General features: G+C 42.7%; 1 protein-coding gene across 1 annotated transcript; it reads right to left on the bottom strand.

Annotated features, from left to right (window-relative positions):
• Positions 1-23875: 23875 nt before the first annotated feature.
• On the bottom strand, positions 23876-53079 carry LOC147890647 (P-loop containing nucleoside triphosphate hydrolases superfamily protein). Its single transcript, XM_087390643.1, has 7 exons — positions 51402-53079; positions 50729-51025; positions 50353-50636; positions 42268-43305; positions 41978-42146; positions 25033-25190; positions 23876-24478 (listed from the first exon to the last, which is right to left on the bottom strand). The coding sequence occupies exons 1-7, from the start codon at positions 52282-52284 to the stop codon at positions 24206-24208; spliced, it is 3102 nt and encodes a 1033-aa protein (XP_087246769.1). The 5' UTR covers positions 52285-53079; the 3' UTR covers positions 23876-24205.
• Positions 53080-72089: the final 19010 nt, after the last annotated feature.

The following is a 72089-nucleotide window of genomic DNA, read 5'->3' as shown; positions in this document are numbered from 1 at the left end:
TGATAGTAGAAAGATAGGTTGTGTGCATCTTGGAAAGGACTATGCATGTGACATACTGGGAGTAGGTGACATAAAGTTTTCTTTTGTAAATGGGTCTATATTTAGTTTGAAACATGTGAGACATGTGCCTAAGTTGACCAAGAGTCTTATTTCAGTGGGTCAGCTAGATGATGCTAGTTTTCACACCCCTTTTGGCTTTCAGAGTTGGAAAATTCAGAAGGGCTCTATGCTTTTGGCCAGGCATGCCAAGTGTGGGACTTTGTATCCCTTACATGTATCAGGGGTATTTGATCATGTTGTTGCAATAACCGGGCAGCTAAGCACTTCTTTGTGGCATTGCAGGTTGGGGCACATGAGCTAGAATGGAATGAAACTCTTATGCCATTTGGGTTATGTACCGCATTTGAGTTTTTCTCTGATTTTGAATTTTGTGAGTACTGTCTCTATGGGAAGCAGACTAAATCAGCCCATAAAAGAAGGGTAAAGATAGAGTTTGAAAAGCTTGATTTGGTGCATTCAGACATATGTGGTCCCATGCCTACACGATCATTAGGCGGGGCTGAATACCATGTGACATTCATTGATGAAGCAACTAGGAAAGTGTGGGCTTATGCTATAGCTTGGAAGAGTGATGTATTCCAGGTATTTCAAAAATGGCTGGCCTTGGTTGAGAATCAGTCAGGTAGAACACTTAAATGCCTACGGACTGACAATGGTGGAGAGTATCTCTCTCATGACTTTTAGCATTTCTGTGATACACGTGGGATTAAGAGGGAGCTCACATCCCCTCGTACTCCAGAGCAAAATCTAGTTGCAGAAAAGATGAACCGTACCATTCAAGAAAGGTTGCAATGCATGCTTTCCAATGCAAGTCTTTCTGGTGGTTTTTGGGATGAGGCAATGAAGACTGCAATGCATGTGATCAATAGATCACCTAGTAAGAGTTTGGATGGTGGTATTCCTGAAGAGGCATGGAGTGGCAAGAAGCCCTCTTACTCTCATTTGCATATATTTGGGTGTGAGGCATATGCACATGTGCCAAAAGAGCTTCGAAAGAAGCTAGATCCTAAGTCTAGGAAATGCATCTTTCTGGGTTATGGTGAAAGTGGAGAGATGGGCTATCGTCTCTGGGATCCAGAAGCAAAGAAGATCATACGCAGCCATGATGTAGTCTTTAATGAGAAGAAGATGCATAAGGCACCCATCAGGGATGTGGAAATGAGGAGAATCACTTTCCAGGATGTGAATCCCCCTGCATATGTTGATAGACAACAAGTTGTCCATGCACCAAATGTGTAAGAAATGGTACCACCAATTACTCCCACAGGTATACAATCAAGGGTAGATGATGGATCATCTATTGGTGGAAATGATAAGCCAAATGTGGCTGATATGCAGGTGGGACAAGCAGCTGAAATGCCCTTGAGAAGATAATCTAGAGTGTCTAGATCACCTGATAGGTTTGTTCCAAGGGTGGACTATGTGATGCTTACTGATTGCGGGGAGCCTTCTTGCTACAGAGAGGCTATGATGTGCGAGGATCAACACAAGTGGGAGTATGCTATGCAATCAAAGATGAGTTCACTTATGAAGAATAAGACTTGGGACTTGGTTTCTTTGCCACATGGAAAGAAAGCATTGCCATGTAAATGGGTCTACAAAATGAAGGTCACAATTGATGATGTGCCTAGGTATAAGGCCCGTTTGGTCGCTAAAGGGTTCAAGGAAGAGAAGGCTGTGGACTTTGATGAGATATTCTCTCTGGTTGTGAAGATGACCACACTTAGATGCATGCTTGGACTAGTGGCATCAGAGGATATGGAGCTTATGCAGATGGATGTCAAGACAACTTTCTTGCATGGGGATTTGCATGAGGAAATTTACATGGTGCAGTCGGAAGGCTTTAAAGAAAAGGGCAAAGAGCATTTAGTTTGCAAGCTGAAGAAGAGTCTCTATGGTCTTAAGCAAGCACCTAGAGAATGGTATCAGAAGTTTGATGCTTTCATTCGGTCCCAGGGTTTTAGAAGGAGTGAAATTGATCACTCCCTCTACACTAAAAGGGCTAAGGATAATAGCCTGATAATCTTGGCACTATATGTGGATGATATGCTATTGGCTAGCAAGGATACTTATGAGCTAGATGCATTAAAGGCCAAGTTGCATGAGGCCTTTGATATGAAGGATTTGGGACTTGCAGGTCATATTCTTGGTATGCGCATCACGCGTGATCGGAGTAGGAAACTCCTTTGGCTTTCACAAAAAGAGTATGTTACAAAATTATTGCAGCATTTCAATATAGAGAAGGGGAAGGCAGTGAGTACTCCATTGCCTCCATATGTGAAATTGAGTCATACAGATAGTCCCAAATCAAATGAGGAAAGGGCCATGATGGCCAAGGTTCCTTATGCATCAGCAGTTGGGAGTCTTATGTATTCTATGATAGCTACTAGACCAGACATTGCATTTGCAGTGGGAGTTGTTAGCCAGTATATGGCTAATCCAGGAAAGAGGCATTGGGAGGCAGTTAAGTGCATCATGAGGTACATGAAGGGTACCAAGGAGATGTGCATCTACTTTGGTAGAGGAGACATGCGTGTACTTGGGTACACAGATTCAGACTATGCAGGGCATGTGGATAGTAAGAGATCCACTTCTGGTTATGTGTTCACCTTTGCAGGTGGTGTAGTGTCATGGATGTCTCACGCACAGAAGTGCATTGCTTTGTCTACCACAAAGGCTGAGTATGTTGCAGCCACAGAGGGTTGCAAGGAGGCTATATGGCTTGATCGGCTAGTGGGAGATTTGGGGATTCATACAGGTGTACCGACATTGCATAGTGATTCCATGAGTGCTATTCAGCTATCACGAAATCTTGTCTTTCATGCAAAGACCAAACACATTGAGGTCAGGTACCATTTCATTAGGGAGGTACTTGAGGACAAGCACATAGAGCTTGTCAAGGTTCATACAAATGATAACCCTGCAGATATGCTGACGAAGTGTCTACCTAGTCAGCGGTTTGAGTATTGTCGTGTATTCATGGGCATTGGATAGTATGCTCACTGGTTGTTCTCCCTTAAAGGCACATCATCCTTTAAGTGGTAGGTTGTGGGGGTTAAAGGTCACTGTGCCTTTACCCCGGTTATGTACAATACTCAAACACATATATAAATGAATGAAAAAGAAGATAAGGGTGTTCAGCACCCACCAAAACTTGTGTGGATCTCTGTTTCTCTCTCTCCCTCTTTTGTTCTTGCTTTCGTTGAGAGCACTCTCATCAAGAAGTAACTGGTGACCATCTCCAAATTGATCACTAAGTTCTTAGGTGAAGGAGACCCAATCTCACATGTGGGAATGTTTGGAACAAATCTATGAGACCTTTGGTGACATTGAATATTTGGACATGGTTAATGCCTTTGGCTTGAGCCTTTATGGCAATGTTAGGCAATGTTTAGGGCTTTGAGTCTCAAGGAAAAGATTAATTAGACCACCTTATGTAAGTTGTTCATAGTGGTGATGTTTACCCGAATTGGACCAAAATGAACCCTGTTAACCAGTTGTACGAGTAAAGTCAAAAGAACTAAGTCTCTTTGCAATCATATCGCTAGAATGAAGCATTTGAACTAGCAATGTGAGCCTCATGAGAGAATGAGTGATGCGTAATTATTGCCATGCTTCCTCATAGGGCTCTAGGATTCTAAACTTCATGATCATTTGTTAAGGATGAATCCCACTTTGTTTGAGTTATGTAGCAAAACAGTGATACATCTGAGTGACAATATGATAGAGAAAGCCCCAAGAGAGAATTCATCCGATGTGTCTCAAAGTTTGAAGGCAACCACCTAACGAGAACTAAAGAAGCAAGTGCAAGGCTCTAAAAGGATGAATATGGAGGAACTAGCTACCAATTTATTAGATTGGCTTAGCCAATAGTGGAAAGGGGGAGCATCAAAGAGAGATCCTAATAACCCCCATTTGTACTTGCGATATGTAATGTGTGGTGCAAAATATGCACCAAAATTCATCTCACTAGTGAATGCCCTCATTTTAGGGCAAGACCAGCATTTTATTGTGCTAACTATGCACAACGGGAAACCACAACACTTTGCAATGTCATTATCCTATGGTGATTCCATAGCCCATACAAACCAAAGCCATAATCAACCTTGTCATCACCACCTAGCATAGCCAATCAGGTATAATTGGCAATACAAAGAGCTATGCTTGCCACTCAAGGGCAATATAGAATCCAAACCATCTTGTTACCCCCACCATCAGTATTGGGACCTCAACCACTGCCACTGCAAATCACTCCCTTGTATCAAGTATTGGTGGAGGAACTACCCAGTGATTAGGAAGACTTTCAACGTGATATTAGCGGAATTGACTATTTGTTTTATAATGAGAATGTGAATGGTCTAGCTTTTTGAGTCATTATGTTATGCAGGATGATCAGTTTATTCCTGTCTATTAGATGGCTTTTGTTTCTATAAAATAAAGGGACATGAATAACAAGGATGCCACCCATTCAGTCATATCCATGTTAGGGCCCTCACAAAGCCAATGTGTGTCCATATAAGGAGATGGCTAATCAGCAAGTCACTTGCTATAACTGCCAAGGACCTCATTTTTAGCAAGCCACTTGGTATAAATGCAAAGGATCTCATTACCTAAAGGATGGCCCCTACAAGGACAAAGAAACTAACACACCATCACTATTGCACACTGGGTGTGGATTTAATCATCTCTATAAGGGTTTTTGGAAGCGAATGTCATCAACACCTACTACTAACTCTAAGGCCACCAGCCTTAACTTACTAAGCATTGAAAGAGGTCAGGTATCGTCAGTATCCTTGAGCACAATCATGAGATTGCAAGCCAAAGCCTTTAATAGAGAACTTTATAAATAGGGCAAAAGGGATAAGGCTAGTGTATCATAGCCCACAAGAACAATAAAGCAACGTGATGGAAAATTAAAGGTGCTACTAAATTGGAAATGTTCATGATAAGGTATCAGAGTGGTTTGGATGAAGACACGACTACCTTGTAGACATCATCCTCATTTGGTGGTACTTCCTTGAATGGTGGTATGATGAATCAACCTCTTCACGAAGTTGAGGAAACATGGGGAATCCTGAATCATAGTACAGCCACAACACCTAAGGGACATGGTAGATACCCAAGCACTCAAATGGTGGTATGATGAATCAACCTCATCAAGAAGGTGAGGAAATATGGAGTCTTGAACCGTAGTTAAAAGCCACAACACCCAAGGGACACAATGAATACCCAAACCCTCTAGTGAAGAAACAATGCCTTGTTGAAGTATAGAACTTGGTACATGAGTGCTAAGAGAAATTTGAGCAATGGCTCAAGGAAAGCAAGGGAACCAATACCATTTATCCAAGGCACCATGTGGCCACTCAAGCCTCTAAATCCTTACATGTGCCTAGAAAGGTAGACAAAGAGGATGCTTCAAAGTCCTCCACAGAGGGACACACGCTAATACAATGAATGTTTGAGGAGAACCCAACTCTGTAAAAACTAAGAGAGGACGGCGACATGTCCTTTTATGGTTTTGAGGAGCCAAAATTAGTGGACTTGGAGCCAATTATAGGGCCTCAAGGCATTGCTGGAATATCATCCGTCCTCTCTACTGAGGTAAAGATGCCTAGTGCAATATTATGCCACGGTAATCCCACCCTTTGGAGGAACCTCTTGGATTGGATGAATTGGAAAATCATGGCACCCAAGACTTCAAAACCTAAGATGGTTGAATCTCCAAATTGCTCTCAAGACTTGCCAAAGGTACCAATCAACAAATTGGGCCAATACATTGATAGCAATGATACAAATGCAATGCTATCCATATCCTACCAGGGTCACAAGATTACTGTAATTTAGATAGAGGAGCCAGTTTTAGCATTATTTCCAAACATTACTGAGAGCAATGGGCCAAACATTCACAGCACTTCCTTGATAGTTAAGTTGGTGGATGGAGTGACTCCTCGACCAATTGGACTAATTAGTAATATTAAAATCAAAGCATTTTGTTAAGTCTGTGTCAACATGGACTTAAGTGGCACAAAATGTGCATATGGAATAGTGACAAAGGTCCACTAGTACTTGTATAAGGCTAGGAATAATCTCTCTTAGGAATCCAACATGCATGTTTTACATGCAAGTTCTACATATGATTCTTACATGTAGTTTCTACTTGCAACTCCTGCATGCAACTTCTTTATGCACATCCTAGATGCAAGTTCTACATGTACAGAGAGAAAGTCTTACAATTCCTACATGTAGATAGAGAAGCTCTCCAACTTATATAAATAATCCATAATGGAATGAAGCCCACACTCTTTGAGGCATTGTGTTGAGTTCTACTTTAGTGTTCTATGCAATTGTCTCTAAGTCTCCCTACTCCCTTGCACTCCATATCTAAAAGCACGTCCTAACCTTGCCTCCTACTCCTCTCTCCTCCAACCTTAGAATTCCTCCTCTCCCTCTCCTCCTTCCTTCTCCTCTTCATCATCAGAAAATATGACCGGAGGTCCTAAGCTACACTTATACTACAAACGACGATACTGATATATCTGTCGGTGACAAAAAGTTGCGGAACCCTGTGTTGGGAATCAAGCTCTCGGTTATTGTTCTTGTTGTGTGAGTAGGTGAATAAAGTGAGCCACACTAACTCAACCATAGTTAGTTCTTATCTACTATGTATGGGTGTTGACCTTAGTAGTGTTCAATTGTATTGTGTGGGGCAAATATGAGCTGATTGTGGAGGAGACTATTGCTCCCTCCTGGTTGCTTCCTATATCTCTCTTCTTGTTTTTTCTTAATATGGTATCAGAGCTACCGTTCCTTACCTTCTGGTTGCCCACTGCTTGTGAAAGCTTGTGGGAGTGCTCCTACTGTGTGAAGCTTCGAAGTAAAGAGAAGAGATTTCGTTTTTTGGACTGAAGTAGCAATTTTCAGCTTCTGTTTGGCTTGGGAGCTGTCCAATTGATGTCTTCTTGCTAAGGGGAGATCGCTATTACCCATAGGTTGCTCGTGGGAGATGTATTTTGACAAAACACAACTCGTTTTTACTGTTTGGGTGTGATAGAACGGAGCTAATCTCTTTTTCTAGACAACTACTACTTGGTTTAAGCTTGGTTTGAGCCAAGCAAGAGGTATATACAGTAGTAAGAAGCAAAAACGTCTCTCCAAACCTCATCGCCCAGCTCTATGGAGGTTGTTTGTGAAATGTCTCTCCAAACCTCATCGCCCAACTCTTTGGAGGTTGTCTGTAGCTGGAAAAAACTCTCCTCCATCTCTTATCAAGTGAGGAGAACCTTCAACTTGTAGATCTCCTTTTTTTTGCTCCTGGACAGCTTTTGGAGACTTCAAAAGTGATATACGACTTGCTTTCTTCCTTTTTTAACACCCCAAAGATTTGCTACATCCTCATACATCATTTTTGTATAGTCTTAGTCTCTCTGTGAGCTACCAGGACTCCCGTGTTCCTCCAAACACAAAAAGTGATGTTGCTGTTTTTTTGTTCAAAAGTGATCAAATTGTCATTTTCCGGACTGTTTATTTCTCAAACTGTGTGGATTTGGATGCTGGTCTAAACTGACAAGTTGGAGACAAGTATACAAGCTTCGACTTTTCTTTTAGAAGCAAGTTCATTTGGATTTACTGTCAAAATTTATGAGCTTGGGAAAATCAGAAAAAGTCACAGTTTACAACTTATTGTCAAATTGTCAAATGCAGTTGTAGGCATGATATTGCAATGTTCATGGATATATGTGATAGTATTTGGATGCCTACTGATTGGATGTTAATGTCAAGTAGCTTGACAGATGCTATGCCTTGCCAGTGATAGTAGCAAAGTGGCATTTTGAGTCCGATTGATCCATTGAACTAGTAACTAGAAGTTTCCGGACTGCTGTCAAAAGTGTGCAGGTGCCTGTCTTTAGCAGCAAATAACAGTGAAACCTTACAGAATTTGGACTTGCACTAAACTGGAAAGTTGTAGACCTGTGGATTGGCTACAATTTGTTCGTTGATAGTTTTTGCATCTGAGGTAACGTGCGAAAGTTATTGACTGTGCAAAACAGCAAAAAGTTGCAGAAATCTGCTGTTGGAAACCATGGCTAATGCTAGTGGCAGTGACAACATTACACAGATTGATGGAGAGAAGTTGGATCAAAATAATTATGCCATTTGAAATTTTTGGATGGAAAATTCTTGATTGGAAAAGGATATTGGGATCTCATTACTGGTGATGAGGCAAAGCCTGACATGCTTGTCAAGAATCCTACTCAGGATCAAAATCAAGAGCCACAAGGCTTGGCTAAAGAGAGCACATAAGATGCTACATTGGCTTTCTCTTTGTATTTCGGATGCCATGGTCATGCAGATTGAGTTGCACATCCCCCAAGAATGCCTGGGATATCTTGACGAGGTATTATGGCACCACAAGAAGTGCCAGAAAGATACAGTTGAAACAAAAATTTAACAATATGTCAAGAAGGGGGAGAACGATACATGAATATGTGACTGATATCAAAACTATAGCTGATCAATTGGCCTCTATTGATGCTCCTGTGGATGATGATGACATGGATGCAGTCACTCTGAATGGACTTGGTCCCGAATATAAGTCATTTGACACTTCTATTTCTGCGAGACAAAATATGCCAGATTTCAATGAGCTGGTTGCTCTTCTAATCCATGAGGAAGTGAAGCTTGGGCTAAATACCAATGGCAGTAGCTCAAGGAATAGTGATGTAGTGTTCTGCTCTAATAAGAGAGGCCGTGGGTTGCAGATATCTTTACCAAGTCATTGGGTAGAGATAAGTTTACATGCTTTAGAGAGCTACTTGGTGTTATGCTCCCTACTTGAGCTTGAGGGGGAGTGTTGGGAATCAAGCTCTCGGTTATTGTTCCTGTTGTATGAGTAGGTGAATAAGGTGAGTCACACTGACTCAACCATAGTTAGTTCTTATCTACTATGTATGGGTGTTGACCTTAATAGTGTTCAATTGCATTGTGTGTGGCAAATATGAGCTGATTATGGAGGAGATTGTTACTCCCTCCTGGTTGCTTCCTATATCTCTTTTCTTGTTTTTTCTTAATACCTTGCATACCTGACCACCCTACTCTTCTTGGGGAAGTTGTGGGATAAAGCCAACATTTGGCACTGTTGCCAGGGAGACTAGCATCTTAAGTAGAAAGTAGACATGCACAAGTACTTGTGAAAAACAAACCACCACGAACTATTGCAAATACATCACTCAAGGGCTAGGAGAGTTTTTTTTTCCCCCAACTCTAGCCAAAAACTAAGAATCCCAAGCAGCAACTTTCGGTTATTACGAGATTGAGAAATTTATATTATTTAGAAAAAGACCACTTAAAGAACAAATCAGGCCATCTAATTAACACCAATGTATAGAGCTTAAAATTGTGAACATTTCTCGTTTTTACAAAAAAGTGATCCAAGATCACCATGGAAAGTTATGGGCACAATAAGGTTCTAGGGTTTAACCCTAACCCTAAACCCCTCCCACCTCCATTCCTATAAAAACCCTCACTACCCCTCATTCTTCTTCTTCCACATCTAGCCTCCATCCTCTTCTAAAGTTCGATTCTTATGCAAGACCCTCCTCCCTCTGCATCGAACACCATCTGAGTCCCATCCTCATCATCGAGTTTACTTCGAGCCCTTCTTGCTATGATAACCTAGCCATCCACCCATTATCCTTATTCTCCCTCAGCAATCATGTTACATCAACAAAGATTTGGAAGAGCATTGTAGGTGATCATCTCCCCCTCCCTTTTAAATTCTATCAAGTTTTGCATCCACCCCCATCTCCACCATCACCACCACCACGCCCCACTCCTACTCCCACTCCCCCACTCCACTCCCTCCATCACCACCCTTCCACACACACCCCCCCTCTTTTTTTTCGTCCACCATCCACCTCGCCCACCCCCACCCCCCCTCGTTTTTTTTCCATCCACTCCCCACTTTCCACCCACCCCTGCTTTTTTTTCACCACCCCCACTCCCCCCCCTTCTTTTTTTCCCATCCACCCTCCACCCCCTTCTCTCTCTCTCTCTCTCTCTCTCTCTCTCTCTCTCTCTCTCTCTCTCTCTCTCTCTCTCTCTCTCTCTCTTTCTCACACACACACACACACACACACATACACACACACGTGCACGTGCGTGCGCGCAATGCCCACCAGCGAACGACAACTGCACCATCGACTGGAAGCCATGGCCTCAAAGGTGAAGGACAAAATGATGTAGGCCATAGAGCAAAAGTTGTGCATCTCTTAGCCACCACAATTTCCAAGAAGAGAGAATATTTGGTGCCTAGACTATATGGCCAACCACACGGCCAATGAGTGCCCAACCCTAAGGAATAAACTCAACCCACTAGAAGTAACTCAACGCCCGAGGTTATGCTATACCAGTGCAATGTTGCAAGCCATGATGTAAACACGTGCTTCTACAATATGAGGGTTGAACAACCCTGACCCCAATAGCACCAACAAGTGCCAATCCCAGTATATAGGCAACCAGCACTAGCACCCAATGCTACAAGTGCCATGTCTCAATCCCATCCTGGTGAGGACACAAGTGCCCAACTATTGAGAAATCCCAATCCTCTGCCAGTATCCTTAAGTCCCCAATCTTGCTCCAATAGTTCCAATGCAATAACTCCAACCTGAAAAGCTAGAACTTCAATATGAGTATGAACTGGAATACCCCATGTACTACATTGATATGATGCTAGACGACTCATTTGAGTGTGTGCCAATCAAGTAAGACCAACCACATATCGAGTGTTTTGGATGTGGAGGAAACCATCAAATTGGTGAGTGCCCTCACAAAGGTAGCCCCATTACTTTCTAACTTATGTGCAAAGATTGTGGAGTTGGGCTTGTTTGTATGGATTGCCCACTCAGAGAGTCCATAGCCTCAACCACCATGAGACCCCCACCAAAATTCGCAGCCGTCTACCTCCTACCAACCAAGGCGACGATAGGCATTTGTGGTTCAAAGTGATAGCTCCAATTAGGATTCCATGCATGATATGGAGACAGAAGAGGTACCAATGCTACCCCAGGCACGCTTTCATCCACAACAATGCATCTCTTCCATGATCCAAGAAGCAATTTTATCATTCCTTCGATCTTCAAAACATTGTTATAGGTGATCACGAGTCTGAGATGCAGGATGAGGAAGGTAGAGTAGTGCCTTCGCATCAATACTAGTAGCATGTGTTGCAAGATCACGGAAGCATTTCTTTCAATGAGCATCCCTCGCCACTGAAACACTAGATTAGGTTGATGCATGTATGGTAGTTGGAGCCCTTCTAGGTATAGTCATCGTTGCAGGCACATAAGGTGTAGCCTAGTCCAAAAGTCCTCCTATCCTAGAGTACTAAGCTAACATCTTGGTGCTACATATTAGAACAAGACAGAGGGTAGAGACCATTTCTTTGTGACTTGTGATGATTGGGACGAATATTTTGCAACGTTAATTTTGCAAAAGATGCCTTAGCTTTGTCTATGCGCCTACATGACCATTGATGAGGCCTAGTCATTGGAGCTTATGTGGCCACCTCCATCAACTTATGCACTTTCCAATGATGCAAAAGCTTTCTTAAAGAAAAGAGGACTTGGATGTTTGTTCAAATGCCTACAATCCTTGAAAAACAATCCTACCATGACCACATACATCCAAGAATTTATCCATTCTTACCACTCTAGGGATGCACAAGTTGGCAAATATGGCACCATTACTATAAATCAAAGTCCACTCAATATTATACTCGATAGTATAGTGATCTAAAGGGCCTTCTCAATCCCAACTAAAAGGGAAAAATACACGACAAGGCCTACTGATGCCAAATTTTTTGAAATTCAGCCTCTCCTTGCCAAGGGCACCAAGTTCATAGGGATGGAATACTACTTTGCACAATCATCAACCCTTGACTCAAGGAAGAAGCTCCATTCCTATCCACAATCCTAGGGGTCAAGTAGGGCAAGGATCGATTCCTCCCACTCCACACATTTATTTTTCTCAATAGGCAACTAGCTGGATCCAGCATTTGGTTATATTCTTCACAAAGAAGCTCGATGGTTCATGTACCCAAAAAAGTAAAATTCCATACTTATTAGTAGTAATCATCAGTAAGGAGATGCAAGAAAAGGAAATGATTCTCCCCCTGTTGCCGCAAACTATTGAGGATCTGGACATCATCTTGTCACCCATGTGGGGGGATCCATCACCATCTTCTCCTCATACCACACTGTCCAATGCAGATGTCTAAGAAGAAATGTGTATGATGGAGTTCAAAAATGAGGAATTGCCTCAAGAGATGCTACAACTTGACGCACAGTTGCAATCAATATATCTCCACCAATAGTAGTAGCAAGAGCTAGACCCTGCATCGGTACTAGCCTCGCCCATCAACATCATGCCAATAAATGAGCTACAAGGAGATCTAATGCAAGATCAGCAACACGACTACTATATCCAAGTGCCTGACCTACCAATGGAGCAACCCCCACCAATACTACAGGGTTGTCAGGAAGGATACATGGGCACCAATTATATTAACAATTTTATCAAACCATCTGCCATCCTCCATCATCAAGCCAACTAGATGCTTTAAATGTCAAAACATTTCACTAGCTTGGCCAAGGAGGAGCATGCCTGAGAATTAGAAAGACAAAATGTAGTAGACATCCAAGACTAATTCCATGGAATCACAATAGAAATCACAACACTTTGGGCCCAAATAGAAGAGAAAGACATTGAAGAAGTATGCATGAACCAATCTCTCTAAGCTTAGGAGAACGCAGGGCAAGATATGACTTCCAGAGCCAAATACAACTGACAACAGCACTTCACACTACGATAATCCTACAGACCTCCCGTGACCACTTGACCTCAACACATGCTTAGCAGATGGAGGAACTTATACAAGCTTGGCTCACTCTAATTCAGTGATCCTTGAAAAGACTTTGCATTCACCAAAAAGAAGAAGAACTCTAGGATTGCTGGGAAAAGCTTGTAGAGATGCAACAATCTTTGGCAAAATGTACTTTCAGCATTGAGGAGCTTAAGCATAAGGGAATGCCAACTATTAAAAGACCAACTTGTCACCAACATAGAGGCAAGTAGTGCACAAGCTCAAGTCTTGGACCAATGGCCAAATACCAATGAAGCCATTCCTCAACAAGCACAAGTCACATTGCAGATGAAAAAGTTTAAGGATGCATATACATCCATCTACCATAAGGAAAAGTAGGATGAGCTGCACTCCCACAAGATAGCCATCTCAAAGCTTGAACTCCAATTGCTATTGCAAAACAATGAGGCAATGGATGACACCACAAATGAAGTTGCACTATAGTGCACGATGGTGGTGTATCAAGAACTTGTGTCCAATCTACAAGCCGAAGATTATCTTAGAGCACAACAACTTATCCAATGGAAACAACTCCAAATAAGATCATATTTGCTCATCCAAACATAAAATGGAAATGCTCCATAGGCGAAAAAACTCTACACAAAATTTGCCAAGACTTGTTCGAAGATTAAAAAAATATGTTCTGCCTCTCCTCACATGCCAGGTTTAGTACACTTAGGAGGGATGTTTTCATAGCATATGTATGCCTTATGGGCAGTCCTCCCCTCAGGGTCATTGGTGGTCTATTACCATTGCTACAAAAGCTATCACTATTATAAGCAAGTCATGACATAACTAACATCCCACCCTTGCAGCTAATGATCCCATCTCACCAACCAAAAGAAGTGCCGAAGGATGACATGGCCTATCTCACATCTAACTTGCCATATCTATGACAATCTCATAACCTCACTTTTCCTTGCTACTACCACCCTCTTAACCTTCCCTGAGCTCCAGCCAAATATCTACTCCATTCATTGTCTCTTTGCTCATGCCTCTCACCAATTTCAACTCACCCAACAGTTGCAAACTTACCAGCCCCTTACACCTAACTTCTTCCCTACCCTTGCTAATCCTACCCCCAAGGATTACCAAGAATCCATTTGCCTATTACTTTTCCCTATCTCCTTAGATACTCATCCCACAAATAGCACTCTTCCATATTATTCCCCCATGTCCCCAGGTTCTGTCCATGTGTTGCCATCACCTTCAACACTACTTGAGCTGCCATCAATAGAGATGGACCCAATCTTTAACTTTGAATACCAAGATCTAGATAATTTGAATTACACTCCCATGCCAGATTCCAATGATGGGTATGATTTTGATGTAATACCAATTCCCAATAACCCCATCAAAGATTTCTGGAACAAACGTCCAAATATGACAAATCAAGGCAGATGGACCCTGAACAACTTCCCTGTCAACCTTCATCAGCACCAAATTACTAGATCTTGGAATTCCAATCTGATTAGCACTGCTCAAAGCTCTTGGATGTAAATTTCTTGAATGAATACCTCCATGCCTCGAAACCCATCCCAAGTTCTATGCACTTCCACAATGGCATAGATGGGAGGAAAACATATACACTTTGGGAGAGGATCGCACCATAAATTAGCCAATGATCGAGCATACTTTGGCATAGAATGGCACATCCAAGGCACACTGATCCAAGCAACTCAATAGCATGAGACAATAATGTGAGGCAACATTGACTGCATCCTCCGACAAAGTGCTATCTTTTGCAAATCTTGGAATACATTTTGGAGGTTCCAAACCGCATTGAGCACCATTCGCCTGCACTTCAATCCCAATGGATGGATCGCTGCTCAAACTACAAGCAAACTCTATCAAAGATTCATCTTCTTAGAAGCACACCACATATCTCTTTTTGAACAAATGGTGGATACAGGCTTCCTAAAAATAAGGCAAAAATTGTATGGTCCTGCGGAAGCCATGGGATAAAAGCCAACACCTTTAGTTTCACCTATCGAGTACGATTCATAGTGATGGACTTTTGCAACCAAGCTGAATCCTACAAAATCATATTAGGTAGACCATTCATGCATCTTGTTGGATTGTTCCATGATTGGCGTGCCAACAATATCTATTTACCAAAGATTAGCAAGTCATGAGGGTGGACTTCCACATGTGAAAGGCTCACCCGATGTTTGAAAATTTATTCGCACAGCAAAGTCTAATACTACACAATGGACAATGTCAATTAATGTGTTCCAGGCATGTAATGAGAGAAAAGAGGGAAAAAACTATGATGATCATTGGTATGCTCCATTACCCAATCTCGATTCCTCTCACAACTGGATGCACATAATTGTGACTATAGATGTACTCTATTCAAGGTGGTTATGCCTTGAGCACTTATGAACTACTTCTCATACAAACACTTCCCATCAAACACTAAAACAAAGAGTCAGAAACATATTGGAAAACAAGTCCGAATGGATAATCATTCAACTTTGCATTGGAAACAACAAATACTGATCAAAAAGTAGTTCTTTGTATTCACAATCATCATATCATAGTAGAAGATCAACATAGAATTGGATAACAAAGTATGATTGCAATCCGACCAATGTCAAATTCTCATCAGATTGCAGAAACTCTTAACACGAGTATCAAGAAGTTACATGCAAGTAACTTAATAACTATTTTTTCACCTTGGTTATGACAAGTAAAACATAAGACTACTACTTAGGACTTGACTTAGTTATTGGTGCCTAGCTGACCCCTAACACTTGGCACTTTTATTGGTTAGGATTTTTTATTTGTCAAAAATACATAAGACACAAACCCTTTACATATAGTATCCTTTGTAATAGTTCAGATCAATTCCTATGCTCTCCTTTCTAGTGATTAACTCAAAGTCTTCACCACCTCTCACTTCAAAAAACTGACCAGTAGCACTCTTCTCAGAACATTCCCCTTCTTTGTCTTCAGGTATCTTCTCAAAACATTCCCCTTCTTTGTCTTCAAGTGTCTTCTCAAAACATTCCTCTTCTTTATCTTTAGGTGTCTTCTCAAGTTCACAAACTATGTTACGCTGCACTATGCTAAAATATTGAGCTTCAGGCTCTTTCTTGTCTTCAGTTTCCACCACGTCCTCATCAAGTTCTTCTATACTGGCTTTTGCATATTTATTAGAGCAGCATATATAATAGCTGCATCCGCATCATTGAACTTAGCATCTTCACATGTTCTTCAGCTACTACCCTGCACACCAGAAGAAAAATTCTGAAAATTTTGGTTAGCTGTAAAATGTACTACATCTTCAACTTGCTTGAGTGTTCTCCTTTAGCCTCCTTCAACTAAGCTTTAAGTTTTGCATTTTCTGCCATAACTACCTCCATTGTGTAAGTAGCTAAGGCAAATGCCTCATAAGGTCTCTGAGCTACCACCATCAGTCTACTCTTCAGGCTGGTCCACAAAGCTTATCATGTCTCCATTAGTTGAATCTTGAGTTCCTCTAGTCCTACCCCTATCATAAAGATACCATCAACTTCATCTGTCATGGCTTTCAGTTGAATCTCCACACCCTCTAGTGCCTTAACTCTATCTTTGGCAATTATTGTGTAAACCTGTAGTAGTTGCACATAATCCTAGGCAAGTTGTTGTAACTGAGTAAAGAATGCATCCTTCATTTCATTGAGCCATTTGTGTATTGTTGCCAAGCATTCTTTTTGAATTACCAACTGATTAATTAGCTACTAGATCTCTTCTTCTTTTTGAGATTTGTGCTGCTCAAATTCATTTTACTATCTCACTATCTATTGCTTCAACTCCACGACCTATTTCCCTCCTATTGGCTTGCATCAATCTTCTTTTGTAACTCCTACTTATCACTTTGCAATGCTTGAATCTATGCTGAATAGTTTGTTTGCATTCCATTTGCTGGTCATGAAAAGACTTCAGTATACTCATGGCATATTCGACCTCTTTTAGGGATACCTTCCCCATCAATACTGCTTCAGGAACTGACATCTATGCCTCGCTTTGTTGCATTACTGGTTCAGACAATGAACTTAAAGTATTGTCAAACTGCTCTTTGAGATTCATTGCAACCACCTTCTTGACATTCAATTTAATTTTCCTCTCCATATGTGTTTCTTGCAAATTTTTTAAGAGCTCACTACCCCTAATTGGTAAATCCCATAAACTCTATGCCAAACTTTTCCTAAAGAACATCCTATGAGCTTCTTCAGTAGGATATTTTGCCTCTTTCAATTCTTGCATTGCTTTCCATTTATCCGAATCTTTGGATACATCTTGCATATTCATATGTCGTTTCCCTTAGTTTTGGTTTCTACATCGGGGCTCAAAATCACCTTTATTATCACCAAAGATCGCTTGCTAAAGTCAAATAGAGCTCTGATAAATGGACTGACTTTTAAGTGATTATTTATACTTGTCAAGTTTTTCTTACCCACTTTAGACATCAACTTGTTGTAAATTATGTCTGCCCATGAAATCTTGTACCCATTCTCAGTCGCTCTCAACACAAAGTAGTTGTCTCTTGACATGGTATTGGTCTTGATAAGAAGTTGAACTCTCTCCAAGTACCACTCTAGCTCTACTACCATCTAATAGAGTCTCGAACATTGTACATAAGAAAATAGTTCTTTACTGTCGCTGGCTACCCAAATTACCAAAGCATGTTTGATTCTACATCCTTATTGTAAGACATTTCTTCCTCAATCAATGATACATTAAACACATGAGAGATAATGCCCAAGTTTACCAGCATTTTTGGAGCCAAAAACCCTCATGTTCTCTGAAATTTTTCATACCGTGTGAATGCTTGAGGCTGTGCTTTCTAGGTATTCCAAGGCAGACTGGCATAATCCATTAAGCCGACCTTCCACATCCACTTCTCACGTCACTTCAAATCTAGCAAAGGAATGACCTTATTGATAAAATGAGTACCCCTATCAAATACTATTTCAATTGGTATCCCAAACCTTGTCATGATATTATGATATAGGAAATTTGCAACACTTCTTCCCTTATTATCTTTCAAAGCCACTGCTTCAACTCATTTAGTACAATAATCAGTAGCAACAAATATGTACTTATTATCTGTGTACCTGGCTACTGGCTTGAATGGGCCAATAAAATCCAAGCCCCATTTTTTAAAAGGTTCAAGTGGAAGGATAGGTTGATGAGGCATCCTCTCTTTTGTTGAAGGTTGACCATCTCTTTGATGTGCTAAACACTCATTTGCATATTGATGAGCATCTTTGAACACTGTTGGCCACCAAAGGCCTACTTGCATAATCTTTTGGCTTGTGACTTCCCTTGAGAAGTGTCCTCCAGCATTTCCAGCATGTGCCTCTATCAACATTGCATGTTGCTCTTCATGAACTGGCACAATATTCTAATCACTTGATCAATGCCTCTCTTATAAAGTACACCATCAATCAGAGAAACATGGTGGTGGCCCATGACCTAGCTACAACGGACCACCCAAATGTTCTAGGCCGTGATGCTAGCCACCGTCTCCCAGAGACCATCCTCTCTTGATTGAGGGGGATGGTGAGAAGGGGGGGTTGTAGCCAAGTGAAGCTCAATGCTGTGAATGCTTTGACGCTGTATCTGATAAGCTAGCGTCCCGAACATTCATTGAGTTGTGAGCTCCATTGAGCTTCCAAACTTTGCGCCGAAACACAGAGGTAGCTCGCTCCTCATGGGGCTAAGGAGAACTTGAACGATCCCCATAGTAGAAACGACCAAAGTAAAGGAACGTATAGTAAACACAGGGAGGAGTAGAGACTTCCTCCGCACACCCAAAATGTGGGGATCCCACCTCTATGATTAATCAATTCTCTCTTCCCATTACATTTATCATGGGGAGCTTAAAAATCAAGATAGACCACCTAGTATTGTAAGGGGGATCAAGCACACAAGTCAATTTTTCACAAAACCCATTTCCCATGGGTATCAAAACTTCTCTTGTGTGGCTGAGGGTAAAATTTGATAATCCCAAATGATCCATAGTTCTTACCATCTAGCCCTAGTTGAAAGGGGTGGGGGTGTACTAAAAAGTATTCTTAAGGGGTGCTATTCCAAAGTCCCTAAGTATGTCTCCTCCAGTATCCATGGGGTTCAAAGTATCCTAAGGTGCAAAGTGGTCAAGGCTATAGTCCATTGCCTCATTGAGATCAAATAGAGCTCCCATTTCATCTTTTTTGTGAGGTGGTGGGTTCTACCATGCATCCTATGTGCTAGCTAAGTCAATCCACTTAGCTGAGTCAAGATTGACTCCACGATACTGAGGGGAGGGCTGCACATGTGTGCATGTGTTTACATTAACAAATCCCATCAATAATTAAGCCATACAATTAATTCCATCAATTGGATAAAAAGTAGAAAATAGGGGAACATATAAGGAAAAAATGTTTGAGACGTCTAAGTTGAAAAATGCAACAACTAGAGTTTGCAAAAATTTCCACCAAAATTAAGAATTTTTAATAATATCGAGTTTGACAAACACAATATTGGAAAAAGATGTTGAATCCTTAGGCAATCCAGGTTCCAAGACGAGGGTCCACTTACCTGCCACCATCCAAACAAACTAGGTCTTAGAAGATCATAGTTACGTTTGGGTAGACAGGTAATGCATGTTTTCCCCAGCTTGTTATCGCTTTACCTAAGAATATAGATAGCCATATGGATTCTTAGATAATTTTACAAATGTTTAGGTCACAAGTGGGGTAAGAAGTGAATGAGTGCATGGGTTGAGAAGGGATTCGTGGACATATGGGTGGATTAGTGTGCTTGGTGTGTGGGGTGGTTGAAATGAGAGTGTTAAGGAGAGATTTCACAAGGGGTACATAAAAGAATAATTCATAATTGGGGAAGTATACGTTTGTGTGTGTGTGTGTGTGTGTGTGTGTGTGTGTATGTGTGTGTGAAGAAATAAGTGTATGTGTGTGAGATACATTTACTAATTAAAATTATTGTGTGTGTGTGGCCCACCCCCAACCCAACGGGTATGACCACATGGTGGGGAGTAAGCCCACCATGTGGAGCTTACTCCCCACCTATTGAAAATAAGTGAGTAAAAGTAAATCTGTATGATAAGTGTCAAAATAAAAAAATGATGCCAAGTAAATCTGTATGATAAGTGTCAAAATAAAAAGATAATGCCAATAGTAAATGCGTAAACAACTTCTACAAAATAGATATAAAGGTTAGTAAAAAATAAGACGGATGCTAAATAATTATCCAATGGATGTGAATTAACTGTATGGCACTCGCCCGACCAAAGGCTACTTGGGAAATCAAAGTGTGTGTTTAGATTAAAAAGTCCCATCAATGATTGAGCTATACAATTAATTCCATCAATTGGATAAAAAGTAAAAAATAGGAGAACATATAAGAAAAAAATGTTTGAGACATCTAAGTGGAAAAATATAACTAAAGTACAAAAATTTCCATTAAAATTAAGAATTTTTAATAATATACAGTTTGACAAACAAAATATTTAGAAAAGATGTTGAATCCTCAACCAGTCAAGGTTCCGAGGTTAGGGTATACTTACCTGCCACCATCTAAACAAACTAGGTGTTAGAACATCATAATTACGTTTGGGTAGATAGGTAATGCCTGTTTTCCCTGGCTTGTTATCACTTTACCTAAGAATATACACAACCCTATGGATTCTTAAATAATTTTAAAAAAGTTTAAGTCACAAGTAAAGTTAAAGTTACAGGTGGAGTAAGGAGCGAATGAGTGCATGGGTTGAGAAGGGATTAGTGGGAGATATGGGAGGATTAGTGTGCTTATGGTGTGGGGTCGTTAAAAAGAGAGTGTAAAGAGGAGATTTCATGAGACGTACATAAAAGAATAATTCATAGTTAGGGAACTATACATGTGTGTGAGTGTGTGTAGAGAGAGAGAGAGAGAGAGAGAGAGAGAGAGAGAGCTAAGTATATTGACTTCAACTTCGAGTTCCAAGGAGCTCCTTTCATCCCATTTGTGAATATTGTCACTCTTAAGAGCCTTCATCCACTATTCAAATTCTTTAACTTTCTGAGAAGTAAGCCCCTTCTCCATCTCCAATGCCATCCTAAGTATATTACATAGCAACCAAGTTCAAGAACACATTTCAAAGGGTCCATTTGCTACTCATAAAACTCGCGAGTAGTAGAATGCTATGAGAGTGCTCTCAACAGAAGCAAGAACGGAAGAGGGAGAGAGAGAAACAGAGAGCCACACAAGTTTTTGATGGGTGCAGAACACCCTAAGCTTCTTTTTCATTCATTTTGAGTATTGTACATAACCGGGGTAAAAGCACAATGGCCTTTAACCCCCACAACCTCCCACTTAAAGGACAATGTGCCTTTAAAGGAGAACAACCAGTGAGCATACTATCTAATGCCCATCAATACATGACAATACTCAAACCGCTGACTAGGTAGACTCTTCGTCAGCATATCTACAGGGTTATCATCTGTATGAACCTTGACAAGCTCTATGCGCTTGTCCTCAAGTACCTCCCTGATGAAATGGTACCTGATCTCAATGTGTTTGGCCTTTGCATGAAATGCTAGCTGAATAGCTGTCATGGAATCACTATGCAATGTCGAGACACCTATGTGAATCCCCAAATCTCCCACTAGCCGATCAAGCCATATAGCCTCCTTGCAACCCTCTGTGGCTGCAACATACCTAGCCTCTGTGGTAGACAAAGCAACGCACTTCTGTGTGCGAGACATCCACGACACTGCACCACCTGCAAAGGTGAACACATAACTAGAAGTGGATCTCCTACTATCCACATGCCCTATATAGTCTAAATCTGTGTACCCAAGTACATGCATGTCTCCTCTACCAAAGCAGATGCACATCTCCTTGGTATCCTTCATGTACCTCATGATGCACTTAACTGCCTCCCAATGCCTCTTTCCTGGATTAGCCATATACCGGCTAACAACTCCCACTGCAAATGCAATGTCTAGTCTAGTAGCTATCATAGCATACATAAGACTCCCAACTGCTAATGCATAAGGATCCTTGGCCATCATGGCCCTTTTCTCATCTGATTTGAGACTATCTATATAACTCAGTTTCACATATGGAGGCAATGGAGTACTCACTGCCTTCCCCCTCTCCATATTGAAACGCTGCAATACTTTTGTAACGTACTCTTTTTGTGAAAGCCAAAGGGGTTTCTTACTCCGATCACGCGTGATGCGCATACCAAGAATATGACCTGCAAGTCCCAAATCCTTCATATCAAAGGCCTCATGCAACTTGGCCTTTAATGCATCTCTAGCTCATAAGTATTCTTGCTAGCTAATAGCATATCATCCACATATAGTGCCAAGATTATCAGGCTATTATCCTTAGCCCTTTTAGTGTAGAGGCAGTGATCAATTTCACTCCTTTTAAAACCCTGGGACCGAATGAAAGCATCAAACTTCTGATACTATTCTCTAGGCGCTTGCTTAAGACCATAGAGACTCTTCTTCAGCTTGCAAACTAAATGCTCTTTGCTCTTTTCTTCAAAGCCTTCCGACTGCACCATGTAAATTTCCTCATGCAAATCCCCATGCAAGAAAGCTATCTTGACATCCATTTGCATAAGCTCCATATCCTCTGATGCCACTAGTCCAAGCATGCATCTAAGTGTGGTCATCTTCACAACTGGAGAAAATATCTCATCAAAGTCCACACCCTTCTCTTACTTGAACCCTTTAGCGCGACCAAACGGGCCTTGTACCTAGGCACATCATCACCTGTGACCTTCATTTTGTAGACCCATTTATATGGCAATGCTTTCTTTCCATGTAGCAAAGAAACTAAGTCCAAAGTCTTATTCTTCATAAGTAGACTCATCTCTGATTGCATAGCATACTCTCACTTGCGTTGTTCCTCGCACATCATAGCCTCTCTATAACAAAAAGGCTCCCCGCAATCAGTAAGCATCACATAGTCTACCCCTGAAACAAACCTATCAGGCGGCCTAGACACTCTAGATGATCAACTCTTGGTCAACTTAGGCACATGTCTCACATGTTTCAAAATAAATGCAAACCCATTTACAAAAGAAAACTTTGTCACCTACTCCCACTATGTCACATGCATAGTCATTTCCAAAATGCACACAACTTGTCTTTCCACTATCATAAGTGGAGAACCATTACGTATGGGAAGACACATGGAATGAAGCACCAAAATCCAAAATCCAATCCTGAAAATATACATCATCTGAAGTAGTAAGCAACTCTGCAGATAAACTAGACATGAAGAGAACGTCATTGTCACTATCATGTGTGACTGCATTGATCTCCTCGATCTTCACTTTTCCTTTGTCCTCCCTTGGATTCTCTTCCTTTTATTTATCAGAAACTACAAGGCCTCATGGTGGACAGAGATACACTGATCCTGAGGGAGGCTTGTAAATCCTCATGTCACTATATTTTGGAAGCGATGCAGAGGTTAGAATTGTTCTTTACGTTTGCAATGATTGTATTGTTGCTATGATTGACTTGTATATCATCAAGTGCTGGTTTTGAACTGCTTCCATGCAAAATCCTTAGTTTCATAACATGTATGCAAGCTTAGAGAGCTGACATATTGCTGTTAGTTGACATAGTAGCTGTGTGAACATACATCTATCTTTTCCTCTAATATTTTTCCCCATTCAAGTCATAGAATGCAACTACACATTCTATCAATGAAGATGAGAAGAAGATTATTTGAACTGAGGTGTTTGCTACAAAGATACAGAGAGAGAAGTGAAGGGAAAACACGTTTGCCATGTGTTTCACAAAAGGCAGACAACCTTTACCTGCATTACGAAAGTATTTCTCAGAAAAGCTCTTCATTACACATTGAAGGGCTGGATTTTGCAAACAATTGAGTTATAATTATAACAAATCATAACTCATAATCCATGACAGCTTCAATCGACTGCCAGATATAATAATCTCATTTCAAAGAATTTTACAGGAGAAAAAGAAAGAGCAATGGATGGAAATTATTCACAAAGTGAAGGCCTTCCATTGTAAAGGCAGCACCGTCCTGATAAATGTGAATACACGGAGTGGTAGGAAAGAACGCTTCAAATTACAGACAATAGCTTGTGCTCCAGGATGCGATGTACAATACAAGGACATAATCTGCTTAAAAATCCCACTCTGCACTGGAAAGCTTTTCAAGGCAGAAGAGGCATACACATCAAAAAGCAGAAGGCTTTCTGTGCTATCTCTGCACTGGCTGCTCATGGGAAGCCTCCTTTGCTGAGCCAACGAAAGGCTGCTTGCCAGCTACTAACTTGAACTGACTTCCAGCCTCAACTGAACGAACTACTCCATTTTGACGAATGTGCTGCAACAACCTTAGCAAAAAGTTGTTCCGGCTTATGGTAGAGCTGTCACATACCAAAGCAACATGCTTCTGAGCTCTGGTAATAGCAACATTTATTCGCCTGCGGTCACCCAAGAAACCCACTGCTCCCAGACTGTTTGATCGAACCTTAAAAATAAACAAAGATTCCTGTCAGTGTGAAATTTCCAATTTCTGTTGTGATCCAGACCCATATATAGTCTTCCATTACCTAGATTCGATGAGTATGCAATGTGACTTTTCAAAGTTTTGTGGGCAACAAAAAGTACTGCCATCTATTTTAGGAACCTACTTTGAAGCTGGTAATGCTTGCACCAACAGCTTTGCATAGGTGGTATGCAGAACTGTGTAGATCAGGTTATGAAAGCATGTGCTTGTGTGCAGACTACGTTTACCTATGCATGCATGCACATGCGCATACGTATGGCTGAATGTACATGCAGTGAATGGTAAGTCTCTTCTCAGACAAGATGCATGCATATGGGCAGATCCTTTCTCAGAAGATCTCGCCATGTTTTTCCTGCTATATGAATGGAAAGCTAGTTTAGCAGATGGCTCCAACCTTGCAAGCACTGAAACAATTTGTAAAGTAGCATTTGCCCAAAACAAGAAGAATACACATGTCACGTAATGCAAACCTACAACACCTCTGTGCCAAAGTCACTGAGAAGACAGTGTAGTACCATAGAAATAATTACAGCATCTGCTTCCCGACCTTGAAAGCTGTCCACACTGGCAATTTGAACCCCTGCAGCCTTAGGAAGCTCTTCCAATCTGTCCCGTAAGAGTTGTACTTGAGCTATATAAGGAGACTGCACCACAATTACTGAGGGTGAAACACCTGCACAAAAAGGCAAACAAGGGCTGTGTTTTAAATATGCTATTTGATGTTAAAAATGTCAAAAGCACAGGCGCATCTAAAGCTTTGATAGGAAACACAAAAATATGACAAATTCAATCAATCTCCCTTCTCCATCAATATAAGAGATTACATATGTTAACATGGAAACCTCAGAGCCCATCATTCCTTGTAGTGCTTACAAGAGTTCAAAGCAAGACACAGCACCCATGTGTGATCAATGAAGCAAGGCTACAGAATAAGCAACACCGAAGCAAGGCTACAGAATAAGCAACACCGATATGGTTATCAAACGGAACTCTACCTCTTGTTTGCCCATGTACATTTAAACACCAGAAGGGCCTTGAGAGCCTCAAGCATCTCATTGCCTATAAACGAGAATGCCAAACGAAACCGCCTTAGGGACCTACACCTAAACCTCCTCTAACGCAGCCTCCTCTTTGGGTGAATACTTCAACCCTGGACAATAACTACAGAAGGACCTAGTCATCTTCAAAATCTCCTAGAAAGAGGAGTGAATCTATCACTCCTCACCCTGAAGACATTAGAGCTGTGTACTTCCTGCGGTCTAGAGGAACTGGACTGGATCTTGACCATGTGGTTTGGAACTCATGGACCATCCGACCCCTTTGCTGCACCCATTTTTCCCTTGCATGAAAGATAGGCAAACTCTGCACATTTGACCTCAATCGCCTGAAGGTTGATTCTAGTGCATTCATATTGGTTGTTGCTCCTTCAGTTTCTTAATGGAGACATGTGTTGCACAGGGCCCCAATTATGCTCATGTAAGGAATGCCATGGCTCAATGCTTGCGCTTATGTATAGCCTTTGCAGTCCATTGTGCCAGGGGAGAGGCAATCCACATTACGGATGATGAGTAAGATCACCTCCCTCACCTCCTCCAAATAAATGAATTCCAAGATCTGCACTCCACGCTGTGACAGGCATGGCAGCTCCAAATGAAGCACTACGGGGGAGTGGTTTGCCATAGTGGTTTCCAAGATTCAAATGATACCTCCCTCTGCATGGCCCAGTCCCCAATGTCGAAACAATCCAATCTCCCCGAGATGCCCTTGTGCCTTGGCTGCCCAAATGAGAAACTAAGCTGCGCTGCTCTTTTGAGACCTCTGGATCCAGGAGCCACGATTCTCAACCTCAAACTGGGAAAATCTCTCCATTGGAAAGAACTTTGAAATGAATTTGTCCCAATCTAATTCTCTCCAAACTCTAGATTGGTAAAGTCATCACCTACAGATTATGGAACCCTACATGCGATGTGGAATGCGGAAAAGAAAACTAATGTATACAAATGTGTAGTGCATTTATCATCGCTAGTGTAAACTCCTCATATTAATACGTAGAGGTTCTTTCATAGATGAGGAGCTTTTGATTTTTGGGTTGTGGATGTTGGACTGTAATACTCATCTCCCTCATTGTACTAACGAGGTCATTCTCACCATGGAATACGAGAAGGCTTACAAATTGTCCACAATAGCTATGTCAATTCATTAACACCGTACGCTAAATTTACGTAACACCTCGTCGATAAAACATACTTCTCAACCCCCGGCTCTCCTTCGGCTTCATTTCTTGAATCAATCATGCTATCAGAGCATCTCTATACAATTCGATCCTCAGGACATGGTTTGTGAGGAGACCATCCCATTGTTTGACACGGCCAGTCAATGTGTGTCATGCAGCATTGAGAAACTCGACAACAAAACTACTGCACCTAGAGCATCAAGCTTTCTGAAGCATCTCGATCTTTGCCCGACAGCATTGATGCAAAACCAGCTCACACAGACACTGGCAATTCGGCAATTTGGATTTCATCAGATCCCAACACTGAAACAGAAATCATGATGAACATTTACAATCTTCAAATGCAATCGGTGTGATCACTTCCATCTACAGCAGCAGAACTGCCACTCCTCCAAAGCCCAATATCCCGCTCTCTCTCATCATCTCTCTCTTGTGTGCTGACTCCCATGTATACCCTGTCACTGTGGGCAGCACCCTCTCTGGGCTCTCATGTGTCTTAGTGTAGAAAATCACTTCTCTTTCGGTGTAGGTCTCTGAGAAACCTCTTAGGTCAAACCAAAGGGTACCATTACAGTTCCACATTGTCACACTGAGCTTATTTTGTACCCTGACTCATGAGTTAGACACCCTCATGTGCTGTCCATCCCCCCTTATTCCTTTCCTTCCCTATCATCCCTCTCTTAGATGATCACTTTCCCATCTCTGTATGCAGCTGCAACTAGCAGCCTGATCTCTCTAACTTCTTGTTCCAGATAATAAATGTGTTCCTAAGGGTCTGATCTGATCCTTTGCTTGTATGTTAGGGCATAAGGGCTGGGTGTTGCTGCAATAGTGGAATACGAGGGCTTGTTGGCTGGAGTAGAGGCAAATAGCTTCCTTTTGGGGAATTCATATTGGCCTTCCTCAACGAGGAGTCCCTTTGCTGGATCTAACCCCCAGAGCTGGGCCAAGACAGCCCGGGGTGGCCTAAAACCTACGCCTGCCTGCGACCCCCTGTTTATTGATGCCCGCAATAAAACTGAGCTGCATATACGGGCTGTACGGCAGGCTGTGTACGAGCTATATGGTTTTGTACCACAAACTGCATACGGAGGGTATGTACGGCAGGCTGTGTACAAACTGTACGGTGTACGGCCAAAAAACGCATGGAAGGCTGTACGGAAGGGAGGCGAGCTGAGAGGAAGGCTGTACAGCGCGCACGCGCGCACACACACAGAGGTTTATAAACATCTGTGAAAGGCCCAAAAACCCTATGAGACCAAGAGACTGAAGCTAGCATGAAAGTAGACATCCTATGGAAGGCCGTCTATCACACACCCCAGAAAACAAAAGATAAATTAAAGTACTTGTAACCTAGGAACCACACGAAAGACTCCATGTGTTAGGAGTATTTCATCATGTCCTAAACGTGTCATGAATTAAATGTCGATCATCAGTAGTCTAAGCTATGTGTGGGTCTGACTAGGGTCCCATCAAGAGTCTTGGAGTTTCCAGAGCATTCCTGAGATCCATTTTGCTACTATCCTAGACTCCTCTCTATAGGGCGTACTCAATGATGGCGTGAGGCTGCCCTTCACCTAGATGCTGCAAAATGACCATACCCCTACTCAAATGGCTGCTTACAGGACCTATGTCCAATCTCCTACCAAGGCCTCTAGCTAGAAGCCGGCAATGGCCCGACGTCGTTGCATCCTCCTTTGTCTTCTTTTCCTGCCCGGGCTGCTCATATTAGAGAAGATTCTACTCAAGGGGATGATCATGCTCCCTGATTGCTTGCCTGAGATCTGCTCTATTGGATAGGTCCATGATGGAAGACTGGTAGATCCATCAACTTTGCAACAATGATTGCTAGAGGAAAAAAATTTCCCCCCTAACCTTACCCCAAATGGTGTATGTATATGCATACAGGTGAAGACGGGAGCTGGCCTGATGTGCGATGAAGGGAGGGAGAGGCCAATGGAGTATGGTACTACCACCATTAGTCTGCGATTTGCGCACAATACAAAATTACAAAATATCCCAGCCATGCTCCCTCCTCTGCTAACTGAGTCCCCATTACTAAGCCTTGTTCCCAGTACTGCCACCAATTTAATTCAAAAAACACAAAGACACATGATGTTCTGATACCAATGTAGCATACGAGGACTAGCTGTGTAGAAAATGAATGAACATACAAGATGAACTCAAGCATGAAAGACACCAAAGATCTATCTAACTATAGTACACTACTTTATTTATACATGATTGCCAAATCGGCATACAAAACAGTTCTAAGCTACGACTTGCGGGGGATGGAGCTAGCTATGGAAATAAGACACCCAAACCTCGCCCATAGGATAGCTGAAAGGGGCTGCTGGAGGAGGGAAAAAACACCTTTATCTAGGGGCTGGAAGGGCCTCTTTTGGCTGACCCAACCAGCCCTAATTGGCCGACCAGCCAATCGGCCGGTTGGCTGGGCTGGTTGGACTGTTTGATCAGCCCAAGGGGCCGACCTGGAGGAGGTTGCCTATAAAAGGCACCTCCCCCAGCCCACTTACTACACCTGGTGCTGCCCTTTGGGAGCCCCAAAACCTAAAAAGCTGAGATCTGCTGATCAGGCAGCCAATCGTCACACTGACACCTAGGCTTGATCTTGGTGCATGTGATACAGTTTCATGGTGACCTTGGGACCTGCATGTTAGAAACATGGTGGAAGGAGAGAGAGAGAGAGAGAGAGAGAGAGAGAGAGAGAGAGAGTTAGGGTGTGCTCCAATGAAGACATGAAGAAGGCTTTCATTCATCCATCAAGTATGACAAGACAAGTGAAGTACAAGCCTTATGTAGGCTACTCACTCACACTCTAGCACCTAGTGCATATGGGATAAGTCCCATGATGACACGTGACACTCACACAAGACTCACACACATAAACTAGTACTAGTTCACCTAGTACTACACACTAACACTTCACACCAACACACTCTTTGACTATGATATCTCCAACACCCCCCTTCAGAGCAAAGAGGTGTGAGACCCAACACGCAAGAGTAGACCGATCCCCCCTCCACCGCAATACTGTAAAGAGCAAGTCCAACTGTCACAAGGACGTGGTGGTGATGGTGGTGAAGTGTCTAAACTAACTGTCATTGAATTTAGCCTAGGGTACGATTTCATGTGCAATAAGTGCAACTCCTAGTGCTATTAGAGTGGTTTCAATTTCTAAGGTCATTGGTTTGGTTCAGTGGGGTTATTCTTTAAAAATTGACCCCCTAGAGATCCTACAAACTAGCGTAATTGGTTCCCAAGCATTAGGGTCATGGTGTGCCATCTGACTCCCCTAGAGGCATTAAAATCCCGCGACTCATTTTGTACATGTGTCTGTGTGTGGCCTCTTTGCTCGCCTTGTGGCACCTAGGTGTCACCCATGGAAGCCCCTGAAACCTTCCTTTCCCTTCCTTGCTGTTTTGAGTCTTCTCCCCTACCAGAGCAGCCTCATTCTGAAGATGGCAGATTTCTGCAGCTCTCCTCTTGCTGGCTGAAGTGGATTTTCGAGCTTTCTTCGCAACAATTCTCCTCCCCTTGTGTTCTCTGCTGCTGGCATGCTTCCTGGACCTGGACGCCTCCATTCTGGGCCACTTTTGGAGGTTTTCTTGACTTTCTTCGCAACAAAATTCATCCTTTCTTGATTCTAAAGACATATTCTTGGACGCCTCTCTTCCTGCTCCTGGCTGGTGCGAGGCGCACTGCTAACGGAGTTGCTGGTTGGCTGGAATCACCAATCCGGTGGTCGCCATCATGGCGAATCTGTTTCAGCTTGCTGAACCCTCTCTTTCTTGATCTTTTCTGGTGCTGGAAGTCACTCATAGGCAGCTCCCTCCTACCAGAGTTTGCTGTCAGCTATTCAACCTACTTCTCGAGCTGTTCCAGGCTGAAACACTTTCTGTTGGCTGGATTCTCATCTTCCCTCTCTACTCTATGTTGCTGTCATTCTGACTGAGTTTCTGCAAGGTTGAATGCCCTGACTTTGGCCAAGGAGAGGATTGGGGCACTGGTTGTGATACTCTCTTCCTCGGGGTGCAGTGGCTAGCAGTAATGGCTTGGTTATGTGTGAATGCATTGCTTGGCATGCTGTCGGATTGGTCTAATTGTGATTATGCATGACTTCTTAAAGGAACCAAAGGAACAACACTGGGAGTTGATCACTAGCACAGCCACGGGTTGGCTTTGTACGGGGTTGCACCTGCGGGTGAGCTCTTGAAGGGAGTCCCTTTGTATTTTTGAGCTAACCAGTAATTAAATAAATACCGTAAGGGGTGCCAAGTGTTGGGGCCAACAAGTGTCACTCTTTATGCTTCTGAGTAGGGGCATTCTAGCCTCCCTTGTCTCAAATGGTTCCATGATGCTATGCAATGTAGTTCTATGCTCTGAGTTTTGTTTGAGGACAATTCAATGTTTCAAGTTGGCTGTATTTTCAGTTTTGTGAGATAGTAGAGACAGTTACACTAACCTTTGTGATCAAAGCCGGTAACACCAACTATCCAACACCTCCAGTGTGATAGTGACTTCTGTGACCGGCAAGGGCAAACCATCACTCATCATCCTCCCTTACTCTGAACTGCCAAAGTAAAACACCATACAATCATTTTTGGGGACAACCCAAGGCAGAGGACCTCTTATTGACTCCAAAGACATTCAATTAAGAGGGACAACAAGGCTAAGAACCTTTATGTGACTCAACACAAACACACATAGCATATCTCCTCTGGGGCCTCTTCAGGTTTAGCTTCGTCTTTAACCAGAAGATTGACATGATGCATCTCTTGTTCTTGTGCTTCTTTCTTGAAGCAATGGGCTTCAATATGTCCTTTCCTCTTGCAAAACCTGAATGATGTTCTTGTTGGTCTTCCATTTGCTTGTGAAAGCATCAATAAGAGAGGCAAGAACGGCTTCCTTACTGCGATGATCCTTCTCAATGAGGAGGGCACTGTATCATCAAACGTGGTAGTGGCAAGACGAAGGATCTCAAGAGTGTGCTCAAAACGAGAAATGCCATGCATACTCTTCATAAGGACGGCCATCTTATCTTCATCATCAGGGACGCTCTTCAAACTTGAGAGTTACTGAACAAGAGATTGAAACCGATTTAGACGATCACTAGACTCATCACTCTCTTCCATTTGAATTCAAATCATAAAATTTGAGCTTCAGAAAGACTTTAAAGTTGGTGATTTTATTACCAAAGAAGGTCTCGAGGCGACTCCAAATCTGCTTAGCTATTGACTTGAAATCCACATGATGGATGAGAGAGTCAGCTAAGCAAAGACCAATGAAGGCAATGGCCTTAGAATTTTGCTGCTTCCAAATCTTTCGGTGTTCTTGATCAAGTAGCTCAACTTGGTTATCCTTAACAACATCCCAAACTCCTTCACGCATAAGCAGCAATTGCATCTTGGTTTGCCATGTGGGAAAACCTTCCCCCTTAAACTTCTCAACAAGGATAGAACTTGAAGACAAAGAAGTCATGATTGAAGAGAGCTGCCTGAAGGCGGGAAGCAGCCTCGAAATGAAGTAGAACAACTCCAAAAAAACTTCAAAGTGCAACAACAGCCTTCAAATAACCAAGTCAGCTGGAATATGGGCCAAACAGCAGCAAAGACACTCTGAAATAGTGAGGCAGCTGCAGCAGATTCTCCGGAATGCAGTGAAACTCCCACGTGTGAGAGCGGCTGCAACAAATGGATGATGACAGCTTCGAAATGCAAAACCGGCTGTCCAAAGTACACCAAGGTGCTGCAGCAGGTCTTCAAGGAAAGAATCGGCTGATTTGGATGTGCTGGAAGACCTGGAACACCCGAAAATGACTATGTTGAAGGCAGATATGCAGCAACAACACCGAGACCTTGAGTAAGGGATACAATGTCCCACACTTGGCACCTCTTGCTAAAACCATAGAGCCCTTTTGAATTTAATGTGCTGACCAGCTAGCTTAGAGGGTGCCAAAGCTGCCTGAACCTCCACACATGTAGGCACAGCTTGCAAGAGCACCCGACCAGCAAGGCTGTGGAGAGGTTAGACGGGCAGAAATGGAGGCAAAGAAGAGGCATCTATGGAGGTTCTAGGTGGGCAAGTAGGAGTGCAAAGAACTGCAAGAGAAGGAGGCGGAACTGAGGCGGTTGCAAGAGAGTGACGAATTAGGGTTAGGGCAAGGGTGACATGGCAGCCATGGAAGGTGGCTCTGATACCATGTTCGAAACATGGTGAGAGAGAGAGAGAGATTTAGGGTGTGAGAAAATAATGCTCAAATGAAGACACGGAGAAGCCTTTCATTCATTCATCAAGTATGACAAGACAAGACAAGTACAAGCCTTATGTAGGCTACTCACTCACACACTAGCACCTAGTGTATATGGGATAAGTCCCATGATGACACATGGCACTCACACAAGACTTACACACATAGAATCACCTAGTACTACATACCAACACACTCTTTGACTATGATATCTCCAACAAGGTGGCCAACGACTCTACTAATAACTCTGACACCTTCCCCAAATTCCATAGTATCTTATAAACACACATCAAGACAAACCCCCAATCTCCTCCTCATGTATGTCACAAAGAGTACAAATTCTCAAATCTCTAATCTCACATCTTGACTCAAATGTGGAGGCCTAGAGCTAGCCCATGGAGATCAATACTACATGACAAATTATAATAGTATATAACGTCCTGGAGTCCATAGAGTTAGGGTTGTCCTCTTGCTGAAGGAAGTTGGGTACGTCGAAGCGTCAATTGTATCTAGGTCGTCAATTTCACTAACTAATTCAAAAAGTTTATTTTCCAATTTGTTGTATACAATTCTCAGTGGTTTCAATTTTGTTCTAAGTTAAGCGCCTTCCCTTGCCCCTACACTACATTCTACACTGCACTCGTTCACACCCGTTCATTATGAAGCAAACCATCATCTAGCCATCCGGAAAGAGCTAGCAACCTCGTACACCTACAACAAAGGTGGAAGGCGCCATAGGATTGGACAAAGCGAAGTGCCAACATGCTACGTCATGAATTGGGCATCAACACTTGACGATCCTTCTCAGGAAACAATGGTTTGCACAAGAGAAGAAAGTGATGGGAATAATCCACATCGACCAAAAAATGGCGAAAACAACGAATGCAAGGACGTGACGCCAGAAAAAGTTATCAATAGCAAAGACACGAGTGGATAGCTAGTATTGAAGCTCACACAAGGACTCTGGACGATGACCAAAGAAGAGACCCAAACTGAAGGAAGTGACTAGACTGAGCACTTCGTCGAAGACGAGAGAAAGCAACGACCAAGAGAGTCGATATTGCAAACAATGGCGATATGCATCAATATGAAGGACGAATACCTAATGGATTTCCCCACCATGTTTGTGGATAAATCCATTGAATGGTACGATCAGTACTTAGTTCACCACATGGGATGCGTTAAAAGAACCTTCTTGAAAAAGTTCCAACATGAATTCAACAAGGAAAACATTGGCATAAGTTCAGCAAGGAGGACATTGGCATGAGTTCAATATTGAGGACATCATACTCAAGCTCAATGTACTCAACCAACAGGCAGGTGGATCAGAGTATGACTTTGCGGCACAAATCAGGGTGTTAATCAATCACCCTACAAATGCGTGTTATGTGTGTCCTCAAGAGTTTCTCTAGGACACACAAGCCCAAGCAAAGGCATCATCACCGAAAAGTCTAAAATCCATGCCCTACGAAAGATGAAAGAGCCAAATAACATCGAGCAAGTACACTCATTTGAGGGCTCTTTCACCTTCACATGTGGTTCATTAAAAAGTTTGCAGCCTTATCTGAACCTCTTCATCGGCACAAAGGGCAGGATATGAAGTTCAAGAGGAACAAACCCAAGCATTCCAAGAAGAGATGGTTGTAAGACCTCCTATCCTTAGGAAGCAGACTTAAACCTAATCTTCTATGTGCATGTCAACACACCAGTGTTGACGGTCTTTTCTCACACTCCTCGTTCGACTAGTGAACCCTATGCCCAATACTCAATGTGAGTGCCTAAGATGATCGCTCTTGCACTCCTTGGGTTGCTAGATAAGCATTGCCTAACGTTGAATGCAGAATCAGACGTCAAAGGAACACTAATTTGGAAAAGGGGGGGGGGGGTGGAGGAGGGCTTTGTGCTGCATGGGCGAAGCCGTATAGAGACACGTGGTTGAGCGCATGCAATTGTAATACAAGTAATACATCAACAGATTAGAATCTCCACACACTTGGATTATCACAAGAACCCACTCAGAATACAAACAACCATGGTTACAAACTCAAAACATAGACTTCTTCTCACAATCACACCGGCTGAGGCTCAACACTCTCTGAGAGTAGCTAGACTCGACTCCTTCTAGCCTAACCAAATCCTAACAACACAAAACAAGAGGATCCAAGCAAGTTAGTGAGTGAGGCAGTCCTAACTCAGACTCATCCTCTAAGTACCTACAAACTCAGGCCATTGAGAGATGCCACCTTCCTTACTACTCGGAGTCCCACTGTTTCATAGTCAGTGTTGAACATATGCCGTGCAAATGGTGTTGGTACAAGCTAACTATACTTAACCTACATGCATGTGGTTTCCACGCTCGACAATCAAGTTGACTTCACCTGAATGCATGATCTCGACCCAAGATAGTCGAGATAGCTAGAAGTCAACATCTTACCTCTGCTTCACATCTATTGTGTCCTCACAACTGCCATGGCTCACAAATGAGCCATTTCTCAGATGACAAAGGTTTGTCGAAAGGCTTCCACTAGTGAGGAGCAGCGCCGAGTTTCCTTCGCTTGGGGGCTAGGCTTTGTCGTTGTAGAATTACTTGGGGTCCCTTAATAAGGGCTGGGCAAAAGAGGTATGTAGGACTTCAGAAGTGCTAACAAGCACTACGTGACCCTCATGCTCAGGTTCCTGGAACGGTGGCTTGAGTGGCCAAGGGTAGAGCCCACTTACGTCGATTGGCATCATTGCGCCATGCCTCAATCCACTCTCTTGCTACCCAACACAATGTAGGACGAACCCAAGCCGAATCTTCCAAATGTGGCTGGTAGCGATGAACTTTGAAAGGGGGTTTCATCCAATTGTTGACCAAAGGTCTACACGTCATCAGAATGTAGTTGTACATGGTGGAAGCCTCGATGATGATAGAGCCGAGTAATCGCTCTAGAAGTTGCAATTGTTGTGTATGATATGCGAGAAGTTTGGCCATTGTCCATTGAGGTATCCTCACAAGCTTGGTTGGCCATTGTTAGTCGAGGCATCCTCACAAGCTTATCTGCTATTTCCCTGCGCTCTGTGCAAAAGCTTCCCGCTGTCTGGTAGCTTTCTCTATAACTACTAGGTTGACTGCACTAGTAACCCACTCGAATACCTATGTGGTAGGATTACCATGCTCATCCAAAAATGCTTCTTGAAATACTTGCTGCAAGGGTGGAAAACCAAGTCACATGTGGAGGTGGCAAGTACAATGGCATGCAAGGAAAGGGAAAATTAATTTGCCAGTGCGGAACTTCCAAAAAAGCATTGGGGTTGCCAAGAGGTAAATCAAAGAAGACTTCTTGATTATCAAAGAGATGATCAACCAAAAACGAATGCCGCTCTGGGGATGCCTGGACTACAATGTTTGAATAATGCAGAAATGTGAAGTCTACATGCCTGTGTCCAAGCAACATCCCCGGGACAACAATTAAGCGAAGTGGTACCAGAAAATCAGGGTTGAGTAGTAGAAGCGTTTGTGCCATTGTATGGTCCTCCGAGTCCGCAGCCACTACTTGTATGGTGGTCTAGGTTTGTCCTTCACCTAGAGCCTCTAAACTTGTTGTATGTCCTGTGGTAGTCGAGGTGGGTGTACCCACCAATTGTGTGGTTGTGTGTGCCTATTGGCCCAACTGCTCCATCATCATCGAGCCCTCTAGGTCGAGCAGCTGTGCTTAGATGGTTCTGAGGCTTGTTGAGCTGCCACAGCAAAGCCTAGCTCTGCTCAAGGATGGCCACCTTGCCGCATAGGGACACATTCTATGCACAAACTTATTGCAGTTCACCAGCAGAGTTCATAGATGCTTTAATCTTTTGCTCCTAATGCATCATGAGTCGACATTGTAAATCCACCTTGTTCTATGAGATGTGGAGCAAACCCATCGCTTCTTGGTACTAATGTGCCAACACTACGTGCTCTACCTGCAGGTCAACATGTGTTGCCTTCAAACTCTCCAATTCGGCTCTTGTCTGTAGATGCCGGTTGCCCACGTGGCCTACCGGCGCCATGTAGAAATCGCAGGCACCCTTCGTGACCCGATTGTGATCTTGCCTTTCATGGAGTAGTACCTGGGTGGAAGACTATGTGTCACAATATGTTGTACTATCCGAGAAGCTTTCAAGGTGGTCTCTTGATGGCAGAGATAAAGATTCAGAGGCATGACATTAGACAAGGGATCTATGCCCTCACCTAAAATGACATGCCGAAGGGCTGAAAGAAAGATGCTTCCTACGAAGTCAAGGATATATTTGCATTCTTTGGGTGACTCCTCACTCTACATCGAAGTAGTCCTGACACTAATTGTTGGCATTGGCGTGCAGAGCTTCCTGAGAGTTGCTTTCGTGGTCGCGTCAATAAAACTAGTTTCTTGAAAACTAAGATTCGGCACAGTTATTGGCTTAGAAGGGTAAGTTGTCGTGCATTCTGGAATGATAGGTGGAACACCTAGACTAGCCATCAGCGACAACCTTGCACTTTCGATCGAATGTGTTTACATTTCCTTGGGCATCCTCTTCTCTTACTTTCTCTGTCGGGCTACCCAACCGACTGGTATCCATTTCATCTCCTTGAGCATCCGAGGCTATCTGCAGGATCGGTTGGGTCGCTGCACTTTTTTGAGTCTTTGCAGTAGCCTGAGGATTGTCCTTGAGAAGGGACTACTCTTTGACATCCCCTTTTTATTTCCCTTATGCCGCTCTTTCTCTACATTCTCCTCGATGCCCCTTCCTTCGCCAATAGTGCCCTCTTTATCAATGGGCTAGCACCGCATTCTCCAGTTTCTTCTGGCTGATTGGTGGGGGGTTGATTGGCCGGCACCTGGGAGCTTGGTTGCACACGAGAGTCAGTTGCACGTTCCTGTTCATCTATGTCGGGGTGCTCATCGGATGTGCACACTACAGAGATTATTTTTCAAAAGAAGGGGGGTGTTAACGTTGGGGCTCGGGTGGTGGCAGTGGAAGATGGTTAGAAATAGGAGGATGAGGAGGGGTATTAACAGGGGGAGGAGAATGTGCTCATCAATGGGAGGAGAGGGCTAGTGAGGCTCCTTAACGGGTGGGGGTTGTCTCTTGAGGTGCTCCACAGAGGATCTGGTCCTCATAAAACCTTTACATCGTTTAGGTGAAGGGGGCTTAGGCGCAGGTCTTCGCACCTCTCATCCACTTGCTACTCATTGGAGCCCAAGCCCGAGCCTTCAAAACACTCGCTAGTCTCTGGGGAGTGCCCAACTTGGTCTTTCCGACTATAGCGTCAACCACTTCACCTCTCGGCAAACTGATCATGCACAAATGCGGACCGAGCTTGTAGTGTGTTTGCCCAATCTCGCAAACTGCCTAAAGTTTGAAAGCCCTATCACACTTGGCAATCTCTCATTTGCTCCTACACTACATATTGTGACCAGACAAGTCGACGCCTGGTATGGCTCCACTCGGCTTCCATGAAACAGCTCAGTAATCACTTGTCCTTGTATATCCTCCAATTGTACTATACCGTTATCAAAAAAATCCACAAGCTTGTAGGGTCCATTCCATCTAAGCTTAAGATTGGTTTTTAATGGCTTAAAGACATTGAGATCAGCTCATACGGGCACACAGAGGATAACACACAAGGGACCGGCCAGAGGACAAAAGTCGCCAGATCCGACTCCGAGTGGACACTCACATGAGAGCCACAGACCTATCCTCTCTCTTGGACACGAGAGATAGACCACTAGAGTAACAATAGAACTTGTCAGACAACAAGCCACATCACGGCGACTACAGACAAGGAGAGATGGCCATACCTGGACAAGCTGAGTGACAACAATGTCCTACCATTGATTCTCTCTAAAAATCAGCCCTTGCCAGATCCTGAACCACTATCAGATGAGCTCCTCTTGTCTCCCCGACCGTCCAGTCGTGTTGGTCCCACATACAACATACAAAGGTCTAGTCACTCGAGGGCGCGTGACCGACTACTGGGCGACCAAGGGACTCTCCTTGATGTTTGCTCCTCCTTTCTGGATTCTCTAGTACGGGATTAGGAGGAACTTATGCTCTAGGGCAGCGGACACACATTGGTTGGGTAGATATCCATCTAGGGTCGTCCTTAGCCTAGAGAATGATGGCCTACTCTTCCTTACTTGCGCATTCACCAAAAAGGGAATTGTATCCGTTCAGAGGGACAGTGGCCCAACTAGGTTTTTTGATACTTGGAGCTGCCTCCTCGTTGAGGCAAAGACACAAGGGCAGGCACTCTCTCATCTAAGGGAGGCATGTATGCAGATGGTAGAGAGGGATGCAGCCATAGCCGAGGCTTGGTGGGAGGGATTGCACATTGCCTCAGCTCCCCATCACTACTACGGACAGTTTTTGAGGATCATGGTGCCTCTCAGGATCTAATTTTTTTCGACAGCCCCTAGGCTCCTATAGTGCAGACTATACAAAGTCGCACCTGGGGGACTTGCCCAACTTAAGACTAGGAGGGACCTTGAGGCTAAGGAGGTCTTGGATTAAGCTCAAGTGGTAGAGGATCAAGATAGTAGGCTACCTTGGCAATGACTAGATCATTCAACCTTGTTCAATCTTGGCTAGACAGGAGAGGGCAAGGTGGCACCTCTGGTTATGGGAGGGCCAGCATTTTCGAGAGATTTAGTGCAGTCGACTGAGTGGTTTTGGCACATTCGTGCAGGGTGCCCATACAGAGTGGAAGAGGTGCCCTTTTTCTCATGCATGACTCGTATTGGGCTACGTCTACAATTGGAGGTGGCAGCCTGCTCCCCATAAGGAAAGCGTCATTGGTTGAAGCAGCAAATTCCTATGGAGGTTATCTCGTGTTTTTTTGTCACATCTTTGGACCAGCTATAGGCCTCGGAAGATATCATGTTTCTTCTGGATGGTGGTGCCTGGAGGCTAGTCCACTTGGCTCCTGGTTGAAGTAGATGCCAGTAGGCAGTAGATGCCACTATTGCACACACAGAGATTTGAAAACAATATACCTAGATGAATCCAGGAACATTTCCAAACTCATCCTCTAAAAACACAACGTAGTGCAATTTCAATCTTACAATCTTACGATAATCACTCATAAGATTGAAAACCATAAACTCCATCACGCATAGGAGGGACTAGCTACTATGACATCCCCACTGACGTCATCAGCACCCCAATAGTGGGTGTAGACCTTAGTATAAAAATATGCTCTCACACATACAAATCCACGCACTCACACATACTTGAGCATCCATTTATACAAAGTCTTCGTACTGAGTTTCTGTCGGCACTCCGGAGGTGAAGGGCAGACTCAGCCATGATGAAGAGGATCCGGATGGAGCCCTCCGGATTGAGGCAACAACACAAAGGATGCAGCGTGACTTCAAATGGGAATGGCCATGGGGCTAACGGAGGAAGGTCATGCCTACAAGATTCAGGGCCAGAAAGTTTTCAAGATTGAGGCATACGATGCGACTCCCCCGTTCCATCTGCACCCTTTGCCTTCACCAGAGAATAATGTATGGGAAACGATGTCCAGCATCACTGCTTGGAACATTTAGGTTGCCGCTGCAGTTTTGTGATAAAATGCCATCACGTTCCCCGGGCAACCACCCTCGTCACCATCTCATAGGATATGATCTACACCCTGCATGCCATCTAGGAGCGCAGGACTTCAGGTTCTACAGGCAACCACCGAAAGGCAGGAGCATTTCCACAAGGCTTGGCTTGCAGGTATCTTTTATGTCGTTACTGCGAGAGGTATTTGCTGGATGTATGGACCACCACCTTGGTTGTTAGCCCCTGTTCCATACATTCCCTAGGCAATGAGCCTGATTCTCTAGAAATATAGCTATTTTTTTTTCTCTGACAGGAACCAATGTTTTTCTCTTTCCCATGCTCAGAGCCTATGGATTACTGATTTGTGTGATGGTTTTTTCAAGCATTGATAGAAGTTCTTTAAACAAACAGCCATGGACTGGTAGAACTCCGAGCCTATGCACCGACAAGGGAACTGCGCCACAAACATTGGACTCGGAAGAGCAGAAAGAAGCCAAACTAAACTGGTCGCCAACTTATCTACCCTGCATGCCACCATCCCACGTAGTATTCCACGTACCAACGACTTGTAGACTTAACCATAACTGGTAAAATTTACATATCAAGGTTTTCCTTCCACCATAAAGGAGTACAGGTTTTTTGTGGAGTACAGGTTCCTAAGGAGCACTAATCTCATAATGTTAGAGCAGCATACTTTCTTCTTTATACAATACTTTTTCATTTACATTCTTGTTGGCTGGACCAGCTGTATGGATGAAGCATTCATGTAAATCTTTTACTTCAATGATACAAACAAACAACTTTATACTCAATTATTCGAGTCTCCCACTCCAATCCTGACTAACAGTCACAGTGCTACATAATAAGCACTTGCAAGCCTGATCTTGTGACAAGCCTACTCCAAAGAAACCCAATTAAACGAGATGAATGAATAACATAACGGATGCAAAGTTCTCTAAATACAGTTATAGAGATCAACTGAGTTGCAAATTGTGGCTGGAATAGAAGACACAGTGAGGATGGCAATAAGGATACAAATGTGAATCAAAACTGTACTTCACTACCTAAATAAGTCTATGATAAAACAAACAAACGGACTCCTCATCACAAGTTCTGTTAATATATCACTAAATACAATATGTCTCTTTCGCTTTTGCAAGAAAAAAACAAACAAACAAATTTGAGCACAGCTCAAACATAAATAAAGACTTTTTTGAGCAAGACAGAACTGCCAAAATCATGTCGCTTGCAACAGTGACACAAGGCTTCATGTATTATATTGTTCATTGCTTTGGATTACATCTCCGGTCTCCCAGTGACTATAGACTGAACTACAACTCTGCATGCTTCAAAGAAACAAATCACATTCAAAATTGAAAACATAATTGCCATCAACAGAAACACTCACCAGCACTTATTAAAGATCTCACATGGGATATGACAATATCTGCCTCTCCTTCATTATAAAAGGATCCAGTTCCTGCAGGGTCAAGGCACTCTTCACATCCTGGGGACAAACTTCCAAAGGGAAGTCTTGTATCTAGCAATAAGAGAGGAGTTTCTGTAATCCAAGAGCCCTACAATAACAAGTTAATGAAAAGTTTAAGTGCATCGTTCACATAATTTCTCTAACTGTTGTCATCCTGCAGCTACTGTTAAGATGAGCATTTGACAACAACATGTGTATGTGCCACCTACCTTCACATTCGGAGAATCAACTAAACGATGAACTGCCACAGCTGGAGAGGACATCAATAATCCTTGGTACATTTCCTTGGAGGACCAACTGGCGATGGCATCATGCATGCGATACTGTACAGTGAGAAGAGTTTGTAATATCCCTCCATGAAGGTTGAATGCCCGTTCCATGAGTGAGATTCCCAGTCCACCCTCCAAGGCTCGTCTGGACAGAATCACTGGAGCTAGCTGACATGGATCTCCAGCAAGTATGGCACGCCGACCTTTAAGCAGTGGAATCCAGCAAGCTGGCTCTACAGCTTGAGCAGCCTCATCAATAAGCACTAAATCGAATGGAGGTAATGTTTGTATAAGAGGCTCTCCTGAACCTGTATTGGTACTGATAATTACATTTGCATTCCTTAAAGTCTCGTCAATTACTTCCTTCTCCTTTTGTTTCAGACTTTTACTCAGTTGCTTCAATAGCTGTCGGATTCCAGTGGCCAAAGAATCATCTCCCAAGCACTGTCGCAAATCGGCCCTTAGATCTGCTCTCCTCCTTGCGAATTCTTTCTGAAAGCTTGACATTTTTGATTCAACAATTGCACTCAAAGATTTGGAAGTGACAGCTGGAGCAACGCGGAAAGGATTTCCAATGCGTACAATACTCAGTCCAGTGACGGCAAGCCTCTCCACCAGGTTATCCACTGCTGCATTTGTAGGGGCAGTAGCCAATACCCTTTCACCTCGTAAAACTGCTTCCGTTATTATCTTGACTACAACTGTCGTCTTACCTGTGCCAGGAGGGCCCTGAATTATCACCACTGGTTTGCACTTGTTCAGACCTAATTTGATGGCTTTACTTTGAGATTCATCAAAGCCCTCAAATAATGCTTCTGTGCTTTCATTTTTTGCATCAGTATCCAAGTATGGAGGGCCATGTTGCGCAAGCCAACAGATATCAGGGCCCTCACCAAATAAAGTTGAAACAACTGCAGCTGCTGGGTTCTTCTTGCGCAACCCCATCTTCTGAAGTTGTTGAAGGGCCTCCAGATTACGCTGTAAAAGTTGAAGGAAAAACTATTTAGTCAGGAGGCCTAGATAAAAAACATAGAAGCGTCAGTTGCATAATCTCTGAAGTCTCTCCTACTGTTCCTGTGTAATTTCCTTTATTCCCCTCCTTTTTTAATCTTGGAAAACCTCCCTCCCCTCGATAATATATCTTTCTTGTCATGTTCAAAATTTTATCTATAACACCAGCAAGATCAAAACTGATCCTTTTATATATTCAAAATTCATCTATAACAAGTACACACATAGCATCACTGATGATCATCACCTCGGAGAGGGATAGATCATGTAATATAGCAAATAGATCTTGCTCCTCAGGTCCAGTAGATGTAGCATAAATATTCTTGAGCTTGTCCAATGTCTCCTTCGCTGAAGTAGTGAGGTCAAGATGATGAAGTAGTTTGTTAGCCAGCCTCAAACTAATAAGCACCAGTGCCTTCTCATTCTTGTCATCCCAAGCTGATTGGTCTTCACCATGAGGATGAGGCTCCATGTGGGCAAACTGAGGTAAGAAACTTGCTGCACAAGATGAGGAACAAGCAAGTATGGCGGCTTGTCTAGAACTCCAAAATGCAATAGTAGACTTCATGTGTGCAAGGGGGCAGATTTAGGTGGCAGTAGGTGCTCCAAATACCAACCCTAATCAAAACACAGCAAGAGTATGCTCCGAAATGCAGAACTGAACCAGAATTGGAGCCCTTGTGGTCGAGACAACAGCTCCAAATGCTCCGAAACATCTCTGTTGAAGGCGGCTATGCAGAAGCAGGGCGGAAGCGGGTCGAAATTGCCTTCAAAGGCCTCGAAATGCTGCCAACGATGTTCTCGGGTGGTCGACTCTGCTGCAGCAACCTAGGAACCCTAGGTTCAGAGATGAAGAGCTTCAAAACGTCTTCAAAGGTCCACATGTGCAGGCATGCCTTGAACAGTGTGCCGACCAACAAGCTAGGAGGCTGCCAAGGGAGGTAGAGCACTCAAGGACAGCTCCAAGATATCCGAATGGTGGCGGCAGGTTGTGAAGACTCTAAGCTGATGCAAACAGGTTCAAAGAGGAGGTGAATAGAGGCGGAAATGGAGCAGGGCTGACGCGGCTGCAGGGCTTACGCGACTGCAGGCTGCAAGAAGAAGGGCTGAAGCAAAATTAGGGTTACGGCTAGGGTAACGTGGCAGCTATGAAAGGTGGCTCTGGTGGCTCTGATACCATGTTAGAAACATGGTGAAAGGGGAGAGAGAGAGAGAGAGAGAGAGAGAGAGAGTTAGGGTGTGAGAAAATAATGCTCCAATGAAGACATGAAGAAGGTTTTCATTCATCCATCAAGTATGACAAGACAAGTGAAGTACAAGCCTTATGTAGGCTACTCACACACACTCTAGCACCTAGCGCATATGGGACTAGTCCCATGATGACACATGGCACTCACACAAGACTCACACACATAGACTAGTACTAGATCACCTAGTACTATACACCAACACACTCTTTGACTATGATATCTCCAACACAATATTTGGCGCACATTGTTAGTAGAGATGGCATTCGTGTAGATCGCGCAAAGGTGAAATGCATAAGGAATGGCCGCAACCACAAAATCCCACCCCGAGAGAGGTTTTTTGGGTCTTGCCTCCTTCTACATAAGATTTATTCAAAAACTTGCCAAGAGGGCAGCTCCTCTTATTGACCTTTTAAAGAAGGATACCTTTCTGTGGTCAAAAGAACCCCAACTCAGCTTTTAAGACCTGACATTTTCCTTAACTCATGCACCTGTGTTGTTGGTATGCCCTAACTTCTCACGGCCATTCATCGGGAGGCAATGCTAGTGGCAAAGGCTTGGGGGCAGTTTTGTGACAAGAGCATGCTGTAATAGCTTATGAAAACAGAAAATTTGAGGCCAAAGAGCTTAACTACCATGTTTATGACCAGGAAATGTTGCCCGTCCTACATGCCTTCAAAAAGTGGTATCACTACCTATACGGGAGCAAAATCAAGGTCAAAATCGACCATAGGATGCTCAAATATTTCCTCACACAGTCTATCTTATCTGCCACGCAAAAGAGATCGTTGGCCTCAATGCATCCCTATGATTTTGACATTGAATACAAGAAGGCGAAAGAAAATGTGATTGTAGATGCTGTGGGCCTCTTACTATTTCTCAAAATTGGAGTCATGGCATCCAGGAAGAGTATATGCACAATTCAAAGGCAGCAGCCATATTTTCAGGTTTGGAGGATCCCTCATGCCAAAGTCACCCTGACTTTATATTGCATAATGTGTTGTTGTGATGCAAGGGCAGAATGTACCTAGTGCCAGACTCACAATATAAGCACCTGGTCTTGCAAGAAATGCATACCTCTCCTGTGGCTGCATGTACAAGAGTCACCAACAATTATTAGAGGGTCACACAGAGCTTCTTCAGGGAAGGAAAGTGGCGAGATGTGGTCAAATATGTTGCTGAATGTTTGCCTTGCCAAGAGAATAAAGTAGACAGCAAACTACCAAGTGGTCTATTGTAACCATTACCCATTCCAAAGGGCAAATGGACACATATAGCAACGATTTCATTCCAAGCTCGCCTTCTACAGAGAGGGGATGGGACAGCATTTAGGTCGTGTTGGGTAGATTGACAAATAGGCCCTTTTCATACCCACTAAGACCCAATATTCAGCATCACAAGTTGCTTGGCTGTTCATTGATCGTGTGTTTAAGCACCATGGCTTTCCTCAAGAAACTGTCAATGACACGGATGCAAAATTTATGGGTCACTTTTGGCAAACATTATTTACAGCAGTGGGAACTTTACTCAAGCCTAGCACTGCATACCATTCTAAGACCGATGATCAGTCTGAAAGGGTGAACAAATGGGTAGAGGAATACCTGAGACATTACATCGAATTAAGGAGTTCTTCTTCAGGAAAGCGACTCCGATTCACAAGGTTTGCAGAGGTTCCATTTCGTCTACAGCACTTCTACTTGCAGATTCTTTGCTGTGTGAAACTTACAGCAAACATGTTGAAGTCAGACGCCTCTTCTACCACTATTCTTCATACTCCTTCCGCTAGTCATGTTCCCTCTTATACCATCCCTAACTTTGGAGGGTCTGGGAAGCTGGATGGGACATATTACCCCATCTGGAAGGTAAAGATCTGGAGTCACCTTGTGGCCCAGAAGCTGTGGAAGATCACGACGGGAGTGGGACGCAAGGCCGAAGGATGTTGTAGATAACAAGGGCATAATTCTAATGCCAATGGATAAACATGAACTCGAAGCATGGGAGGATAGAGATGCTCGTGTTGCTGATTCTCGGGAGTTTACCACTCCTTTGTTCTTGATTTTTGGTCACCTGGAAAGGGATCCGGAGTGATATTTGGGCCTAGCACGGAAGCCATGGCATCCACATGCGTGACTGCCTGAACCGTGCTAGCCAGAAGAGTCAGAGTTGCTTGTATTCCTTGGAGTTGCTGTGTCAACCCCGATTGATTAGCTTGACCTGCTCAAATTTACCGTCAAGAGCAGTCGTAAACTCACTGAAGGCTTTCTTAGTTATCAGGTCGTCATAGAGACCCTGATCATCCTCTCCCACTGGAGTGTAATCTAAGTCCTGCTCTCCCATAGTGAACTCGGGATTTGGAGCATCAGACATGGTTGAAATCTGATTTGATTACGTACGGAGAGAAATAACTGACTGAAACGAAGTACAGAGGAGGATGGAGCAGAAGAAAACCGTCCCGAATGAAGCTGACGGAAGGAGATGCTGAAATCTGGCGAATCGGAAGACCCAGAGTCACGGAGCCTCCCCGAACCCGCAAGCCGGATGCGCAGGCTGCAGTAGAAGCTGTGCGGACTGCTGATGTGGCCTGTACGGCTGCTGACGCAGGCCGTACAGTAGCTGCAGGTACAGGCGCAGTCGCTGTTCGGAGCAGCAGCAGGTACAGGAGCAGGCGGAACAGTCCGTACAGGCTGTACGGCTGTCGCTGGAGCTGTACGGACTGGTACAGAAGCTGCGGGAGCTGTGCAGGGCTGACGCAGGCAAGGACTGATGCAAAGGAGCTGATCGAAACAGGGCGCAGGCTGTACGGACGAGGCTGGCTGGGCACGAAACTCGAGGTAGGGGCTCGAAACTCGAGGATGCTTGTGGTGTGACAGCAAGACAAGGGACCAAGCCTCTGACATTCGAAGAGCTTGGGCACTCGCTATTGTAGAAGGAAGCTTTAAAGAAAATGTATAACAAGGATGATGATAAAACACTTCTAGTGAAAGACAAGCTTGGAAAGGGCAAGTCCAAGGACTCCATACACAAGGCCGACAACTCAAAGCAGGAAAAGAAGGTAAAATGTTTCTACTATGAAAAGCTTGATTACTATGTGAAAGACTACAAGAAGAAGACGGTGAATCAAAAGAAAAAGGAGGTGCCCCATAGCAAGGAGGAGCCTAAGACAGACAGCCAACGTCACTACTGGAGAGCTTTTCTTGGCAATACAACACTGCATCGCTCAGACAGCAAGTGAACACAAGGAGGGCTTGGTACGTGGACAGCGGCGCCTCAAACCTCATGTCCAACACGAAGAAGAGGTTCAAGACCATGGAGGGAGCCCATCCCGACTCGAAGTGACCATGGGGGATAGCTCGACATGCCTGAAAAGGGGATTGGCACTATTCCGTTCATCACCACAACGGAAGAAGAGAAGGTAATATCTGGTGTGCTGTTCGTTCCAAATCTATGCAAGAATATGCTCTCTGTGAGTCAAATGGATAAGCGTAAGATGTTAGTACTCTTCAAGAATGGGGAAGTCACTGTAAATTCCAAGGAAGGCAGATAGGTGGCGGCCCAAGATGTCAAGGAGGACGGCTTATACCAGATACAAGCTCTAATTATTCACGGGGACCATGGGCACTTCAAAATGTGGCATGTAAGGTTTGGCCATGTCATGTCAGGCTATACAACCACGCCACCAGGCTGTACAGCCACATAGGACCAGGCACGATAGCAACGTAGTCAACAGACGTCAACAGCGTAGTCAACAAACATCATCAACGCAATCAACAGACACGTCAATAGTACCGTACAGCAGCCAGGTTAGCCGCCTACCACTTGCAGTCAGGTAGGCCTCAGACAGGGTCGGGGCAACAGCCTGTTTGCAGGCGGTTCCAACATGACCCCAATCGGTGGGGACTAGCCTTCTAATCGATTATTTTAGGGCCCAAGGGGGGCCTATAAAAGCAGCCCCCTTGGTCCCTCATTTCTAATTCACTCCTCAGGCCTTCAAGCCTTCAGAGCAACAGAGCCAAACCTCCCCGCAGCAAACCAGCAGGGTAGCCTCAGCCTCTTCAGGAATCTAATGAGATTTCACCTCCTCTAGGTAGTCTAGTTTGTTTCCAATTTTATAGTTGAGGGTTTCAGCCCCTCTATACAGTTGTATTTAGCCCTTTGGGCATTTATAAATTGAAGTTATATTCTCTCCCTCTGATTTTCTCACTCACATCAACAACATCACTTTGTGTGTTGAGTGCATCATCTTGCAATTTGCAGTTAGTGAGCAGGAGAGAGAGTGAGGATAGTCTATCTCCCACTACTGCAAAGGGAGAGATCTCTCGAAAGCTTATTAGGGTGAAGCAGTAAATACTGCAATACTGAAAATTCACATCCTAAAACAAGACCAAGACCAAGGTCATTGTTGCAGATATGAAGCCCTATGAAGCATACTATGGTAAGAAAGCCCACTATCTCTTTTCTGAGGATTTATGGATCTGATGCATTCGTACATGTGCATAAAGATGACGGCACCAAGCTGGATTACAAGAGCATAAAATGTGTCTTTGTCGGGTACTATGAAGAATCATAGGGGTACTGCCTCTTTGACCCAAGTGAAGTGACAGATATCAAAGTTGACCATTACAAAAGTGCCGAAAACTAAAGATCCCGAGGAACCAGAGGAAGAGCAAGATCCACCAAAGCCACCCCCGAAGTCAACTTCCAAAGGTAGGATGTTACCGACGTGGTATCTGAAGACCTTGAAGGATTCTCAGGTCACGAACATTCCCGAGTCAAGTTCAAGAGCTCAACGGTCACGACGCAATGTGTCTACACCCTCAACCAACTTCGACTTGGTGGCTTAGCTCCACGAGCCTCGGAGCTTTGAGGAGGCGAAAGATAGACCAGGGTGGCAAGCTGCCATGAAGGCAGAGATGGGTGCCATTTTGAAGAATGGCACCCGGGACTTCGTGCCCAAATCCTACAAAGCAGAAGGTCATCGGTACCAAGTGGGTGTACAAGCTAATGTTCAAATTTGACGGGAGCTCAGACAAATATAAATGCTGTCTATCCTCTTTCTCTTGAGTGAGGTTCTAGTGCGTGGCCTGCATCATTGAGTGAGTGAGACTGAGCTGTTCCTATTCCACATAGAGGTTGAGAGGTTAGAGTGATTCTATCACTCATTTCCAATAGTTATGAGCATTTACATCTCCACAAAAATCATTCTGCTTCATTGAAAGGTAATACAAACACAACGCTGGCTCATCGGTGCTATGGCTCTTACAAAATCATCTTACCGAGCCCCACAATGCAATTCATGTGTCCTTGCTGAAACCCCATGTAGGCCAGCATGTGCACATACTTCCAGAGCTGCCACCTATGGATGAGAACAGTCATATCATCTCTCTCTCTCTCTCTCTCTCTCTCTCTCTCTCTCTCTCTCTCCCCTTCCCCCCCCTACCCCTTCTCCCCCTCATTCTCTCTCCCTTCCGCTCTTCTAGCCCCTTTCTTTAATCTAACCCTACCCCTTTTCTACATCTGTACCCACCAATTGATTGGTGCTTATCGCCCTACACGACCAAACACAACTTTCAAACATAGTACAAGAATATACTTTTATCTCAATTGTTTTGTATGTCACTATGCATAGAACCACCAATTTATGGGTGTTTGTGGCCCAATCACGGCTTATGCTATCATAGTACGAAGACTACGAAAGCTTTTCTACAAAACATGCAATCTGGTATCCTACATGAACCACATGGAGACAGAGAGAGAGAGAGAGAGAGACCTCAAATGTTGTTGGATCTGCTAAGGCTGAAATCCTGTCAATGCGGACAGGCCTACCAAACAACCTCGAAAACACTGGATCGCCATAGCGAACCTCTATAGCAGCTGTAATGCTTGCTCCATCTTCACCCAAACTGTTCACAAAACCCTGCATGCATTCTGTGGTTCCAGCACCCTTGTCGTCCGACAATCTAATACAAACCATATCCCCCGGTGAGATATTGGTCGGAGGAAGACGGTGTCCTCCTTCAACTCGGAAGGTGACCAAATGGGTTCCTCCTAGGCCTGTCACAGACAAATAAAGTCGGTGTTAAATAGCAGAACAAACTCTATCAAGCCTTTGGCAAGGATATTTTTCACGCCGTGTTTCCTCAGACCTGTGGAAGAGCTCGCAGCAATGAGGTTGCAAATTGTGTCACATTGCTCTTGTTCTGTTTGTCCATGGTGTACTAAATACTCTGTCGGTTTGCCACCTGCTGCAGAGGGGGCAGCATCTAGCTCCAGTTGAGTAGCTTCCAGCTCAGCATTTCGTTCAATTTGGAGCAGCTCAATGACATGGTTGACAAACCGATCAACAGACTCTTGGATTTCTGCTATCTTCTCTCGAGCCAAGCCCAGTTCTTCATGTAGTTGCTTGGACTCTTGAAGCTTCCTTGCAATCACGCGATGACTACCTAATTTTGTGCCAAAAGCAATTGCAAAATCAAGTTCCGAGTAGTTAAGATGACATAGAGAAGGAAATGGTCAGCAGATTCTCATCGATCTAAAAGCAGTCCAAATAATCCAATAAAGGTGAAATACACAATTAGCATTTTCCATGGAAGCAGCAAGGAGGCATTTCTGACCCAGACGAAAGCATTTCTCCAGGTAGACACCGTTCATAAGGCTTCAGAAGGGCGGACCTGCAGAAAGAGTTGCCCAACCTGACCTAACTAAACACTATCTGATCGTGGAAAAGAAGAACTACGTTAAGAGACGAAAAAGACTGTCTTGGGTCAAGTGTCAGACAGGCGGAGTAAAGCTGCCAAGCTTCGGAATGGAGGTGCGAACCTGACTTTGCGTGTAACTTGAGCAATTGCCACGCCTTCGAAAGTTTCCAGTTTTCAATCACACCCTTCTCTTGAAGCTTAGTAAGAGCATTCTTTAGCTCCCGTTGAAAGTGATCAAACAGCGTGGTATAATGCGTGCTCGCTTTCAAGCAGAGTGCCTCGAAGCCGCTAGGCATCGGAGTAATGTTGAGATAATGTTGCGCGCGCAGGACAAAGCTGAGGCCGCTTGCGACCTTTTCTTCCAGTTCGTTTGCTTCGGCTTTCTCTTCTGCAGCTGCGACATCGGCGGCCATTGCAGCCATTCCTTGGCTGATCCATTTGACTACAGCCTTGCCCAAGACTTTTCGACCGTGCGGATCGCCGTGTATATCTTCCGCAATCGGGCAAGCAAGGGAATCAACACTATGAAGAGTCGCTTGAACGTCCGCCCCAACGTCGGACAACACCCCTGGAGATGAACCGGAAGCTGCATTTGATAACGGCGGTGCGGACTTCCCAGGTTTGCGATTGGAAACTCGCTTCTTGCGACGTTTGGCAACTGTATCCTGTGAACTTTCGACGTGCTGTTCGCTGGCACGAATGCGAGACCATATTCTCCTTTCCCTCGGTACGAAACTATTATACAACAATATCGGACCATTCAAGGAATCATGTAGCACTCTAGCACCATCCCCCGGATCCGACAGAAACTTCAAGTCGTTGTAGCAGGCTCTAACTAAAGGCAAGTCGTAATTGATATGCAGCACTCCAGCAATGAACGAATGCAGGGTACAAGGCTGGAAGTGAACAAGGGCAGAGCGGCGGTGGTGATGGTGTAGAGAGTAGCAGCAAACAGGACTGTGAATAGGGAGGATCGACGGAGGGAAAGCTAGGGCAACGGCCATATGGACAGGAAGCCGGAAACTTGCACCTGAATCAGAGAGGAAGATAAACGCGTTCCGGAGGAGGAAACGCTAGAAGCTGTAGATGAAATGGCAAAACCAGGAACCTCATATTGCAGCCAGCGCTCCAGCGAAGCTCTAGCTAAGGCTTGCTCTCGTCTCACGCAAGATCGGTCCTGAGCAAGGAACTGAAGAAGATGGAGCGGGAAAGACTACCTGGAACATTTTGTCTGCGAGAGTAGGTCCATCGATTGCTGAGGGAGAAGCGTACAGCAAGCAAGCAAGGTATAAGCTGCTTGCCCGCTTGCTTCCTCCCTCCGTCCGCTTCAAAGCCAATGCGCTCAGGAAGAGCCAACGCCTTCGCAAGCAATAAGCTGCTTGCTCGCTTGCTTAAGCTTCCTCCCTCCGTCTGCCGCAAAGCCAACACGTTCGCAAACGAATGCGGTGAGGGAAAATGGCAGCAGCTTCGCCAGCAAAATGCTCAGAGAGACCGAAGCGCGGAGATGGCGATACCGACGCCAGGAGATGATGCTGCTGCGATGCTTGCGTTTCTGGAACGGGAGAGAAATGCAAACAGAGCTTCGCAAGCAAAAACGGTGGGAGGAGGAAACGACGGCAGGGGAAGCAGAATAAGTGTGCGATGCTGAATTCGGGAGAGACGAAGGAGGAATGCAAAGGGGGGGAGAAGGAAGGTCGATGGAAGGAAAGGAAGAGGGATTGAATGGGATGAAGAAGAAAAATGCGAAAAGGAAAGGGTGCAGCAGGAAATGGAGGTGGACGGAATGGACGGAGATTGAGTCCGTGAAGGGAATGAAGAAGAAGAAATGTGATAGGAATTGGTGGTGCAGGTTGCAGAAGAGAGATCGTGGCGCTCAACGCCCCTCCACGCTGTGTTGTGGTTGCGCTTCCACGTGTTCTTCCCCTTCTTGTGGCCTCTGGCCTTGCGTCCTACGTGTCCTCCACGCTGTGTTGTGGTTGCGCTTCCACGTGTTCTTCCCCTTCTTGTGGCCTCTGGCCTTGCGTCCTACGTGTCCTCCCCGCTGGCATCCCCCCCCTCATCAGTCTCCATCTCCGCCGTTGGATCACGCACGCTCACATCGAGAAAATGGTCGCCTATTCACCGCGCTCACTTTTTTCCTTCTGTGGTAAAAAAATAAAGTTACAACAAAATTTACCTCCTCTCCCTTTCAATCGCTAGGGTCGCCGGACACTCAATCCCAGCCGTCGGATCAAAACGCTTTCAAATTGACAGGGCGATTAAACACCCGTGGTGCATCTAAACGTTATCAGCCGTTAGATCACCACGCCTCCCTAACCTCCATGTACCTCCTCTCCCCATCAACCTTGACACCCGCCAGTAGAGAGTCTCGCCCATACACACAACCTTTACCTCATTCTAAAGTAAGTGGACTTCCTCGTTGCTTTCTTCCTCTAATAAAGAGAATAATTTTAATGGGATTCATATGTTCTTTTGCAGTGCCTCAATGTTTGTGATTATGGATTGGCTTTTGCCGAGATTTGGTTGTGCATTTTTGGGATGCAAAAGGCAAAGCCATAGCATTTGTTTTGGGCTCTCTTATTATGGGAATTGTGCGAGGGCCTTAAATGAAGGCTATGATAGAAAGATAACCTCAGAGGGGCTTTAAGGGTTGTCAGGGTTGTAGGGTAAGGTTGTCACATCTCCTTTGGCAAGCCTAGTGAAATTTTCACCTTGTTCACTTTTTGGCTGGAATTTTTTGTCATACAAATACATATCAATCGAATGAAGGGGTATATTTTACCCTCTTTAGTGAATGACACTCTAAGAGGCCCTCCTTGCATGTTGCTAGAAATGTTAGCTTGGGAGGAAACTCAGCAAGCAATGCTATGCTAGCAGTGTGAACAAGTTGCTCAATCTAACAAGTAGCCAATGGTGGTGTTAGTCCTAAATTTGACTTTGCTTGGCACCGCATCTTCAACTGACCCCACTTTCTTCCTTGCACTTCCCCAAAGAGGTGCTAGCATCCACATGCAAGGGGCACACAACACAACTACCTGCATGTGGTGAGGAGCACTTTCATGTGGCAATGCATTGTTCAGGTTCTTTTGATGGGGATGGGGTAGGGGGCATCTAGAAATGGTTTGTGTGGTGGAAGGAGGAGGGTCAAGTGGTCTAATAAGGATGGGGTAAAAGGTGTGATTAGAAGGGTGGGGGGTGTTTGATAAAAAGAGAATGTTTTAACTTGCTTTTGTATGTGAAAAGGTTTAAACTTGTTTTCATGTGTGTCAACTTAAAAAGAAAAATGAAAAAAGACAAAGAAACAACGGAGTACAACTCCCTATGAGCACTGCTGTAGATACTAATGAAACATGGATACCCATGTGGCAAAGAAGGGACTTGGCAACTTGAATTGAATGGCTATGAGCAGTTGGGAGGACATTTTTTTACAAAATTTGAAAGGAGATTGCTACTCTAAAGGCAAGGCAATGCTAAAAGAGCATAACCTGGCATAGCCTTGTAGGCAACATTTGGTTGGGTTTGTCCCCAAGGGATGTGATGGTGGAGAGCAACCACTCAGGAAGGATGCCCAAACCACCTGAGAGCACATCCCCGTAGTGCAATGAAGAAAATGGTTGAATATTCGCCATAAATCAAGAGTTGCTCATGGGAACATCTCTGCGTCTTTGTTTGCCTAACACATACTTGAGTTTTAGGGTCATTGTTGTAGCCAAACAAAAGCATAGAGTGACTCCAATCTCATCGAAATCCACTCCCACCCTATTTCACACCTAACTTCATCGAAATTTGTGATGTTATTCGGAGTTTCGAGCACATTCCCACGTTACCAAATCCACCGTTCTAAATTGAACTTCCCAAACTTTGTGCCATCATTTACGGAACTCTCATGAACATTGCAAAAACAAAGATGGTAAATGTGAAAATTAGGTGTCCTCCATTTTAGTGATATTGTAGCCAAACAAGACATTGAGTTTGACCTCAAATGTGGCCGCAATTGTAAAAAAGATTTAATCACCTAAGAGCCACTGTCACACTTGGATCAGCTAGCTCAAAAGTTGCCCTTAATCTTTTGTTAGCACCATTGAAAAACGTGAAGCTATCTCCATGATTCATTGATAGTAGCGGCATCTGGGGCAGATAACAACACCAATTAAGTAGTGAGGTCTTTCCAAATTAGTCATCGTATGTCTAAAAGGATGAATAATCGTGAATTGATTTACAAGCATCAACTTTGGATTTTTGGATGACACGACTACGTGGATCCACAGGACTGGGTCATTCCATTCCAGCTTTGCCCCGTGAACTGCAATTTATCCAATCCACTACACGATGCATTAAACTTCAATGGTCTACATCCACCACACTAGTTTAGTCCAACGAATCAGAGGTCGGTGGAATTTGCAAGGGAAAAAATTACATCGACTGACAAAGGGATTTAAGTCGCACAATCCTTCTGTTGTTCTTACAGCAGATGCTAGCCGATAGCAGCACTGTCCATCATGACATATGAAAGAAATTAATATATCATGATCATAAGATACAAAATTAGAAAGTAACAAAAATATTAAGAGAACATTTACCTTGGGGAGTTGGCTTGATAGCCTGCCATTGAATTCACAAACCACAAACGGTTGACTTCAAGGTCCCAAGCTATTAGAATCCAATGTGAGCTACACGACCAAATTAAAAATTATTATTGTTTGACACAATCTTGCCAAAGAAATAGTAAAAATAAGGCTGGAGTTGATACTTACTCCTCATGAAATGGCATAAAGATGACTCACACCCCATCTAAATTTAAAGGGTTTAACCAGGTACAAATATCTTGTATCATATTTTGAGGAGAGCTAAGTATAGAAGAAAGGAGGGAATCGAGCATGTAGACACGATTCTGCAATGCACTAGGAAACTGAGATATAACTATACTGCACCAACAAATAAACAAACGTTAGCTCTTTAGATTTAATTAAAATATTGAAGTAGCAACCAAAGAAAAAGATAGTATCAAACCTGAGGATGGCCACAATAACATTGTCTTCAAGGCTTTTCCGCTCATGGGATTCTGCAACCAAAGTTAGAGGTGATTGCACTGCTAAAGTAAAAGGGAGTGCCTCCAAATCTCTACCCTTCACTAGTGTATTATTGACTTCATCCATTTCTTCTCCTTCTATTGCCTGCAAACAAACATGAAAGATTAGATTCATTATCTTTAAATTGCTTCGTAATGTGTGGCATACCACCCCATTGTATTAGCTTAACTTTAGTCTCTGGACGTTTATCACCTCTAAGTACTATACAAAAGACAAAATCATGAAGTGGAAATATGTTTCACCTTGAATACATTGTCGTCTTTTTTGTCATACTTCACATGAAACACATTGTCATCTTTTTTGGACTTGCATCATCACTCGATTTTGCTGGCAAAATGTTATTCTCTGGTTGGCAACAGCCAACATCTTCATACCTTTTAGGTGAAAACTTGTTGTACTTGGTGGCAAAAGTATATTGAATGACCCTAAATTCCAATTATGGGGACTTGTTCGCGTTGTGGTAATCAGAAAATTTTGGAGACTTAGGAACGATATCATATTCTGTGAAATAAATCTCCCATCCAAACTCTGGCATCGGCTATAGGTGGAGATCCTCCGAGTATTGGACTATTATGCACATAGATATCCTGTGCAAGATATTGCATATAGAGTGTTTCATGTTGCCTTATAGTAGCATGAGTTATATCCCTTATTTTGTATTTTCTTTTCTTTAATGCAAAGTTTCTTTTCTTGCGTGCAACATAAAAATTTGTAAAAAAGATCAAGAGTAGAAAAATGGTTTTGTTCTCACTCAGCTTTTGATTTTATAGATTTGAAAAACCTTCGACTTTAAGTTGGGCATTGTGCGAGTGCACTCATCTCCATAGTCAATGAGGAAGGCAAAATTATTGTAGGATGGCTATTCTTTGTCTCTTTGTAGAGTTAGGGCCGAAACACACTAAGGAGCAATTGCCCATCATTATTATGCAAAGCCAATGGGGATGTTTAATTGGGGTGTATGGGCACAACCCTTTTACACACAGTTGACAGACATGATACTCCTGAGTTGTCACCTCCTGCCCATGTTTCATCTGTGCTTGGGTAGGGGATCTTGGTTGCCCAATGATGGGCACCCATTTTTGTAGCCAATAACATATTAAGGGTAGGCACATGGCAACTGCCTATGCCAAAGTGTGTAAAGCCTGTGCCCAAGCTTACTTGCCCAAAGTCATTTTTGGTTGACCTCTACTTGGACAATGATGGGCAGTGTGTATTGGGCCTTAAAGCATACAATTCCCCAACACAGAAATGCGGTCCGAGATAAAGGTGCATGCGGTCTTGAAAGAGGAATGTTGAAGGTCATGGGGAGGCCTTTATCTCATGTGAAAGTGATGAGCTGGGGAAGGGACCGGTAAAGATGTATCGTACCCCAAAGACATCAAATCCGCATGCCAACCATAACTGTACTGCATCCATGTGCATTTGTCTTAGTTGAATGGTTTGTTTATGATACAATACTTCAAATTGTCATGCGGTATTTTAATCGGGTGGTAAATTTCTTTTTCTATCGTGTCTTTACAAAAATTTCCAAAAATCTAGATATCAATCGAAACAATGCTGCTGATATAAATACCCTAGTATACTCATTGAATATTGTGAAATTTGTCATATTAATTCAAGGAGAGAGACTACCCTGCCACCATCCAACATAACATTTTATTGGAACAATACATGTTACGCTAGGAAGGAAGGTTTAGAATGCATCTCCGCAGTTGTTATCCATGTCACAACTAAGTACAACAATATTCACAATTAATGATGTTTTGTCTAGCGTACATCTGCTAGGTTTCTTGTCTTTCTAATGTGTCTTGACATTGCAATGTAATATGACTAGTTAAAATACGTTCTATGAGTCTCCGAATATACCTTACCCAATGCCATTTTGTTGTTTTCATTGAAGTTGAAGTTTGTCGTTGCGTGTAATGTCGTCCATTGAATATCATGCATTTTCCAGTTTGACCACACATTTTTTGTTTAGTAGGAGTTTGAATGCCCCATGCATTAGTAGCGCATGTTTAATCATGGCTTAGGTATATAACCTCTCATTTTTTGGCCAATAAGTGAAAGAACGTCACACTTTAATAGATTGGAAGAAAAGGCCTATTATATATATATAAGGAATTAAAAATACAAATCACTACAATTACATATATAAATCAAGAAATATCACTGTATAAGTATAATAAACAATTTGTGTTAACAATATTCCTGAAACTAGAGGCACTATTAATAGAGCATTCTATTACTTCCCCTTTTAGTGATAAGTGAAACTGAAGAAAGGTGTGAGATGATATAAATTTACAAGCACTAAATCAGGCAATAATTTAACTAGATGAAGAACACCCACCTCTTGTGAAGACATAATTTTACCTCTCTCTCTCTCTCTCTCTCTCTCTCTCTACACACACACACACACGCGCACGCGCACGCACGCACACACACTTGTGTAAACTTATCTCTATTTAATATAATTCATACACTTCAATTCCAGAAAAAAACTAGAATACTAAGTCAAACAAAAAATAAATATATGCATATCAACAAAAAAATTATAAATAGATATATCAACATATATATGTATATGTATACACACACATAGATATGTGTGTGTGTGTGTATTTATATTTATATATTTATGTATGCACTAGTCTATGTCTATAATGGTAAAACACTAAAACCTAAACATCCACCAACCCTAATGAATTAAAAATACTACGCTTCTAAGGCTAGTAAGACGAAACAATTCCACCTTTCTTTAACGTTGACAAAGAACAAATCAATTAGACAATGATAAATCTTTTTTAAAATATAAATATGAAAATAAATAAATAAATGTACATATATATAGACACACACACACACACACACTTCCCCTTGGGGACCCTTGCCTTCATGGATTGTGCCTCAATGTGGTGACTATTATAAAGCTTTGTTGGCATGATCGATCCCCGATTATGATTTCATTTGCTAATAAGGGCCACATTGGTGATAGAGTGGAAACTCATGTTTAAATCTATTTTTTGTATACATCTTTGTTTTATTAGTGGTGGCCATAGATTTAATTCCTCCCCTTGTGGTTGTTAGGTGTAATGAGAGGGGACTCTTTTAATTCTTACATAATTCTTATATGTAGCAAGGCATTACCTCGATTAAACCATGATATAGTGGGGATGAATCTGATAGTTATGGACCTCGGTACTCATAATTTTGTACACGAACCGCAATAGAACTTGTGATATGAAGTATATTGGAAGGTGTACTATGACCACCCAAGGGGAACATAACCATGGAGAGAAGAAGAGCTATGGATTGTAGGGACCATAGAAGGGTAAAGAAGATATTATAAGAGTTTCTCTTAATACAGTAATATGAAATATGAATTTATTGCCCTTAGAGGAGTGTAAATATAATGTGAAAACATTATATTAGGAATATTATATTATTGTGCAAGTACGATACGTTAAGCAAAAAGGAAGGAGCACATGTATACTTTTAGGTTGATATTTTACACCTAGAAGATATGTAGGGGATTCCGTAGTAGTTACTAGCACTCCCTTGTTTATACCATGGATTGAAGGATACCACGAGGGGATAGTGGCCTCATTAAGTGGAAATGGTTGGAAGACAAATACACTTGTGAAAGACCACTTTGGAAGTACATCTTCACTGCCTTCCAGCGTTGGAGACTGTTCCAAACTCCACACTCGACTTGACAGCCTAAAAGCATGCCAAGATTGAAGACTCGACTACAAACTCTGAAAGCACATTGCTACACGATGAAAAGTCCATTTAGAGTTGTGAGACTCTCCATGCAAATCCAACTAACCTCTAAGGAAATGGCGGATACACAAGGACGTGCCAAAGATTGCCTTTCTACACTTTTGCACACTCAAGTACGTCATAATGTTTAGAATGGATGCTCAACTTCCTTCAATGGTTCGAGCAATTCTTTTTTAGTGAAGTATTAGCTTAACGTTGTCTCAAAAATGCATGAAAGGCTCAAGGCCAGTTGATGCTATAGCTCTGACTGAGACTGCTAGTGTGATTGTTTGTGGGTGGGTGTGTTCGTTGGTATGTGTTTGTTTGTTTGTCTTCATGTGAGGCAAATTTGGTTGTATGTTTGGGTGTGTGTGGTGTCCCTGTGCCCCGTGATCACACTTTTCAATGTTTGTTGATCCCTACGTTGTGTTGTGTTGATCTCTACGTTGCAAAGGGCAATTGCCTTGCTGCGAACAGACTATACCACTCTACGGTTCCTTTCTCACTTCTTTCATGACTAGATTGTTTCGAGGTCATGACTCCCTGACCCAACATTCTCCACTACTGAGTGCACTGCCATACAGCTAAAGCAACCACGCCGTTGCTATTCTGTACCCATAAAGGGCTCTCCACGATATACCCAATGCTATTCTGTACCCATAAAAAGATCTCCACAATGACCTTGCACTCATCAAATCATTGAGATACTTCAGAAGACACTGCGCACGACTACGGGGAATACTCGGCTCAACGGAATGGGTCGTAACCTAGAAGGGAGTAGAGATCTGTATAGTATATGAAGGTGACCTATCATAGTTCCAGCATGACTGCTCTGTTAGTACTTTTACAAGCTGAGACATAGCTCTAGCATGACCACTTTGTTGGCTTAGGCTCCTCTTGAAGGTGATAGCCAATGGATAAAAAGACCCCAAAAAATATGTTAAGGTTTTACACTCAGGGAACGATTCCCTACTCGGTCTGTTGACCTCAGGAATGAACTCTCCCCTCAGAATCTGGGGCTCATGACCATATGAAGCTCTGGAGGTCTACATGAGTCTTCATGCTGGGTCGGCTGAGGACTTCGTCTATTTTGAATTAGTTGGACAACTTATATACGCTTGGAGGAAGACGTTAGAAGTGTGGATATGCATGCAGATGTACTCGATACATTGCCAAAAGCTCTACTGTAATTTCATAATGTTGCACACATGACGTTAGAGAAGTCTCATTCTATACTGTTGAAGACCATGATTGACTGCAATGATAGCCCATGAAGAACTGCAAGGGCTCGACTACAATAGCCCGCTCGACAGTAATGTCCGAGTCCGTGGTTACCCCTAAATGCTTGCCAAAGTACCGAGTGCTTAAGCTTGGACATAGTTACTTGTTTGAATCCTGAGAGAAGTATAGACGCCTCCATGAGCGGAAGAACTAAATGTGTATTCAAGTCTTTTCTTCATCTTGGTCAGGATCTGACTGCGGGCTCCCAACTGAGCGGGAGAAAACTTGGATTGGGAGTAATTGTAGTCTCTCTATTATGAAGAAGGATCTATAGGAAGAGTGCAATATAATTTCATGTGGATTGATGATGTGGGTGGCTATTAAATAGGCGTAAATGGTTGAGATTGATAATGCAATTAATTGTAGGCATATGGTCTACACATATTGATTTTATTGTGGAGTATGATTCTTGCCATTTCATTTGCTCATTTATAGATATTTTGACTTACAGGTCTATACATTTTCTGTTGAGTTACTTGGCATGTTTGAAGATATACCCTTAGGTGTCCTTTGATTGGTAATGTACATTGGGATTTCTACACATGAGGTACCCCTTGGACAAGTTCAATTTATGGCAACTAGTATTGTCAAATAGGACATTGTGTTATGATTATGGATTCCCTATGCATCTCTTTAACCTTGAATCAAAGAAGGAAATTGCCATTAGATTTATTATTACAGAAGCATTAAGGTATTTTCCACCCTTGAAAGAAAGGGAATTTCTCAATGATGGTATGAGAAATGTCCCTTAAAAAGTCAATGTATTAATTGAGCTAAAAAAGTAGACTCGGGTGTCACTGATGGTATGCATCAATTAGTATTCACTAATTCTTTGATGCCACTTTGTGACCTTGGACATTCCCTTTGAGCTTTTGGAGGAATTATTTTGGAATTGGTTTTAACACTTCCTATTATCAATTGGTTCTGCACTAGCTGTTATTGAATTGGAAATTTTACATGATATTCCTAGGATGGAAGGTATAACACCCTCTATTTTGGGATAGTCAAAAGCATGTTATCTAATTCAAGATATAATTAAGACATGCTTCATCTTAATCCCCCTTATGGATATAGATTTCATGAGAACTACTTGTATAAGCACTTGATAAACTTTATAAATGCCAACTCCTTGTAAAATTTTCTCCTTGTTTATTTGTGGCTTTTGTGTGAGAGTGTGCATGTGTGCATGTGTGTGTGCATGCATGCGTGCTTGTATGCGTGCATGCACCGCCCATGCATTTGAAAGAATTGGATGAAGAATAGACAATGAAAATAACCTAATGGAGGATGAATTAAACTATGAAATCATGTTGGTGGAATAATGTATATTCAAAGTGTATAAAGGTTGTTCTTGTTGTAAAAACAGAAAGTTTATATGACTTGGTACTCATACTAAGCAAATTACAGGTTACATTAAATCCCTTAGGGATCCATCAATCTACTAAAAAACCTTGGAATCAGGAGTTATCTAGTACTAGTTAATTAATTTAAGGAGTTCTGTAAAAGAACCTGAGAATGAGAAGACCTTAGATGGGTTTTTTGCCAAGAAGCATACTCATTCTTAAAGGAAAATTTCTTAAACTTGAGCCTTCTTTAGTTTGCAAATGATAGGAAAGTTTTCCATCATGTTGTTAAATCCTTTGAGAGGAATGTTTTCATAGCAAAGAGCTATGTTAACATCAAAAATATTTTTGATTACACTTGGAATGTTGATAGCAAAATCTAATGAAGAACCCCAAAGGCTGACGTGGAAGATTTCATACAACTTCTCTTCATCTTTAGAGGATGGTTTCAAAGGAATTAGAGAACCTATCCTAATAAGATTGAAAGCCTAGAACACAAAGATTACTCTGTGAAGGAAAACATCTAGGGAAAGGTATCCTAGATTAGCAAAATCACACTTGTGGGCTCTTTCTAAAACTAAGGGAGATAGACTTGAAATACAAAGCAAGTTGGTTAGGTAATCAATACCACCCACCAAGCTTTTATTAAGCCATGAGCCATGTTTTGAAGATGGTTTTCTAGGTAAGGAGTGACAGTTTTTGTAGAAAATGCTAGTTATGCAATTCATCATAATATGGAATTCTTGGTCCTTGATTTTTTGTTCTTTGAGGGCCACTTCAATGTTAAGGTGGTTGGGAGAGAGATGTGTACGAGATTAGGAGGGACATGGTTAGAAATAATCTTTCTAAGATTCTTTTTAGGAATAATCTCTAACTTTGGAAGGGGTATAGTTAATTTCTTTAGCAACAATCTTTCTAGGTTTCTTTGTCAAGAATCATTTCTAACTCTGTAGTGATAAAGTGGAGAGTGAGAGGGAGAGAGAGGAGTGCACTTGAGATAGACTAACTGTATACACACTATGTTGGATTGAACATAATCATGAATATATACATGAGAACCCCTTAGGGTTAGGGTTAGGGTTTGCCCTTAATGCCCTTAAGGTATGGTGCAATTTACACCATCCTCAACACCCCCTCTTAAATTGCACTGGGTAAGTAGAGAATGAATGTACAAGATCTTTATGTGGATTTTGTTTTGTGCATATGATCACGTCCAAAACTAGAAAAGACAATTGAAAAGAATCAGAGTACTATGCGCATGTCGAGCACAGTGACTATGAAGCGGAAGCCTGTACAATGAGTACAACTTATTAGATCTTGTACATAATGCACATTTCCCTCTCCTAAGCTATTGGTCATCCTTTTCCTTTGGGAACAAAACCCAAAAAATAAGCTAAAGGGAAGAGGAAGGAAATCCAAATAGTAAGATGCCTGTCTAGATCAAAGACTGGTCGATCAAAAGATGACAACGTGAAGAATAGTGTGTATGGCTGCATGCCACACATGTCAAAGCTGAATATGTCTTGTGTCATAGTAGACTGTGTAGAGCTGTTCTATATAAGAGGCATTCAGATGCGAGGCTAATCAGTGTAGCCATGAAGATGTGATCCGATAGGTTGTGACAATCAACAATGTCACCAACCCAAAAGAACTGATAGCAATTGTATGCTCAACTGTCATGAGTTGAAGGTCATCTCATATGTGCATGGCTAACATCCATTGGTGTAGGATGTAGCATCTATCAAAGACTCAAGGTGCAGCCGATAGTATAAAGGCCTTGGAAGCCTAAAATACAACCGAGAAAACATAAGATATCTCTGAGGCATATGAGGTGCCGAATGTTGATGTCAGTATAGATATGTAATTCTAGATCCAACCACTAATACGTATCAAGTATGAAATGTATATGATATCCATAAGTGCAAGCTGAAACAATGAGCTTCCCTAGGTTGCACTATGATTGAACCTGATGACATCCACTGCGTCAAGGCATGACTACACTGACACATAAATATCCTCATGCTGAGGAATGATCTGCTAATCAAAAGAGGTGGTGATCACTCACTGGATCCAAGGGTGGTACAATGTGGCATGACTAAGTGGATGATGGAATGGCTTGAAGATTCATATGCTGATCAGTACAACTGATGGAAACTATGTCCAAAGATATGATATGCTCCGTACTAGAGGTGAAAGCATCGGTGATGGATGCTGGAATGGAATGATCTAAGGAGCCGGATGCACTATGGCATGTATCTTTGTATGCTGCTAGAGATGTGAGTATCTCATATTGAGGACTTACCTACTACTGAATAACTGCATGATCACTAGTAAACTCCTACTTTGTATCTGTACTATCTGTGCTGGCAATAGATGGAGTCAGATCCATGCATGAATGTGATGGCTGTACATCAGTAGAATCAAACTGTGATGATGTCATTGGGAGTGCCTCATGGTGGTGAAGGCTTACCACAAACTGTGCATGATAAAAAAGAGTAGGCTGATCCATACTAACATCTGAAACATTCTGCATCTAATCTCTCAAGACCAATGATGCTCAAGTTTGCATCATAAACTAGTACACACCTTGTGGTGATGAATGGTCAAAATAGGTTCCCTTTCCACTCATGGATCTCATCTAGAGTCATGGCTAGTGTATCATCAATTGTGTGATTTGAATAACTCCATGTTGGAGATGATTTGGTGCTCTGTGCAAGAGGTTTACCCATATACCATGACGAGAGTGTCTACCCATGAGAACACTATGTGAGAGCTGCCACTGGGGGCTTATGCTAAACCTATAAATATGTGAACCAAGTCATGTGATTGAAGAACAATTGTGTGCCAAGGATCAAGCTTGTAAAGTAAAGATGACAACTATATGTCGGAAGTAGCCCCAAGAGGCTGTACAAGGCTGATGTATGTGTGCAAGAACCAATGCTAAAAAATGGTCAATAGGTATGACTGTGAATGGGTGGCATATTTGTGTGCAAGATGTATGAAACAATCTTGAATCCGAGGAAAATCACTTTGTCAAGTGTCACACTAATGGACTGCCAAATACCGAGAGACTGAGCTGGTGTTAGATGTGTGAGTGTGTATACCAATGATAGAAGCGAATGGACTGACACCGTTGGGAACTGATTTGGTGATATAGCAATGGCTTACTTTGGCTTGGTGGAGTTTAATCTCCTCTATGGTTGTGCTATAGTCCAAAATTGTTAAACACTATTGGTCAAATTCCTATAACTAGACTTTATGCAAGTGCATTTTTGTACCAAGAAACAACAAAAAAATGATGTGGTTTGTAAAGGAGGCTTGTAATATCCTTACCATACTTCCAACCAAAAGTACTCATTTAATCATCTCCACAATCTACCACCATAATTAAATGAGCCAAGTTCTTCAAATAATACTTTTGAGAGAGCATAAAGACATTAAATTATTGATAAAGAGAAAATGAATAAAGGATTTACTACCTACCTTGGTCTTACCATTAAGCATGGTAATCATATCATTACATACATAGAAAATATTGATCATGTGTTGGTAAAAAATGTAAGCATGATTTACATGCAAATATATTGTTCTAAAATACATAAAAGGATTTTCAATTCTACCAAATACTACACTAAGTCAACTCCTCACTCCAAAAACCTATGCCATGAGGAGAGTGTTCATACCACTAAATGGAATGTTCTTACCAAAAGAGTCTTTTCCATATCTAGGTATCTAAGAGGGTGGAGGAAGAAAGCATCTCTAAGAATTTTGGGGCTTTTATCCAATTAGTAATTAGGAGGTGTTATCATTTTAATACTGGATCTAAGGTGATTCTGGATTACTGTGATTTCATCATAGGTATTAGAAGAAGTTAAGGTAGGGCCAAGTTTATTGCTTTTAAGTTCCTTGAGAGCATCAACCATATATTTTCTAACCTATTAGAAGGTGATCTATGCTAGATTAACTTTCGTGACTTGCCCATTAAACCAAGATAAGAGCAAGTTGAATACTAGGTTTGACAGGGGGAAGAGAGTGTCTACATAATTGAACTAGAACTAGATTGCATCATCAAACCAAACCATAGTGTCGTCACACTAGGTCTTGTAATTAGCCAGCTCCTATGCACATTTTATATGTGTTCATAAAACATTCCATACATTCTTAGCATAATAGGTATCATTGCCATCTAGTGAAAATCCTACATGTCCTTTAGTTCAAAAATCGATTGCTTTTGAAGAGGCGATTACATTGCTCCACCTCAATAATTCTAAAAGGGGCTTTGATAATTTAATTTTATTACCACGAGCTGGGTATCATGAAGGGCATTCATCCTATATTCCTCTAGGAGGTTTGCAAGAAGAAGTCATGATTCAAGTAGGAGGGGAGAAACGATAGCAAGATTATGAAGGGACCAAAGCTAGCCAAGTATATCAAGAAAGAAGCATGTCAAATAGAAGAACCTAATCCAAGGGTATGGTAGCATCAATGTATTGGATTCTCCCTGCACTCTCTATGAGGTGACTTACTAAATAGAATTTGCAATCATTTGGAATCCTTTTGAAGATTTTCCAAGAGTCCATGGGAGAAGTAAGACCTCTCTCCCATTGAAACCACTGTATATAGTGAGAGGTACCAAGGGTCTGCCATGTGCATCAAGTAGACTATCATTCCACATGATGGGATTCCTATTAATCTCTTCCAGAGATGAACATGAACTCTTTGAAGAGTACTCTTGAAGTTAGCCCAAGGTTTCAAGATAGCAACCATAAGAGGAGAAGAGTGAGCCCTATGATGATTTGAGGTAAAAATCCACCTGATACTATCCATCCAATCTCCACCTGTGGAAGGAGAGCAAGATTGCATGCAACTAATGAAAGAACCATTCTAAGGTTCTTGTCTTAGCAAGAGTTGTCTGAACACATAATAAAGCTCTACTCTCCAAGACTAAATTTATTAAATTGATGCCTCCTTCCCACGTGGGTAGGATCAAAGTCTCCCGACACTCTAGCTTTTGTGTCTACTAAATCATTTAGACCACTCTAAGAAAATTCCTTACCATCCTTTTGAGCTGAGTGATCCAGTACCTAGAATGGCACCAACAAAAGCAAAGAAACCATGCCATGGCCAACAATACTTGGTTCACCACCACCATGTTGGAAATAAGGTGAAGTTGGCTAAGCTCTAACTCAGCTCCAAAAAAAGAGTTTCCTCCTGATATATTCCAAGACCCCCAAAAAAGGAGTTTCCTATTTATACTCTCCAAAAAGTAGTCTCCTCTTGATACTCTCCAACTCCAAAAAATTACTACAAAGGAGAGATGCCCATACTGACCTAGCCACCCAAATATATTACAAAACCACTTTTTTGAATTCAAGTGAAACCAAAATCAGCCCCCCAACCTAGAGTGCCCTGGTCATTGATCCAAAGGCCATTGAATATTTGGATTAATTCCAATTAAGTGCAACTATTTTCAAACAAAATAAATTCAATGTTGCTCTGAAGGAAGTGAGGTTTTGTGGAGTGGCATCTAGGAAAATAGTAGTCTCATCATCCATCTCACTATCCAAGAGCTCCTCATCTTGTCTCAAGGAGAGCCTTAGCCAATAACATCTTCTTGAGATCTCAAAAATATGCTCATTGCTTCAACCATGAATAAATATAGGAAAGAGATAGGAGGGCATCCTTGGTGAGCTGATTTAGAAATCCCCTTTCTCCTCCAATAGGCAATTGGTTGTGGGATAATTTGTATAAAGAGGAGATGCCTCTAATCCAAGCATATGAGAATCCAAAGTGTAGAAGAGTACCCTCCAAAAAACCCAAATTTACTCTAGCATAAGCTTTCTCAAATCCAAGAGCAGAATGGCACATCTTTGGCCACTTTGCATGGCCAAATGTGAAGCCTCCCAAACTAGGAATATATATTTAAAGATGCCTCCTCCCTAATTCCTTAGCCCTAAACAAATCCCATCTATATACATGGACGAGGTCTAGAAGGATGGGTTGCAAATGCAAATTGATGGCTTTGGCTACAATTTTATAAAAACTACTCAAGATTACATTTTTGTAACCCCATTTTGGGATAAGATGATTGAGACCCTCTTTGAACAAAGTGGGCATAAAACCAGAGTCCCAAATGTCCTCCAGGGCTAAGGTAACATGGTCCCCAATCATGTCCTAAAAAGCAATGAAGAATGGGGGTGTCAACCCATCTAAGCTTGTGCACTTGCCCTTGGGCAGGGCAAGAAGTACAGTCCTAAATTCTAGGTTGGTGAAAGGAGCATCAATTGATACTTTTATATCTGTTTTCACCAATGTTGCAATACACTACTGCACTCTATAATGGGCATCATACGTTTGGATCTACTGAAAAGGAGGGATGCACAAAAACCTATAGCTATGCATGGGATAGCATCAAGATTTGTAATGAGGACCCTATCTGAGTCAATCAACTGCATTGGTTTCAAATGCTAGAATACCCTACCATGTGGCATCATGGTAGATGTGTCTGGATCAGTTGAAAGGATGGATGCAAAGAAACCTATAGCTATGCATAGGATGGCATCAATACTTGACATGAGCACCCTATCTTAGTCAATCAACTGGGAAACACTTTCTCTACTATGCACAGAGAAAAAATGCTTCTTGAACCCCATTTGTATCCAAAAGGACGCAAGACTGTAAAAGGCATACTCTACTCTCTCAAGACATTAAAAGGCATACTCTACTCTTTGGTCTAGCAAAGTCTATTGATGAGCCCTTGCTGCAAACAAGGTGCTCCTGAATCCTATCATCTGTAGGTCATTTTTTCTCTTCCCTTTATAGGGTTGCAAGCTTATGTCTAAGGCCAATCTTGCATCTAAGAATATTAGCTCTTTTGGTACTAATGAGGGACATTATGATAAAAGTCACTAATACCAAAGAGTGCTACTACCACAAGTGAAGAAGATCCCACTCCACCTTGTAAATGATACACCCAAATCTGCAACACGTACTTTGTGAGGCCCTCCTTTGCATACAATCCATCTAGAATCCTGATACTGGTAGAGTGTCATTTCATCTGAGTCTAAAAAGTCAGCATAACCACTGGAACTAGTTTAGAAGTAGAGACCCCTGGTGCAATGTATATTGAACCACCTCTATTTGGTGCCAAATAAAAAACATAAAACCTATCTATCCATCTTTTCAACCAAGAGAATAGGAGCAAATGCAGCAAAGCAGAAAGACATCATCTCTCCAAGCAACTTTGCCATTGGACTAAAAGTGAATGGCATCTCAAGCTGCTTTCTCTAGCGAATGGATGCCACCTTCTCTCACCCCTTTTTGTCTGAAGGCAACTCCATCATGTTGAAGCCACCTCTAATAGTCTCGAGATAAATCTCCTCAAGAAAAGGACATGGTCCTTTCTATTATTGGAGGCATAAGGTTGAGAAGACTAGCCTTACATCCCCCAATCAATAGAATGAAGGTATAACAACACCATGTGTTGTGGAAAATATAACGACACCATTTATGACCATGAGGAGAAGAAAGGAATTTGATACTGAATTGCATGTTCAACCGGAGTGCCCAAATTAGGAGACCTAACAATATGACTTGAGATAAGTTTACATGACTTTGGGCAAATCTAGCATCTAGTTTGTGTTCCTTGATAGAAAGAATATCAATGGAGTCCCTCAATAACACATGGATGGAGTTGACTCCTTATGGCGAGAATGAGGCACACCACCAAGTCTTGGTATGTTCCAACTAACAATCCTCATCATTAGGAGGACATAGGGTAGAACACCTTACCCAACCTATGATGGCAATAACTACCTCTTGAGTAGAAGATCTCCTGGACTAATGTAGAGGGAAATCCACATGGGAAAGAGCCACAACACTTATGGAGGATGATGCCCTATCAAAAGGAATGCCAATAACTATGTTGCCATAACTAGAGGGTACAAACTCCATCTCTCCAAGGTCTACAAGGGGAGATAAAGAGTTTCTCCAATGGCAAGAATGTAATAGAGTGCCTAGAATACTTGTTTGTAAGCATGAGGAAGACACAGGAACCACACCTTCACTTGATCAATGAAGGGAGACTAAAGAGTTGAAGGTGGAAGGGGGTTGCTTGTTCAATGGACTAGGGCCTTTAAGAGGATCTAGGGGAGCTACATTAATGGCTTCATCAAATGCTGGGCCTGGAGCATCTCTAGTAATGAGACCAAATGGGGCCATGGGCATCACTAACCACAACCAAAAGTTGGATATCACTAGCCTCAATAGGTGAAGTGTTTGAGGCAAGAGAGATGCCCTCTTGATTTGCAGGTGGAGGAGGAGCAACAACTCCAACTACAACCCATTTGTGAGCACGCATCCACTGCAGAACAAGCAGTTCGTGCAACAAGTGTTGAATGCATTGCTAGTGACAGATGTGTAGAAGATGCCATAGTCCTCTGTGTCTCGCAGACCATAAGCTTTCTTGGGCATTTGCTTCTTCTTTTGAAAATCTCTAGAAAAGTACCCAAATGTGTTTTAGATCTAGCACTGATCCTACATACCTACTATCTCTACTCCTTGTAAAAAAGAGAGAGTTATCTCGTCATTGGAGCATAATGTGGTCATTTGAAATGTTAGGATAAAAAATAATGACCCTAACCCTAGGACCCTCTTAGGCTTGATTTCCTTTGCTATGGAAGAAGGAAAACTCAGGAGGGGGGGAGGGGGGATCTCTATTACTTGCCCAACACGTGTTTCGATCGTTAGCAAGAAGTCATTGGTAGACCTGAGGCAAACTAAGGAATCTAATAAAAAGTGAAGTAACTCATCTTTCCTCCTCTTCCAAATCAAAATCAAGGTGAAGGGGGCAAGAAATACCATCCGAGAACCAAGTGCCAAGGCACTTGTCTATAGTGCTATGCTGGCAACCTTTGGAGAGTCCAAAACCACAAGAAAAAATTAATAAACAAATGTCTAAAAGGCAAGGGGAGATGTCTGAAGGTAAAATAGAGAGAATATGGTCCCTGGCCTATGACCTAGAAGGGTGGGACCCATGGACATGTGCAAAGAGAGTGGTGAAGTTTTCAACCTCCACATCCTTCTTGAGCTGCAATAGCCGATCTTTTGAAAAAATAATGGTTGTTGTAGCTAGTGGAAGTGGTCGAGGATTGCTAGAATGGAGATCCATTCAACAATAAAAAAATGAAAGGCTATGACTCAAAACCCCAAGAAGATTCATTTGTTGTTTTCCTAAGGCTCGAGAGAGGGTAAAGCTAGAAAGACAGCTAAAGGTAGGAAAGGGGATGAAAGCTAAGAGTAGGGAAGGTATTGAAAGGCATAGATGTAGATAACAAG

The sequence above is a fragment of the Dipteris shenzhenensis genome, chromosome 19, assembly GCF_047967505.1.
Source record: "Dipteris shenzhenensis isolate YYH24624 ecotype China chromosome 19, Dip_SZ_1.0, whole genome shotgun sequence".
Lineage (NCBI taxonomy): Eukaryota > Viridiplantae > Streptophyta > Polypodiopsida > Gleicheniales > Dipteridaceae > Dipteris > Dipteris shenzhenensis.
Note: the sequence above shows the minus strand (reverse complement) of the source record. Positions and strands in the feature narration are given on the sequence as shown.

Excerpts from the sequence above, each read along its gene's own strand:
- LOC147890647 (XM_087390643.1), bottom strand. The coding sequence starts at position 52,284 with ATGGCCGTTGCCCTAGCTTTCCCTCCGTCGATCCTCCCTATTCACAGT. Across the intron at positions 50,637-50,728 it reads TGCTGCGAGCTCTTCCACAG|GCCTAGGAGGAACCCATTTG; the intron begins GTCTGAGGAAAC and ends TGTCTGTGACAG. Across the intron at positions 24,479-25,032 it reads ATGCTGTAATTATTTCTATG|GTTCGATCAAACAGTCTGGG; the intron begins GTACTACACTGT and ends TTTATTTTTAAG.